Here is a 72,089-nt window from a genome sequence, read left to right on the forward strand (position 1 = left end):
AGTGGTTGAGAGTACTTAGATTGTGTGAGAGGACTTGGGTTCGAGTCCTATGTATGCTAACTTTTGTGTTATTGTTTTATTATTTAAATCTATGTAATCATGTTCTGGTATGATATGATGTCTGAATTGGATTTGTTAAGCATGAAACTTGACTTGGTTGAATTGGTTGTGCAATTACTTTGTGATTGAATGGTTATGGGTTCAAACCTTGGAGAACTAAACTAAAAACTTTATTTTTGGCATTTTGGCTTTGAATTGAATATGAAAGGTTGGGAAAAACCCTAGATAATTGAGAGGCAGCCTTGGGTAGCTAAAAAACAGATCATAAATGTCAATTAAATGGTAATTAACAGTACCATTAGGTAAATTTCGTTTTGGGTAATTAAACTCTACTAAAAGCCAAGTTTAAAAGGGTAAAAAGTGGTCATAGGGAAGGTTTTGGCAAGCTGGAATAGCAACCTGAATTAGAGCACGAAAATTAGAGAGATTGGTGAGGTTTGAGTGACCACATCAAGAAGGGGGAGACGTGGTGATCATTGGAGTATCTCAAACAATTCAATTTAAGCGAAGGAATTCCAGGTTAGGGGAGCTGGACTCCGAAATCTTATGCTTATTATTAAATAATGTGTGATGTATGGTATATTGGATTGTCTGTGCATGGTTAATTCTGTGAAATTATGCGTTTCTGGAATTTTCCAGAAACCGCTTGGCGGGTGACGAACCACCGCCAAGCGACTCATGCAAATTCATGTATTCTGGGTTCCCGGAAGAGGAACCGCCTGGCGGCACTTTCGAGGTTTGCTGATGAAGCGCCTGGCGGGACTGGTTGAACCGCCAGGCGGTGCGGGGCAATCTGACTCGTTTTTGGGTTTTCTGGAATTCTGGGTGAAATCTGATCGGGGCAAAAGTCAGTGATGATTCTTATGGGGTGGTAATGTTGACCAACCGTGGGTATAATTACCTAATCAAAGGCTTAAATGAATGGAACAATGTATATGAGTTAGGGTTGAATGTGTGTTATCTGAAATTACAATTTGGAATGTGTTACTGTGAATTGGACATAGGAATAGGTGATCAATGAAAGTATATATTGAATTGTTATGATTGTGCTTGGATTAGATTTACATGTAATGGGAATTCACGAAGATGGAAAAATGGCCGGGCATTGGGTGTGGGATAATCTGGGAAAAAGTCCAGAAGGTAAGCACCGCTTGGCGGCACGGGGGCTGGCCGCCAGGCGCCAACGTAGTGGCAGTGCTGCTGCAGGTTGAAGTGTCGTGCACTGAGGTTGGATTTTGTTCCCGTTGGGTTAGGATCAGTAGATGGAATTTTTATGATATTTGGGAAGGTTTGATGATGGAGTCGTGTATGAACTACAAGGGTGAGAATTACCTTAGGAGGTAGTGATATCAGATATTAGAGGTCTTCTTATATTATGGCGTAGTAGAGATTCTGAATACTGAATAAGTTGGGTGTAAGGGGGTTTGGAGAATTGACCAATTATTGTGAATGAGGGTTCAAACAGTGTAATAGGCTTGGCAACAACTTAATGGTAAAGAATCTAAGAGTACTAATAGGTTAAGAAGGAAGGAGCTTAATGTTATCATTGAATGGGTCCTATTATCAAGCTAAGGAGTGAGGATTGGACCTCACCATTGTTAGTAACCAATTAAGTTAGATGATACCAGGGATTGAGCAGATGGAAATGAGGTAAGAAACTGTGCTAGACTTGAGCATAAAAAACCAGTACGCGTTGTACTGTCATGGCGCCTGACGGTGGGACGTGAACTGCCAGACGGTAACGGGAGCACAGTGGGGTCTCAAGGCTTGGTGCACCTGGCGGTGGGGTAGTCCCATCAGGCGGTCTCTGCGGTGAGAGGAATTTTAAGGCGCTGTGCGCCTGGCGGTACGCGACACCCGCTAGGCGGTCTGGGAGCTGACAGCGCCTGGCGGTATGTGTCACCCGCCAGGCGATTTGTACTGCTGCAGCTTGGAAATTTTGGTTGTGAAATTGTGATCTACAAGACGTCTAGCAGTGCTTTAAAGGTGGGATTGCTGGTGTTCCTTGAGTTGTGGCTCGGAACGTATCCCTTGAGTTGTGACTCGGGATAAGGGTTAAGCACGTGGTATTCCTTAAGTTGTGGCTCAGAATAGCATCTCTTGAGTTGTGGCTCGGGATGGCGGATGAACACGAGGAACCCTTGAGTTGTGGCTCGGGTTGGCGAGTGTTGCCGGTGTGAGTGTGCTGGTTGTGGCCGGTACGGATGGGTCCAGATAGATTGCCCTCCTCAGTTGTTGGCTAACGAGTTTGGTATTCTTGGGACGTTACAGACTATGTTCGTATATGGGAACTCTACCTGGCGTTACGGTGTATGATCTGTAGCATTGTTTCCCGCACGTGCTCTATCGGTTGTGGCCGATAGGTATGGCAGCAAGTCACCTTGAAGTAACCATTAGACGATGTAGAACACGAATAATCTGATTGGGGGTCAGATGGTAGGAATTAAAGTATAGAACAATGTGGGATGTTAAGTTATGTACAGTGATGTGTGTGAATGTAGATATATATGTATGTAACATTATATATGATGTATCTGTTAAACTCACCCTATCTGCGTGTGTTTGACGATGATCGTGTACGCGGTACACGGGAGCAGATGTTGTTGATACAGGTGGCTCAGGTGAAGCTTAGTCACGGAGAGGGGTTCGACTCGAGGAATTCTTATGTTTTCTTTATTTGCATTTGGAAACAGTTGTAAACCCTGATGGGTGATTTTATAAAATTGTTTCTTTTAGTTTTTATAACGGACGATTATGAACTTTATTTGCTCTTTTAATAAATTTTAAATTTTCCCGCGTTTTGGGAAAATGAGGTATTATTAAATGCGTTGTTATTTATTCGTTTCTCTTATTTTATTTATAAATCCGTAATATCCTGACGGGATGTTACAATTGTCTCGTCTTGTACACACATTTTAAGTGACCATCATCAACATCAATAATTACTCTAGTTGTCTTCATAAATGGTTTTCCCAAAATGAGAGGAACCTCAATATCTTCCTCTATGTCAAGAATGACAAAATCAAATGGAAAAGTGAATTTATCCACCTTTACAAGTACATCCTTAGTGACTCCAAGGGGAATTTGACAGACTGGTCAACTAGTTGTAAAGTCATTCTTGTTGGTTTCACCTCTAAGTTTATAATCTTCATCATTAAAGAAAGAGGAATCAGATTGATATCACCTTCCAAATCAATCAATGCTTTCCCAATAGCCAAATTCCCAATTGTACAAGGAATAGTGAAACTTACCAAGTAGCTTGAATTTTGGCGGCAACAACTTTTGTATTATAGCACTACAATTTCCATGAACCTCAATTGTCTCCTCTTCTATATACTTCCTTTTCTTAGTAAGCAAATCTTTCATGAATCTTGCATAAGCATACATTTGTTGTAGTGCTTCCGAAAGAGGAAGTTAATCTCCAGCTTCTTGAAAATATCCACAAAGTGAGCAAATTGATTCTCTTTGTCTTTCTTTAAGGGAACTGGTGGGTATGGAAGAGTTTTTTCACATCTTTCTATTTGATTTTCTCCTCCTCTTTCTCCTATTGGCTTCCTTATTCAACTCTCTCCTCATTCTTGTTACTCAATTTTTATTCTTTCTTACTTTTTTCCTTATCACTCTTATTTTTCTCACTCTCTAAATTTTTTTCAACCTTTCTTTTATCCACTCTCTCCTCCAATACCTTTCCACTCCGGGTTGTGATAGCCTTACAATCCTCCTTTGGATTGACCTCAATGTTGGCTCTAAATTTTTTTTATTAATTTTTCCTCCAACTTTTGTGCCAATTGACTCATCTGTGTTTCAAAATTTTGGATGGATGCCTTCGTGTTGTTGTGATTGGAAATAGAGACTTGCATGAATTGTTTAAATGTTTCTTCCATCTTTAATGTCCTTTTATGCAAAAAGGGTTGTTGATGTTGTTGAGGTGGCCTATTGGAAGGTCCAACTTGTCCCATGCTTGGATGAGACTTCCATCCTTGATTATATTTCCAATAATTTCCTTGCCGATCTTGATTTCCCATGTAATTTGTCTTCTTTTGAGACTGACTGTGCATAACACATTGTCCATTGGCATCATCTCCTCTACATAACACACAACTTTATAATGATTGTTGGTGTTGAAAGGTATTTTGGAGCTCTTATGAAGCAACTTTTAGCACTTCCATAAGAGTTACAAAATGCCTTTCAACACCAACACCAACAATTATTACAAAGTTGTGGCTCCTTCCATAAGAGCTCCAATAATTTCCTTGTTGATCTTGATTTCCCATGTAATTTGGCTCCTTTTGAGACTGACTGTGCATAACACATTGTCCATTAGCATGATGTCCTCTACATAACACATAACTTTGTAATGATTGTTGGTGTTGGTGTTGAAAGACATTTTGGAGCTCTTATGGAAGTGCTGAAAGTTGCTTCATATGAGCTTTGTGTTGTTGAGTCATTAACTTGTTTTGAACTAATAACGCATCTTGAGTTTGCAACTCTAATACATCCCTTTTATGCTTTTGAATTCTCTCATTCTGGGCTTCAAAGCCACTGGATGCCATATTCTCTCTGAATGCCTTTGTCGCCTCAGGTGTCTTGGACTAGATCATACCTCCAGTTGAGGCATCTAACATCAACTTTGTTTGTGCTCTCATCCTCCCAAGAAGATGTTAACATGTGTTGGTTCATCAAATCCATGGACATGAGTCTTTCTAAGCAATCATTTGAATCTATACCATGTTTGACTTAATGTTTAATCATAATCTTGGTAAAAGGAAAAAAGATCTCTTGTCTCCCGTGATCCAGCCATATTTATTTCTTCTTGCTCTAAGAGGCGAAAATGAGAACAATTTGAGAAACCTAAAACATTATATGCTTCTCTTGCAAAATAAGGAAACAATAAAAAAACGAATTAGTAATAACTGCTTTTTTTAAAAAAATAGAAAGAAAAAAAAACAAGTTATTAACAATCAAAACCAAATTTGGTAAATAAAACAGAATTAACTAAAAAAACGCTAGTTCCAACAATGACACCAAAAACTTGTTATGTGATTGATAAGTGTACCAAATCGCACAAGTAATAAAGTGGATAAGTCCATATATCATTTTCCCTCAAAGACTCGCGTGGTTTAGAAAAACTATGATTGTTTACTAATTAAGGCAAAAAAACTTTACAAAGGCAAAAAAACTTTACAATAATGAAAAATATTAATTTTTTATTTATAAAATAATTCGAAATTATCGAAAGCAAATTAAAATAAATTAAAATATATTGTAAAGACTTCACCGAAGTTGGATTTCATGCATGGAATCAATATTAAAACACTAACAATATATTTCTAATTCATACCTCTAACATTCACACAATTATGTAACAAGCCCTAATATCTTAGCGACAAGTTTAATCTTTAATATGAACCCTAATATCTTCGATATTTCCTTACTAAATGTTCGCATTAAGCCTTAGGTTCAGATGTTAAGAATGACCAATGATGTGCTCTATGTCTAGATGCACAATCAATTAGTTGTCTATTCTAGTCTAGGTTCTAATATTGTGTTCAATGATTACATGCCTCTAAATATGCAATCAATAATTATCATAGAGTTAAGATCGAGAATAGAACACAAGAGTATGGAAAAGAAATATAATGAATAGCAGAAATCACAAAGAGTTAAGATACATTATGTTCAACCCTCGTGAATACGAGAGTTACTTACTCCTATACATTTTGAATACTAGAAAAAGAATAATGTTGAATACCTCTAGTCTCCAGAATGCTTCTTTGCCTCCAAAGATTTTCATAAGAATTTAGGAATTGAAGAACTAAGGAATGCCTTTTAAACTGATAATGCCAATTATCAAAATTGGTACTTGGATAATGGATGAAGCAATCACATGGCCAAATATCAAAGCATCTTCAGAGACACTAACAGAACCGTCATTGCCAAAGTTCAGTTGGGAAACGACACCATATTGGAGTTTCAAGGCAAAGGAACTGTCATGGCGTAGACAAAGAAAGGTAAAAAATTCATCAAGGATGTTTTACTAGTTCCTAATCTTAAAAAGAATCTTCTATGTATTGGCCGAATGATGGAGAATGAATATTCTCTTCACTTTGAGAAAGATACATGCAAAATTTATTAAAATAGAAGGATATAAATTGAACAATAAAAATGGAGAAGAGAAATAGAAGCATTCCTATAAGCTTCAAATCTAGAACTAATATTGCCATGAAGGCAAAAGTTGATTACTCATGGCTTTGGCATATAAGATTTGACCATTTCAACACACATGCCTTAAATTTTCTCTACAAAAAAAAACATGATGAGAGATCTTTAATGCTTGAAGGAGAATAATGAATTATACGAAGGATGTCTCCTCGGCAAACAACACCAGTTACCTTTCTCAATAGGAAAAGCATAAAGAGCAAAAGACTTATTGGAGTTGATCCATATTGATATTTATGGATCGATGAGGATTCCTTCTGATGAAGGATTATCTTGTTCCTTTTTAAGAATATTGAATATGGTGTGAGTTGATTAAGAAATCTAAGTGAAATCCCCACTGGACATTAAGATAGCAAGCTATCTAGATGTGAAGGTTCCTTTCACAAAGCTCAAGAGAAGAAGATGATGGATGTATTCAAAACAAAAAGGAAATGGAAAGCATATAAACCATAGAAAACCAAGAGCAATTAAAGGAAGAAGAAAACATAAAATGGAAAGGAAAGGAATGGTAAAAATGTGAGAAGCACGCCACTACAAGGATAGGCTAGAAGCCATGGCAACCTTGAAGATGAGTGGATGTGTGCCGCCACTTACTATGCAAGATAAGGCTTAAAAGTATTCACTCCCTAGGGAGGAAACTCTCACAAATGGTTGAGACACAAGAGTTTTTTTACTTCAAAATGTTCAACCCTTTTACATGTCTAGGAGCACCCCTTATATAGAAAAGTTTAGAGGCCTCTAAGCAAATGAAAGATACCTAAGGATGTCTCTACAAAAACCTAACCCTAGCTTCTAGAAACTAGGTCAAATAAGGTTACAAAAATGAGAGACAAAAGACCTAACTATGGTGTGTGCAAGGCTAATTTCGTTCTAGCATAAAAGGAGACAAAGAATGTGTCTCATATGTCTCCAAAAAGTGGCCAAAGTGTGCTAAAAACAAAGGAGACCAAAGGTACGTAGGTACACTTGCTTCATGCCTTTTACTTTATGCTTTATGCCTTTGCTTTACTCTCTCCTCCACATCATTTATGCTCCCCATCACCATGCGCCACCTAGCATTGCTTTCTTACTCCTAATTAACCTACAAAACAAATAAACATAGATTAACACGTTGGCTTAAGTCAAGTCAACTATAGTCAACAAGTCAAACCTAGTCAAAGGTCAACAAGTCAACTAAAGTTGATTCAACTAAGTCAACTTTGGGAATCAAATATAACAAACACAAATGAAAGGGGTGAAGGATTAGTGAACTTCCTTTCTAAACATGCTTAGTCTTCTTAAATATGTGCCTCCATCCTTGGTTGGGGTCAATCCTTCATCATTATCTCCTTCTTGGAGAGAATTTGACCACAAATTCTTTAAGCCTTTGTTGATGGAGCTTGACTTGATTTGGGGGAGGATTTGCACCTCCCTTTTTTGAGCTCTTGTTCCATCCTTTCTAAGGATATTACCCTTAGCTTTGGTTAGGCCATCTTTATTTTCTAGAGTACTCTTCCTCTCTTGCTTGTGCTTTGGGGCTTCCTTTTTGGCTTGAGAAGAGAAGGAAGGGTGATGCACATCTTGCTTTGGAAGAATTTTTTTGTAGGCAAGTAACACCTTACTGAAAGCTTGCCCCTTTTCTTTTTCTTCTTTATCTTTTCTTATTATATTTCTATCCTTATTAACTTCTTAAGGTGATAAAGGTTGTAAAGTGATCTTTTTCCCATTTATGAAGAAAATGTATTGGTTGGTATGACCATCATGTAAAGTTTGTTTATCAAATTGTCATGGCCTACCTAGTAAGATATGTGTGACTTCCATGGGAACAACATCACATAACACCTCATCTTTGTAGCTTCCTATAGAGAAGTTAATTAGGACTTGTTTATTGACATCTATTTCTCCCTCTTTACTTATCAAAGCAAGCTTGTAGGGCTTAGCATGAGGAATGGTCTCTAAGCTAAGCTTTTCCACCAAACTTGTGCTAGCTACACTGGTACTACTTCCTCCATCAGTAATTAGAGAGCAAACCCATTTGTTAATTTTGCATCTAGATTGAAAAATGTTTTCTCTTTGAGTTGGCTCAATCTCACTTTGATCTTGACCTATCATGCGCCTTAATAACATGGGGTTTTTCTAAAAAAATTTTAGTTTTACTAAAGGAAGAAGATTCTTTTGAAAGAGAATGGGGAGATGAGTGTTCACTTTCAACATCATTACTCTTCTTTAAGATCATGGTCCTCTTGGTTGGGCAATTTAAAGCAATGTGATTATAACCCAAACATTTAAAACATTTAATGGAACTTGATCTTGAAGAAGTGGAATGGTGAATGTGATCACTTGGTGACTTACTTTTACTTGGTGGTTCTTGATGAGAGTTAGAAGGGAATTTATCATGTTTCTTTTTATCATTTCCCTTCCATGAGTGACTAAAGTAGTGGTTGGGTGAGTAACTCTTCTTTGCCCTTCTTTTCCTTTTCAATTGAATTTCAATCCCAAGGGCAAGTGTAAGAACATTTTCAAGAGTGGAGTACTCATACAACTCTACTTGGTCTTTTATGTCTCTCCTAAGACCACTCACAAATGTTTTTATTTTCTCTTTTTTAGTTTCTTTTATTTCAACCCTACGCATTTGAGACTCTAATTCTTTAAGGTACTCACTCACACTCATAGGACATTGGTGAAGCCTTTGGAGCTTCAAAAGAAGTTCCTTCCTATAGGAGGGAGGAACAAATCTAGCGCGCATAAGAGTTTTAATGTCCATCCAAGAAGCCGCGGGTGACCCTTGGTCATAATTCTTACAAACTTTATGCCACCAAGTATTGGCATACTCCAAAAATCCTAAAACTACTAGATCAACTTGTGCTTGATCCTTTACATGATTTTCATTGAAAATTTGATCAACTTTAGCTTCCCAATCAAGGAAGATTTTGGGATCACTTCCACCATAGAACTTAGGAATCTTTTGAGTTTGCTTCTCTTGTGTTGGGTTGCGCCTAGAATGCCCTCTTTTCCTAGCCTCTCTTTCTTGCTCTTTAGCTTCAAGCCTTTGAATGTGCTCTTGGATTCTTAGGTCACTTTGTTCCTTGTCTTTTTTCAATTGTTCAAAGGCCTCCTTCCTAGACAACTCCAAATCCCGAAGCAATCTCATCAATGTATTGTTTTTGTTTGGTGTAGGTGCATTTGATGAACTTGCCATGATTCCTACAACAAAAACACTCAAAGCCAAAACAAAATAAATGAATTAGGGGTTAGACAACATGAAAACCAAGACCAATTCCAACCCAAAATGTAACCCAAGTGTTTAGATCACTCTCCCAAAGTAACAAGGCAAGGCTACACTCAAAGCTCCTCCAAGGAGTGAAAAAACACTTTGTTCAAAAATCCTTTTCTTGCATACAAGTGGCTCAGTTCAAACACTCATGAATTTCAAGAAGACAAACATACTATGACAAAACCAAGAGTACCTAAAGACAAGCAAGAAAAGCACAAAAACAAGAAATGCTAAATTCTAAAGAAGAAAAGTTTGAGACAAACTTTTAACAAGACTAAAATAAGAAAAGCACATTATAAGAATGACATGGAAAATACTTGAACATGCATTCCCTAGTCCTAAATCATGCATACACCAAGAAAGATCATAACCAAGTCAAAGAATGGAACTAATTTGCCAATATCACCCATTTCTCAAGCATGAAAACTAGTAGCATAACACTTAGTGACAAATACACTTTGAGTTCACCAATGAGCAAGTTTGCTCTCGGTTTTTTGACAAATTTTGGTGTAAAATTTTTCTTCTTTTGACAACTAGCTTCATAAAATGGTGAGAAAGAGTTTTAGGTGGCTTAGACACTCAGTTCCTCAAATTTTAGGCAAAAATCAATTTCATGGAGCATACATCAAGCAAGACATAAAAGTGAAAGTAAGATTCAAATACTTGGAAAAACAAGAATAAGAAAACTTCAAGTTAACATATGACATATGACTCAAGTAAAAGTTAGACACATTTAAAGACTCAACATGACATACACAAAGACACAAACATGTAGCTATCATGCATTTAAACTCATGGATTTGAGGCTCAAGGACTAAGCATCCAAAGACATGTTATCCAACCACATTTAGGAGCTTAAAGAGGTGCAAAAACCGTAGCCAAACTGCCACAACAAAACCTGAAAACACCGATTCACGTATTCTTGGCAGATCTGACCTTTGCTCACTAATTTGATCATAACTTTCTCCACAGAACTCCAAATGTGTTAGTTCTTTTGTTTCTGGAAACTAGACTCAAAGAGCTTTATTTGGACACCAAAAACGTAATTTCTGGACCGTTGAGCTGGTGCAGTTTAATGTTTTAAAATTTTCAAGTTTTCTACCAGCACTATTTTTGTGTTTTATGGAAGTGGATTTGAATCATACCAAGATAGCTATAACAAGACAAGGTTAGCACATGAAAAACACCATATTCAAGATAACCTAGGCTCTAGATACCAAATGATGAAGGATTATCTTGTTTCTTTTTAAGATTATTGAATATGGTGTGAGTTGATTAAGAAAACTAATGAAATCCCCACTGGACATTAAGATAGCGAGCTATCTAGATGTGAAGGTTCCTTTTACAAAGCTCAAGAGAAGAAGATGATGGATTGATTCAAAACAAAAAGGAAATGGAAAACACATAAACCATAGAAAACCAAGAATAATTAAAGGAAGAAGAAAACATAAAATGGAAAGGAAGGAAATGGTAAAAAATGTGAGAAGCACGCCACTACAAGGCTAGGCTAGAAGCCATGACAACCTTGAAGATGAGTGGATGTGTGCCGCCACTTGCTATGCAAGATAAGGCTTAAAAGTATTCACTCCCAAGGGAGGAAACTCTCACAAATGGTTGAGACACAAGAGTATTTTTACTTCAAAATGTTCAACCCTTTTACATGTCTAGGAGCACCCCTTATATAGAAGAGTTTAGGGGCCTCTAAGCAAATGAAAGATACCTAAGGATATCTCTACAAAAATCTAACCCTAGCTTCTAGAAACTATGTCAAATAAGGTTACAAAAATGAGAGACAAAAGACCTAACTATGGTGTGTGCAAGGCTAATTTCGTTCTAGCATAAAAGGAGACAAAGAATGTGTCTCATATGTCTCCAAAAAGTGGCCAAAGTGTGCTAAAAACAAAGGAGACCAAAGGTACATAGGTACACTTGCTTCATGGCTTTTACTTTATGCTTTATGCCTTTGCTTTACTCTCTCCTCCACATCATTTATGCTCCCCATCACCATGCGCCACCTAACATTGCTTTCTTACTCCTAATTAACCTACAAAACAAATAAACATAGATTAGCACGTTGGCTTAAATCAAGTCAACTATAGTCAACAAGTCAAACCTAGTCAAAGGTCAACAAGTCAACTAAAGTTGATTCAACTAAGTCAACTTTGGGAATCAAATATAACAAACACAAATGAAAGGGATGAAAGATTAGTGAACTTCCTTTCTAAACATGCTTAGTCTTCTTAAACATGTGCCTCCATCCTTGGTTGGGGTCAATCCTTCATCACCTTCACATCACAATAACATGTATTTCATCCTCTTCATTTATGACTTCTCTAGAATGACATGGACCTATTTCTTAAAGGCAAGTCAGAAGTTTTCAGAGAACTCAAGAAATTCAAGGCCCATGTCTAGAAGTAGAGTGGAAAATAGATAAAAAAACGTAGAAGGGATCGTGGCAAGGAGTACACATCTTGCGAGTTTGACAAATTTTGTGCATATGAAGGCATAGAGTGACAACTTACAGTCGTATATAGTCCATCACAAAATGATGTGTCTAAGAGAAAGAATGGCACAATCATGAAGATGGCAAGATCAATGCTAAAAGAGAAAAGTATGCCTAACACTTTTTGGGCTGAACTAGTCTACAATATTGTTTACATTCTAAATAGATGTCTAACTAAGGCAATCTAAGTCAAGACTCCTATTGAGGCTTGGAGTGGAAGAAAGTCATCAACTAAACATCTATGAGTATTTAGATCTATCTGCTACATACATGTTCCTGATAAAAAGGAGGCTTAAGCTTGAAGACAAGATTATACAAGGGATATTCTTGAGGTATAGCACACAGTCAAAAGGCTATCGAGTACAACCTATAAAAAAAAGTTTATCATTAGTTGAGATGTTGAAGTTGATGAAAATGCTTCTTGGAATTATGAAGAAGAAAAAGTTGTTGAAAGCAACACATTAGTTCCAATGCAACAATCTCAAGAAGAGGCGGAAGATTCAAGTATGCTTTCTCCACCTCCACAAGAACAATAAGAAGATTCTTCTCTAGAGCCCACCCCAAGACGAGTAAGATTATTCGTAGACATATACAAAACTTGTAATATGGCTATGATTGAGCCTAACTATTATGATTTAACGACCAATCTTGTCTTGTCATATCACCATACTTGACGGAGGGAGAAAGATTGGGAGCAAAGTAAATCAGCCAAAGAGTGTGATTTGGATGAATGGTTCAATCCCTATTGAGTATTCATTAATTTCTTTTTTCAGGAACTTTGTGAAGGGAATATGTCGTTGGTATAAGGTTTCACAATAGGGTGATTACCTAGAGTCTTCTCAGAGTTCAACAATTATAGAAGTATCAAAGAAATACTTTACCTATACGAACATTATTTCTAAGTAAAATGAGTTAATAATGTAGAAAACAAAGAAATATAAGCAAAAAGAGATTGTATATTATTGAGTGTGTATAAAATGCTACAAGAGATGTATTATATATACACACAAATCTAACACTGTGAGCTAAATGTAAATGGGCCTAAAACATGGACCTATGCTAACATCCCCTCAAACTCAAAATGCTACGGCTAAATGCATTGAGAGTTTGTGAAATAAAAAACGAAAGCGTAAAATTGAGTGCAGCTTAGTAAATATATCTACAATCTATAGAGCCGAAGGAACAAAAGGTAAAGATCAGGGGCACCTAAGTAAATGGTCCATTTGTCAGAGGATATTTCTGGTGATGATGTACCTTGAGATTGCAAGGCTATGTTAGTATGTGGTTGAGAAACAAGTCTAATTTCCTCTGCTAATAATAAGTGATCACATACCTCCTTTATAATATCAAATTTTGTCAATTGAGCGCCAATTGAGTGTGTGACAGAATTATTGAGATAAATGATAATTTTAGAGTTGTAACTTCACATACCTCTAAAGTAGTAGCATAATCATCGGCTTTGGTGTCAATCAGTTTTGCCTTAGCACCTGAAATATAACCTCACCTGGACTTTTCACGAAGAAAGTTTTTCATAACATAACTCCAATGGAAATATTTTTTACCATCCAATTTCACACTAATAAACTAAATAGAAACATCTTTACAAGTCACCATAATAAATTGAATAAAAAAAATAAATGCGAACCACATAGCAGAAGCAAAAAAAAAAAAGAATATAAACCCAATATTAAAGAACATGGTGAATAACCTCCAAAAATGCCTCAAAGCATAAAACAAAATTGCGATAAGGTGAAACACGAAAAATTGCGAAAGAGGCTTAGGATTTAGGGCTTAGGGCTTAGGAAAGAGGACTAGTGCAAAAATCCCTTCTCAATCATAAAATTTGCAAAAGAAGCTTAGGGCTTACAACTTAGGAGAAAAGAACTAGTGCAAGAGTCCCTTCTCAATCATGGATCATTTGGGGCTCTCGATACCATGTAGAAAACAAAGAAATATAGGAAGAAGGGGATTGTATATTATTGAGTGTGTATAAAATGTTTCAAGAGGTGTATTATATATACACACAAAGCTAACCCTAAAGTCAAATGTAAATGGGCCTAAAACATGGGCCTATGCTAACAAATAGTTCTATCTAACCAATAAAATTATTATTTTTAGACGGGTGATGAATGTGGTAATTGGATTAATATTAATGTTATTATTATTATTATTAGGACATTTAATTAAGTTTTTAGTACTTCATAAGTTTGAGTATTTTCAATTGAGTCTTTATTAAAAAAAACTTGTCTAATGGATATTCTATATTTTTATACTTTTCAATTGAGTCTCTATTATTTAACTTTTTTTGTTAATTAGGTGAGACGATTATTATTTTTCCTTGTCATTTTGCTTCCTTATCTCCACATGTTAAGAAATGCGAGGTTATGTGATTAATATAAAAAAATATTGAAACAATAAAAGTCACTTGTCATGTTATATTAATTGCAATATTATTTTATATTAAACATAAAACCTCACATATCTTAACACATGGAGAAAAGAAAGGAACATGACGAGAGAATATAACAATCACGTCACCCAAATAACGAAAAAAGAAACCCTACATGATAAGGACTTAATTTTAAAATATAAAAATTTAAAGTATCCAATAAATTAGAAAAAAAAGGACTCAATTTAATATAAATTTATATGAAACTTAAAAATTAATCAAGTCTTATTGTTGTTATGTGCATGTATGTCTTTTTGTGTTTGTGTGTGTCAATGTGTGTGTGTGTGCATGTGCGTGTGTGCATGCGTGTGTGTGTGTGTGTTTCTAAGTCAGTTTTTGTGTTTGTGCCTGTGTGTGTATAGGTGTGTGTACATGTTTCTGTGTGTGCGTGTATGTGTGTGTGTGTGTTTGTGCGTGAATGTGTTTGTGTCTGTGTGTCTGTGTGTCTATATGTCTTTGTTTTGTGTGTGTGTGTGTGTATGTTTGTGCTTGTGTGCTTGTTTGTTTGTGTTTGTTTGTGTGTCAATTGAAAGATCTTGGATTGTTTGACATTATTTATTATTTGAGTTTTTAGTTAATAAGTTTTTTGTTTTAGAATATTTTGAATTGAAATATTCATGTTTAGAAGCTGATTTGGTAACTAGATTATACATGTTAATATATATATAGTTTATTAAATTGAGTTTGAAATATAGTTTTGACAAGCATAATTAATTCCTATAATTTTTTCTTATATTAGCTTGAGTTTTATGTCAATGAAATATATATTGAATTTGAATAATTAAGATTAAATTGAATTATGTGAAGAGGATGTTTGAACAAGTTTGATGCAATACTAATAATTTTGTATATGTTTGGATTTTTCTCTCACGAAAAAAATGGGACTATAAGTCAACCCTTGCCTTTATCACCTTTTTGCTCAAATGATGAAGTTTTCGTTCAAGCGAGACAATTTTCACTCAAGCAAATATGTGTATGTAGATTTTTGTTATAAAGGAAAAGTTAATGTTAATTGGTACATTTAATTGATTAATGATTTTGTTTACATAATGGTTGTTAAGACTATTGATAAGTGTTTAAATCTATGGTCATATATATGAAATGATATATGAACTATTGTTTGATTTCTGTATTAAATATTAGCACCTATGTTGTAACACATATCTCATTGCTCATAGGTAGTATAAGTCACACGCACTAAGTTTTCAAAAGGTAACAAGCTAATGAACTTACTCTCATGTATTATTCTTACTTCTCTTGTAAATATAAGTTTTTATTTAAATTAGGTGTTAGTTTTTAGTGTGACATACTTAATATGAGTCTTGTGAAATACATTAATCGATATTCCGTTCTTAAATATCTTTAATATAAATCCATGTGTGGTGTTTATAATTTTGTATATTGGTGTTTTGATGATATTATATTGTTTTATATTTTCTAATAACAAAATATATATATTATTTTATATTTTCTAATAACAAAAGAAATGAAGTTTATTTATGTTTTTTTCAACCATTTGTATTTATATACGTATATTTTATACATGTTTTTTTATGTATTTTAAAATGATATATACTTTTATGAGGATGATATAAAAAATTGTTAGAACATTTTTTTTTTCAAACTAAAGTAGAGGTATGTAAAATACTTTAACATGTTCAAATAAATAATTAATATTATTTAAGAAATAAGTTAGTATATTTTGATAAAAAGAAGTAATTAAAATTTTGTAATATAATAAATGTGCGAATTTAACTTTAAAATTTTAATAAATAATTGTTTAAATTATATAAAATTTACTTTCACACATGCAAATAAAAGAAAAGTTATTAAATCATTTATGTTGAAATGTTATTTTAAGGTAATGTCTTTATTTTCTCAAAATTACAATTAATATAATTTTGCAAACAACTTAATAACTTTAATAAAAGCAACTGAAAAATTAATAACACTAGAATGAATGTACATTATTAACTATAATTTTAATAAATAATGTAAGGCCCACTTTTTCATTATGCCCTTTTATTTAAAAGGTTGTCCCAAATTATTGGGCCTTAGGGCTGGCCCAAAAAGGGAAAACAGACCTAAGTTTGCCTTAACTCACTTGTCTCTCATCACTTTCAGAAAATCAGCCGTCACCTTTCCCTTGCACCTAAAACAAAGCTCTGTTAGGGTTTAGTTTCCACTCGTTCGTGCTAGCTCTAGAGTTCGCTCCATCTCACGTAAGTTGGTCTTTGGACCTTACTTTTCCTTCCCGAGTTGGTTTTCATGATTTCTGTTAAGGTTCGCAATAGTAACCCTATTATCCTTCTGTTATATTGTTTTCCAGTTCCAAGCCTCTTTCTAGAGCTTCCGTGTTCCGTAGTTGGTGTCAGGGTGCTGTATTAGCTCCTTTCCAGGTAAGGGAAGCTAGAACCCTTCTGTTTGTTTTGGTGTGATTACGGTTGTTTTGTGTTGTTTCGTGATTGATTGAGGTTGCATGTTGCTGTGAATGTATGAGATGGTTGGTATCTTTGTTTGGGCATGAAAATATGTTTGTGGCAGGGAGAAACAGTGGCGAGGTCCGACACTCTCGCCTAGGCGAGACTTGTAGGAACAGGTCGGGGCTGCACTTGAGCTCTCGCTCAAGCGCAATCTCTTGTTTTGATCGAGGCACCATCTCGCTCAGGCGAGAGACGCTCGCCCAAGCGAGCACACGTGAGAGCCTTGGCATGTTGCTCCTGTTTTAGCCTAGGCGAGGAACCTCACTTTTGGGCGAGGGTTTGTCTCGCTCAAGCGAGAAGGGCTCTCCTAAGCGAGCCATGCGAAAGCCTCTTAGCGTCCCTGTTGCGGTCTTGCCTAAGCGAGAGTCCACCGCCTAAGGGAGGGCACTCCTCTCGCCTGAGCGAGGGCTCCTGGCTTGAGTGAGATTCGCTGTGGGTTGCACTGTTTTCTTAGTTTAGCTAAATGAAATGTTTGGTTTATGTTGTACTCTATATAATGTATGAGGCTTGCAAAATGAGATGCATGAGATAAGTTGTGGTTACAAATTGGGTTGATGTGATTGTTTGATCTTGGCATGAGGAACAAATGAGATGGTTGGTATTAAAGTGGCATGGTATTGGCATGAGATGGAACTCACAACTATGGTTTGAGAATAACGGATGGGTATGGATTTACTGGGAAAAATGAAAGAGGTGAAATATGAAGAGTTGGTATAATATATAAATGTATATGCATGTTAAGTCCTTTTGGATTTATTGAGTATGATTGGTCCGTGTTAGTGCGTATTTCCTTGGGATCTCTAGGTGAGATTCTTAGGGTCGCGCTTCAGTGGTCGGGACGTAATTCCATGGCCCCTGTTAGTGGGTGTCCATGGTGGTGCCCCATCTATATAACTTGGTAAGGATTCAAGGTAAGGATTGCATCCTGACACTCTAAGGAGTCAGTTAGTCTCACTTAGAGCGGACTGACTCTTGTGATAAGAGTAGTAGGAGGCCTGAAACTCATTAAGGGCTAACCTTGTGTGTGAGGGAATTGATTCATTGTAACACTTGTAACACATAGCTCGGGGGTGAGTACAGGTATCCACCACAAGTGCGAGCATCCGCGGAATCTGACCAGGTTATATGTGTCTAGCCGATAACAGGTTGGCTTTTGCAGTCTAAATGCTCACCGGAGAAGCTGAACACTGGTGGATCAGCATGAAGTCCATCATGGAGGAGCGATGCAAGCCTGTGACTTGGGAGACCTTCAGGGGAAGTTCCTCTCGGAATACTTCCCTAACAGTGTGAGATATGCCAAGGAGGTGGAATTCCTCCAACTCACTCAAGGAGGGAAGTCCGTAACAGAGTATGTTGAGAAGTTCAAGCACCTCAGTCGCTTCACACACTGCCATTGGATGAAGAGTGGAGATGCCGCAAGTTTGAGAATAGACTCCGTGACGATATTTGCTTGATGTTAGCACCCTTATCCATCAAGGATTTTGCTGCTCTGGTGGAGAAGGCCAAAGTAATGGAGAAGATGAAGAATGAGGTAGAGGGTCAGCGGCCACAACAGTCACAAAGGGTAGGTGGACCATCTGGGTCTAAGCCCGGACATGAGGAGTGGAGGAGACCATATGACAGACCTCACCATCAGCCTCAAGGGTCTAGGAACTTTTCTCCTCAGCAGGGTCAGGTGCAGTGATATTTATGTGGAGGTCCTCACCTGAGGAGTGCTTGTCCGCGCATGGAAGGTTACCGCAAATGCAACAACTTTGGTAAGGAGGGCTACTTTGGGAAGGCTTGTCCCACCCTTGTTAGGGCAGCGACACGCTCTCCAGTTCAGACGCTCCACCAACATCAGCGGAGGGACAGAGGCAACAGGCCTCAGACGACGGGTAGAGTCTACGCTATGACAAGAGCAGAGGCTGCAGGCTCAGGTAACCTTGTTGTGGGTTATTGTATGATTTCTGGGATGAGATGCTCTATGTTGTATGATTCTGAAGTGACACACTCCTTTGTGTCAAATGCTTGTGTGGAACGTTTGGGTTTGCCAGTGTGCGAGCTGTAGTGTGAGCTTGCGGTGTCTACTTCGGCGTCGGGTTTGGTCAGGATGTCATCCTTATGTGTTGGGTGTCCGGTGGAGATAGAGGGATGCAGCTACAAGGTGAATCTAATCTGCTTACCTCTACAGGAGTTGAAGGTAATCTTAGGGATGGTTTGACTCTCTGCCAATCGCATTCTTATAGATTATCGGGAGAAAAGATTTTTGTTTCCCGACTTAGAGGAGCTTGAATTGGTATCTCCTCAGGGAGTGGTGAAGGAGATTCAAAGTGGCACGCAATGCTTCATAATCTTCGCTCATATGGAGGTAGAGGAGAAGGAAGGGACGTCAGTTATACCAGTGGTGTGCGAGTTTGTGGATGTGTTCCCAGGCGAGGTGCTGGGGTTGCCTCCCAATAGAGAGGTGGAGTTTTGTATTGACCTAGTGCCCGGAACTGGCCCGGTGTCGATGGCCCCGTGTCGTATGGCTCCGGTAGAGTTGGTGGAACTCAAGAAACAAATAGAGAAGTTGATGGAGAAGTAGTTCATCCGACCCAGTATTTCGCCGTGGGGAGCACCAATGTTGCTAGTAAAGAAGAGGGATGGTATTTGATATCTGTGTGTGGACTACAGGCAGTTAAACAAGATGACCATCAAGAACAAATATCAACTTCTAAGAATTGATGACTTGATGGACCAAGTGCATGGTTTATCTGTGTTCTCGAAGATTGATTTGCGGTCAAGGTACCATCAAATTCTGGTGAAGGCAGATGATGTACAGAAGACGACTTTCAGATCCCGATACGGCCACTATGAGTATGTGGTTATGCCTTTTGGTGTGACCAATGCTCCAGCAGTGTTCATGGACTACATGAACCGGATTTTCAGGCCCTTCTTAGATAAGTTTATCGTAGTCTTCATAGACGACATCCTTATCTATTCCAGGACTCAAGAGGAACACACAAAACACTTAAGGTTGGTGCTCGGTGTCTTGAGGGAGAAACAACTATATGCCAAGCTGTCTAAGTGCGAGTTCTGGATGGACGAGATATAATTTTTGGGCCATGTGATATCTGCACAAGGTATAGCGGTGGATCCGACAAAAGTTGAGGCCGTGGTAAAGTGGGAAAGTCCCAAGTCCGCAACAGAGATAATAAATTTTGTGGGTCTAGCTGGCTACTATAGGAGATTCATAGAGGGATTTTCCAAAATAGTGGCGCCTCTGACATAACTCACACGAAAGGACCAACCTTTCACTTGGACGGATAAGTGTGAGGAGGGCTTTCAAGAGCTGAAGCGGAGATTGACCAGTGCTCTGATACTAGTAATCCCTGATCTGGGGAAGTCTTTTGAGGTCTATTGTGACGCATCTCATCTCGGGCTGGGCTGTGTGTTGATGTAGAAAAGAAGGCGGTGGCCTATGCTTCGAGACAACTCAAGGTGCATGAGAGAAACTACCCCACTCATGACTTGGAGTTGGCGGCCATAGTATTTGCCTTGAAGATCTGGAGGCACTACCTTTATGGTGCACAATTTCGGGTGTTTCAAGAGTTGAAGCAGAGATTGACCAGTGCTCCGATACTAGTAATCCCTGATGTGGGGAAGCCTTCTGAGGTCTATTGTGACGCATCTCATCTCGGGTTGGGCTGTGTGTTGATGCAGGAAAAGAAGGCGATGGCCTATGCTTCGAGACAACTCAAGGTGCATGAGAGAAACTACCCCACTCATGACTTGGAGTTGGCGGCCATAGTATTTGCCTTGAAGATCTGAAGGCACTACCTTTATGGTGCACAGTTTCGGGTGTTCAACGACCATAAAAGTCTTAAGTACTTATTTGATCAGAAGGAGCTGAACATGAAGCAAAGGAGGTGGATGGAATTCTTGAAGGATTATGACTTCAAACTCCTATATCACCCAGGGAAGGCAAATGTAGTGGTTGATGCCTTGAGTAGGAAGACCGTACATGTTGCATACCTTATGATCAAGGAGGTGGAACTACTGGAGAAGTTCAGGGATATGAAGCTGCAAGTGGAGTTGGGATCTAAGTCCATTAGATGTAGTACTTTGACTATATCTAGTGACTTCTTGGACTCAATTAGAGAGAGGCAGTTGTTGGACACTAGTTTGAATCGAGTTAGAGAACAACTTGGGTCTAATGAAGCGAGGGATTTTACCTTGGGTAATGATGATATCCTGAGATTTCAGGGCAGGATCTGTGTGCCTGATGATGTAGAGGTAAATAAGTTAATCCTTGAGGAAAGACATAAGAGTCGCCTTAGTCTGCACCCCGACATGACTAAGATGTACCAGGATCTCAAGGAAACTTTTTGGTGTCAGGGGATGAAGAAAGATGTGGCCCAGTTTGTATTAGCCTGTTTGACCTGTCAGAAGGCAAAGGTGGAGCACCAGAGACCTGGTGGGATTCTACAGCCTTTGGAGATACTGTAACATCCCGTCAGGATATTATGAATTTTAAATAAAAAGTAAAGAAAAATTACATTAGCTCATTTATTAAAGCATCATTTCCCAAAATCGCGGGAAATTAAAAAACTTTAACTGTAACATAATTCAAATATTCGCAATTACTTTATTACAAAAATCCACCAAAGTTCAACATAATTAAAATTACATCAAAATTCTTAAAATGAAAATCCTTTCAAAAGCCCCAAGTAGCCCCTACACTCCGCCTCTAAGCATCTCCTGGCTCACCTGTCAAATCATCTGCTCTCGGATAACAAGTTATCCGATCATCGCCACACACACACAGATAGGGTGAGCTATGCACACACACACACACACACACATATATATATATATATATATATATATATATATATATATATATATATATATATATACATAAAATAAATATGTCATCCATCCCAAAGAAAATAACATCACTAAAGCATTTCATTATTTTCAAATTACTCATCCTTGATCTTATAGTCTTTCATGAGTCATATGCATGAACTAGGTCTTGGGACTTCACTATGCTTCCACGAAACTAACCAATTTGTGGTCCAACCCTACGAGCCTATCCCGCTCATAGTCCTGTCCCACAGACTCCTCGTCTGTAGTAAAACATCAAAGCCTCCTTCGCTCGGACAATGGCACACACGCAATCACCATACTATGGACTCCTCGTTCAATAGCAGCCGACGAGAACATAATAGTTCCTTGCCCATCGTGCGTCCGACGCATGTAATCACCATACTAAGGACTCCTCGCCACTTAGCAGCCGACGGGAACTACACAGTTCCATGCCCATCATGCGTCCAACCATCAAGCACATCCCAGACCCCTATTGGACTTAGTTCTTCAAGCCCAAACACCACAAGTACAAGCATATAATTCCTATACTTTAGAAACTCACAATCAAACAGTCCTACATCACACATAAACATGAACTCGTAGTATACTCGCTTAAGCTAGAGCTCTTCGCCCAGGCTAGCCCGTCAGCCTCGCTTAAGCCACTCCACCTCACCTGAGCGAGAGTGAAACAATGGCTTCACCACCTCATCTCGCTTAGGCGAGATCTTCTCGCCTTAGCGAGTCATACATGCGCCCAAAAACACACAGACCTCGCCTGAACGAGAATTCAACTTAAAATTTGCGTCAAACCACTTCGTGAACTCGCTTAGGCAAGCCACTCTGGCCTAAGCGAGAGTATCCATCGCTCATAATTCAAAACTTCTCGCCTGGACGAGAAGTCACGCTCAAAATGGTACAGGTTTCACCGCAACCTCGCTTAGGCGAGTATCTCTCGCCTGAGTGAGAGACCAAGTCACTCAACCCTGTTCCTGGTCGCCTAGGCGAGAAACGCGATCCAAAACCAAAAATGAGACTCTGCAACTCTCGCTTGGGCAAAAATTGTAGAGGTTCTCCTTTGGTCACACACGAAAACAACCAAAACAATGCCCATTCACAGCACCAACAGTACCAACAAGTTATATTCACAAGCACATCATATGAACATGATATAATCCCATTTGAATCACCAAAACTAAAGGTTTGGCCAAAATTAACCAATACGGTACCCAAAACCCTCCTTCCCAAAACATATAATGCACAAAGGGTTTTGCAACTTTAAACCATCAATCCAATTCATTACTTTGATCACAGATACACGAATTCACAACACTTCCATTACAATTAAAAAGGCAAACACACAGAACCATCATACATATCATGAAATTTGCAAGCACAAAGGACAACTCCCCTAACCTGAACTTCTTGCAAAAATTGTAATGATTTAGCTCTTCTTCTTGCCCCAAACAATTTCTCCTCAGTGCTCCCACAATTGTCTTTGCACAAACTCCTAATTCTCTTAATCTCTCTCAATCTCGCTCTCCTCTCTATAGGTAAGCTAGCCAAACTGCAGAAATCCTATTACCACCTAAATTTTGCCTTTTATAAGTGTCTCAATAGAGGTTTAAGTGCAAAAACGAAAATACCCTTAATGAGGTGTTAATTACTATTCAAGAGCCATCATTTGGTGGTTTTTCAGCCCCTATTGGTTGCCCTTCTGCTAGGTTTTCTTTGCCTCTTCACATTCAAACCACAACTAATATTTAGCAACAAGGAAGTCAGATTTAGGTTCACCAAGGTTTGAACCCATACCATGCCAATGTTCAATTCAATACACAACCACCCAACCATATCATGTTTCATGATACATTCCCATCAGAACCATATCATGTTTCGTGATACATTCCCATCAGTATAGGGTTACATTACCACTTCCATGGTCATACATATTATTAAAATTAATAATAAAACAACAACACATAATTGACACACATAGGACTCGAACCTGAGTCCTTTCACACAATTAAAGTACTCTCAACCACTTGAGCTAGTACTTTTTCACGTCACATCAAACAATATTTAATTCTATAAAGGCTCCCACTACCCGTATTTATTAATTAATTAATTAATTTTCACGGGTCTTACAGATACCGGTGTGGAAATGGGATAACATCTACATGGGCTTTGTGACCCATTTACCATGAACTTTTAGGGGGCATGACACCATCTGGGTGATAGTGGATCGATTGACCAATAGTGCTCATTTCTTGGCGATGAACTTAAGGATGCCCATGGCAAAGTTGGCCAAATTGTACATCAAGGAAATTCTGAGACTACATGGAGTACCTTCGACCATTGTATCAAACAGGGACCCACGATTTACATCACAGTTTTGGCAAACCTTACAGGATGCTTTGGGAACCAAGTTGACCATGAGTTCAACCTACCACCCCAGATCGACGGTCAGTCTGAGAGGACGATTCAGTCACTTGAGGACTTGTTACGGACGTGCATATTAGATCACCTGGGAGCTTGGGATGAAGTATTATCATTGATTGAGTTTACCTATAACAACAACTTTCATTCGAGCATTGGCATGGTGCCATATGAGACTTTTTATGGTAGGAAGTGTAGGACCCCTCTCTGTTGGTATCAGGATGAGGAGGTGGTGCTTGTTGGACCAGAGTTATTAGAACAAACCACCGAGAAGGTGAGAATGGTGAGGAACAAAATGCACGCTTCTTAGAGTAGACAGAAGGCTTACGCTGACCGTAGGAGGAGACCTTTAGAGTTTGCAGTTAGGGATCATGTGTTCTTGAAGGTGACCCGAACCACTGGTGTGGGAAGGGTCCTCCGCTCAAAGAAGCTCTCTCCTAAATTTCTTGGTCCCTATCAGATCATGAGAAGGATTGGACTAGTGGCTTATGAGATAGCTTTACCCCCTTAGTTGGCAAACCTTCACCCGGTGTTCCACGTCTCACACCTAAGGAAGTATGTGTTTGACCCGGCTCATGTATTAGAAGGCGAGGATATACAGATCAGAGAAGACCTCACTGTGGAAGTACCACCCATCGCTTTAGAGGATAGCAAAGTTGAGGAACGCCACGGAAAATCAGTCAGTCTTGTCAAAGTCATCTGGGATCGGAGGACAGGTGACTCGACTTGGGAATTAAAAGAGGACATGAGAAAATCACATCCACATCTGTTTGTCTGGTGAGTCCTTATTTTCGAGGTCGAAAATTTTGTTGTTGGGGAGAATGTAAGGCCCACTTTTTCGTTATGCCATTTTATTAAAAGGTTGTCCCAAACTATTGGGCCTTAGGGCTGGCCCAAAAAGGGAAAACAGAATTAAGTCTGCCCTAACTCACTTGTCTCTCATCACTTTCAGAAAATCAGTCGTCACCTTTCCCTTGCACCTAAAACAGAGTTCTTTTAGGGTTTAGTTTTCGCTCGTTCGTGCTAGCTCAAGAGTTCGCTCCATCTCACGTAAGTTGGTCTTTGGACCTTACTTTTCCTTCCTAAGTTGGTTTTCATGACTTCCGTTAAGGTTCGCAATAGTAACCCTATTATCCTTCTGTTCCACTGTTTTCTAGTTCCAAGCCTCTTTCCAGAGCTGCTGTGTTCCGTGGTTGGTGTCAGGGTACTGTATTAGCTCTTTCCCAGGTAAGGGAAGCTAGAACCCTCTTGTTTGTTGGTGTGATTACAGTTGTTTTGTGTTGTTTCATGATTGATTGAGGTTGCATGCTGTTATGAATGTATGAGATGGTTGGTATCTTTGTTTGGGCATGAAAATATGTTTGTGGCAGGGAGAAACAATGGCGAGGTCTGACACTCTCGCCCAAGCGAGCCTGTCTCGTCTAGGCGAGACTTGCAGGAACAGGTCGGGGCTGCACTCGAGCTCTCGCTCAGGCGAAAGCTCTTGTTTTGAGCGAGGCACCATCTCTCTTAGGCGAGAGACGCTCGCCCAAGTGAGCACACATGAGAGCCTTGGCATGTTGCTCCTGTTTTAGCCCAGGTGAGGAACCTCACTTTTGGGCGAGGGGTTGTCTCGCTCAGGCGAGAAGGGCTCGCCTAAGCGAGCCATGCAAAAGCCTCCTAGCGTCCATGTTACGATCTCGCCTAAGCGAGAGGTGAAATATGAAGAGTTGGTATAATATATAAATGTATATGCATGTTAAATCCTTTTTGATTTATTGAGTATGATTGGTCCGTGTCAATGCGTAATTCCTTGGGATCTCTAGGTGAGACTCTCAGAGTCGCGCTTCAGTGGTCGGGACGTAATTCCATGGCCCCTGTTAGTGCGTGTCCATGGTGGTGCCCCATCTATATAACTTTGTAAGGATTCAAGGTAAGGATTGCATCCTAACACTCTAAGGAGTCAGTTAGTCTCACTTAGAGCAGACTCACTCTTGTGGTGAGAGTAGTAGGAGGCTTGAAACTCATTAAGGGCTAACCTTGTGTGTGAGGGAATTGATTCATTGTAACACTTGTAACACATAGCTCGGGGGTGAGCAGCTCGGGGGTGAGCAGAGGTATCCACCACAAGTGCGAGCATCCGCTGAATCCGACCTGGTTATATGTATCCGGATGAGTCGAGTCGAGTCTTAGTGTATTGATTGAAAGGTCATAACATGCTTGGATGATATATGTATATTTGACTGTGAATGTATATTTGATTGCATGATAAAAATCTTGTTGGCTCTAGCTTACCCTTTGATCTTTTGATTGCTTTGTATGTTGTTCTTCTACCTTTGCGATGATCATCAATTTAGTGATGAGAGCAGATGCGAGAGGTACTCGTGGTCAACAGGGGAGAGATGATTCCGCTGCTTAGTCTTCTCAGGCTGGACTTCCTGTCCTTCTTGGGCTTTCTTTAGGGCTACGGCCCATGTACTTGTCAGTCTTTAAATTTCTATATGATTCTAGTAAACTGTATAACTTGTCTCTTTTTTTTGGGCATCGTGGTGTGCCTTGGATAGTAAGGAATTATGTTTAAACTCCAGGACTGCACTGTTATATTATAATTATGTGATGCTTCTTTTAATTATGTTGATTAATTAAATGAAACGTTACGAATAATACTTTAATTTTCACTACAAAATACATCTTTTCATATATATATATATATATATATATATATATATATCCACCTACTCCACGATGAATTAATCTCAATCTCAATCTTCTTTTTCCATTGACATGAATAATATCTCCCTCGCATAGAAAGAATGATCTTTGTCTCTCTTAAAATAAACACATAAACGAGTACAAGCATTCTTATATATGTATATTATGTATATATAAGGCATCAAAGGCAATTATCTATTTTCTCATCATTAGTACATGATAAATTATATCTCTTCCTCCTGATAAATATGTAATCGTTGTTAAAATAATAATAATGATAATTATCACTATTATTATTATTATATAATAAAGAAAATTATTATAATTAAGAATACATTTTTTTTGGAAATTATTCTCAATTGTACCTTTCTTTACATATAAATGTTTATTACTAGCATAACTATATACAATATTTCATTATTACCATTTTAAATCTTTATCTAAACAAATCATTTTTATTTTCTTATTTTACCAAAAAAAAAAATCGAAATAAAAAATAATATGCAATTCCAACACTACTGTATATATGTTTAGGAAAACAAAAATTCATAAAATAATTAGTCATTAAAATAAAAATATATTAAATTATAGCATATCTAAATAATGTATAATAGACACCTTTTAATTTTTTATGTTTCAATACTTTATTATATTTTAACATTAGAACATTTTGAATATTATATTATGACTTAATTAATAATTTTGATTTTTTTTCTTATATTTATTTTTGACTCAATTGAGTCTCGATATTTGTTAAATAAAGTCAATATTGTCCTTTCTGTAACGTTAAATTTATGTTAACACTATTTGGAAGCTGATGACGTGTAACTTTTTGGTCCATATATTTTTCTTTTGTCATAAATGAGTTCATATATTGTTTACATGGAGGCAATGTGGTCTCTTTTTTTTTTCAACATCGTTCTCCGTGGATATTGAGAACAAACCCAAAAGACACAATTGAGTTCATTTGTGCATCTCTGACGATGTAGTAGATAAAAATGGAGATCTTATATATGAAGAAGGGTGATCTTGGTGGCATTGTGTTGTTAGATAAGAAGGGGTTGGAGAGGTAGAAGAGTATTTGGACTCACACGTAATCACCTCCTAATGATGTTAAGGCTAATTTCACGGAAAGGATCACATTGTCTCTATTTAAACAATATACAAACTCAATTGAGTCTACAAAAAATAATAGGAACAAAAAATGAATTTGTTACATGTTGGCAAGTGTACCAAATTGTACAAGTAATATATTGGATAAGTCCATATATCGTCTCCCACGGTGACTAATGTGATTTAAATTTAATGGATTGTTTGCTAATAAGGATACAAAGAAGAAAACATTTTTAGGTTTAAATAAAAGATAAATATAAAATTAAATGTGAAGAATAAATAGAAATGGGCACAATGGAAACAAATAACTTGATTTAGAAAATATAAGATAAAAACTTCATCGGGATTGGGTTTCCATTCAAAGGAAAACACTAACAATATATTCCTATTTCTATTTCTCACACTCAACATCGTTTGTAACATGCCTTGATTTCATCGCAGAGAAGCCTAAACTAAAATAATAAAAACTTTATGTCTAGCAATTTTTCTATTACATTTGCATTAATGGCCAATATGATGATGCTTAAGAATGACTAGTAACCACATATATGTCTAGCATGTGAAATCAATAGTTGTTTTATCCTACTTAGGTTTCCCAAGCTATCTTTCGGATCAGTCGGTACTCCCACATTTGTACCTTATCTAGAACATGTAATTAAAGATCATAATCTGGGTTTCCAAATTATCTTTCAGATCAATTTGGACTCCCGCATTTGCAAAATTAATAGATTATACTGTTAAAACAAGAATAAAACATAGATTGTGGAAAAAGGATTATATTGAATGAAGAATTCACAGAGAATTAAGAATACATTACACCCAATCTTATGAATGAGGGAGTTAGTTACTCTTGAATAAAATGATTTTCATTTATCCATTTCAATCCCCAATCAGTATAAGAAATAATATCCAAACAATTGAAACTTGTGTTGGTTATATTCCTTTTGAAGAATTCAATTGTAAGAATATTGTAATATCTTGAATTATTGGAATGCCAAGCTAAGGTTGTCTTGATTAATTGGATGTAGCTCCATTGGAGTGAACCAATATAAAATTCGTCTGCATTGTATTTTATTTTCTGCAAATTTAAAGTTCTAGTTCATTTTTAAAGAAAGCAATAAATTTAATTAATATGATGTAATTGCATAATCAATTAATAAGTTTGTGCATTCATTATTTTTGTGTTTGATGTTTAATATAAATCAACCAAAACTAAAATTTAATTATTATGTGAAATGCTTTCAAATTTACTGTAAGCTTTTAATCAGTTAATTTCACATTTCAATCTATTAAAATGCTTGATTCTGGAATGATACATGTTTTAATCTTGTGGTCAATCTGCTTTGAGAAAACCTTTTTCATACATTTTGAACTGAACAAATTTTTAAAAGAGTTAATTCAATATAATGACTCTAATTAGTTATTACACTAATTAGAGTCATCATTGTGATGTTGAACTCTCTTATATTGAGATTGGATGTAGCATTTTCTAATTCTATGTGCGGCTGTTGATTTATATATATATATATATATATATATATATATTGTCCGTATTAAATAAAATACATTATATTAGAATTTAGAAATTATATATTTAAAATCCTTGTTGTTTTCTTATTTGTTACCTGTATACATTATTTAGGAAGAATATGTCTCCTTTTTTAGTAAAAAACTATTAGAAAGTAAAGAAAGTAATGAAATTTATAAAAAAGGAAAAAAAAGGATATCGAAGAAAAATTGCAAAGGATACCAACGAAATAAAAAAGAGCCAACAACAAAGATATGTTACAAAAACCTCTTATAAATATTCTTTTCAATAATAAACGATAGAATCATCCATTTCGATATATAAAAAATAATAATTTTGAAAACATTGTAAAAAATGAAATTTTAGATTTTTTTTTCATACATATCAACGTGATGGAAGAGAATATATATATATATATATATATATATATATATATATATATATATATATATATGTGTGTGTGTGTGTGTGTCTGTGTGTTTGTGTGTCTGTGTGTGTGTCTGTGTGTTTGTGTATGTGTGTCTGTGTGTCTGTGTTTTCATTCAATATTGATGGTTTGATTTATGCTTGAATGTTGGATGAACCGGTCACTCATCTTATGTAATTCGTTTAGATTGAGTTGGGAGACTAATATTAAATCTAGGGTCCAATCAAATCTTCTAATGGTTGATGAATCAATATTGTGATTGAAGTTCTTAGATTTCTAAACTCAAGAAATTGATTTAGAATGAGCCGTGCACTTTCAATGATATTGGATAACTGCATTACTATATATTGAATCAATGATAGTGTAATTGAAGAAGATGAGTGAAGTTCAATCTCAATACGCTTATATACATTGGTTGTTTTCAAATTGACACCAAATTTAATATCTTCTATACAAATTATATTAATATTTTTTCTAAAATTGACATTTTTATTAATTATTTTTTTAGTTGAATTATAAATTATTAAATTTAATTATAAATTGAATAAAATTTTTATATTTGATTGCTAAATAGAATATAATTATTTAAATTATTATAAGAATTATTAAATGTTTTTTCTAATATTTATATTCTAAAATACTTTTAAAATTGATATTTACAAATATTTTAAATATTCAAAATACTTTAGAAAAGTAAACTAATATTTGTAAAATTAACATTTAAATATAAAATATTTTAGATTTTAATATCTAAAATACAATAAAATATTAAATATTTTCGATTCAAATGTCAATTTTACAAATGTTAATATATGTTTTTTAAATTTTAATAATTATATTTTAATAATATTTTAAATAATTATATTTTATTTAACAATTTAATCTAAGAATTATATTCAATTTATAATTAAATATAATAATTTATAATTGAATTTCAAAAGTAATTAATAATAATGTCAATTTTAAAAATTAAATTGTTTTATTTTAACAAAAAGTGGGATAAAATTAAATAAATATAACGAATATAGGGACTGAATTGAAAAAAAAAATAACGAATATTTGGACTAAATTGAACAAAAAAAAAATAATATAATCACAAATTGATATGTGACTAGGGATGTCAACGGGGCGGGTAGGGTACGGGTAGTAGCTCCCTCGTACCCTACCCGCTGGATAAATATCTGCCCCGTACCCGTACCCATATTCGTCGGGTATCCATTATGCGGGTACCCGCCTATTTTTTTCATATCGCGGGTATCCACGGGTACCCGCGAGTATTTGCAAAATTATTTAAAAAACAAATATTTAATCATAAATTCAAATAAAATACATCACTGTCATAAATTTTAAATAAAGTTCAAATAACTCAAGTTGATACAAATCCAAATAATTGTAAAAATAAATATGACATGACGTTCAACACAATGAGAATTATTTAATTAGTGTTTTGATCAACAAATCCACTTTTTTTGATTAATTCTAAAAAATAAACAAAATAAACAAATAATAAACCTCAATTGCCACGTGCTAAGTATTCTTATTTTGATTCCATCATTTGACAACAACCATACCATAAATGTCATTGTCTATACAAGGTTTCATGTATATGCCCAATTTCAAAGAAAGGGAAAAGAAGAATGTCAAGGAATGTAAGTTTAGCGGGTACGGGTATCCACGGGTACGGATACTATGATACCCGTACCCGCCTCGTTAACATGCGGGTATCAAAAATACCCGTACCCATGGGTAGCGGATATCCATTTTTAATATTCGTTTCCTACCTGTTGCGGGTTTTATCCGCGGATACCCGCAGGTACGAATTTTTTTGACATCCCTATATGTGACACTAGCATTGACACGTGGCACAATTATGAATTGACATGTGGACAATTTTTTTGAAATTAAAAAAAAAATTCAAGATTTTTAAAAAAATTTAAAAAATTTAAATTTTGTTAACAAAATAAAAAAACCAGGAGCTGACACGTGATATGTACTGTTCAAAAACGTTAACTATTTAAATATCGCTAGTGAAAAGGACCAAATTGACTAAAATTTGACGAAAATGATGACCTAATTGAATAAAAACCAAAATGAGGACTAAATTGAATAAAAACAAAAAAAAGTATGGACCAAATGAATATTTAAACCTAAAAAAATAGCACTATAACATATATGCTTTGAAAACACTTTTACCATATATATTTGAAACCTTGTCAGTTTCAAGAAAGAGAATAATGAAATGAGTAAACCAAATAGATTTGTTTTCCCTGAATTGAAGTACTTGAAGTCTATTAGTTACTAGATTTTGTATTAATTAGGGTACTTTTATCGTTATCATCTATTATTGAAACTTTTTGCTATCTTTATAAATCATTAATACTTTTCTACAACAAGATATGCATTGACAAATTATATGATTTAAAATGCTTTCCCATCACTTTTGCATTTGAGTGGGATGGAGGGTTTTAGGAAGAAATGAATCTTGATAGAGTTACGAGGGTACATACACTCAAAAGTTAGTTAAGATGATTTTCCATCCTCACACTAGAACTCCGTAGAACAATTGTTTAAGTTATTTTGTTAACTTTTTCACACTTTAAACCGTTAAAATGTCAAAGAATTAGTTATAGAGGTTAAGTATATGAAGGCTTTAAAAGAATAAAGTGTTGTGTTAAGAGGGAGGATTGGTAAAAGTAGAAGACGATAGTATAATAAGAATAAGTAACAAACTTGAAGGGCTAAACAATGGAACTACTTGAGAAGGTGAAAATTAAACTTGGAAGAAGGTTCAAAGTTGTAACATAATGTGGAGTGGAACGTTCACCATAAGAGTTTGTGCCTTGGTATATGCAACAACTATCAAGTGTTATTAATTTAGGGCTACTGGCAATGGTATTAGGTAAAAGAAAAATCCAAGAAAAGGAACAATAGTTCAGAGGAAGAGTTTAAGACAAATTCTTAAAAAAAAAATACAATGGGACTAGGGATGACAAAATGGGCCAACCAAGCCCATTTTGGCCCGTCCTGCGTTTTGGCCCGTCCTGTGTGTACTTTCTTAGCCCGCTTCGTCCCGCAATTCAAAAATGTGTGTACTTTCTTAGCCCGCTTCGTCCCGCAGGCTGGCTCACATTTGTGATGAGCAAAATATATATTTTTTTTATTGGGTTAAATATGTTTTTGGTCCCTCCAGTTTGAGCGAAATTTGGAATTAGTCCCTCATCAAAATTTTTGACCAATTTAGTCCTTCATCTTTCAAAATGCGTGAATTTAGTCCTTTTAACCAAATTTTGTTAAGTTTATCTGACGTTTCAAGCACATTTCATGATAGTATTTAAATTATTTACATTGTTTGACACATTTTTGCTTTAATGTTAACTTAAATATTATCATGAAATGCGCTTGAAACGTAAGATAAACTTAATAAATTTAGTTAAAATGACTAAATTCACGCATTTTGAAAGATGAAGGACTAAACTGGTCAAAAATTTTGATGAGGGACTAATTCTAAAATTCACTGAAACTTAAGGGGCCAAAAACATATTTAACCATTTTTTATTTTGTCATAATAATTGATATTTCATTTCGTATCGAAATAATTCTAATTAGTCTAACTAATCAAAGACAAGAAACAGTAATAGCAAATATTATAACTAATGTACAATAGAAACATATCATCTTACAAGACAAGTACAAATTTGTTAACCTAAAAATTAATAAAAAGATATTCCATATTCGAGAACTAAAATCATTATCTAATATATACAACGATTATACATAATAATAATAATAATAATAATAATAATAATAATAATAAAAGGATGTTAGCGAAAAGGATCAAATTGAATAAAATTGACCAATATTAAGACCAAATTGAAAAAAAAAACAAAAGTAGGAACACATTGAAAAAACTGAACGAAAACTAGAACCAAACTATTATTTAAGCCTATATTTAATTTTCTAAACGGGTTAGTAGGTTAGTCCGCCAGGCCTGTGTGGACCAACACGTTCAACATCTCAGCCAGCCTTACGTGTTTTTTTCTACGGGACCTCGGGCTGCCACCTTATGGACACTAGTACTAGTTTTAATCCTACCTAATTTTGAAGAGAAATTAGAAGTTTTTTTTTTCTTTTCAATTTATTAAATAAAAAGGCTAAGTTTTGTTTTGACGTAAGATTGGAAAGTACTTACATATGTTTTAGGCAATTGACATCACACGTAACAATTGATATTTTTATTTCTAGATAAAGTTAACTTTGGTATCGTTATACATTTTGATATCCTAACTATATACACGTCCATCAATTATTTGTCATTAATGATATTTTAATTTAAAACCAGGAAACACCTTTTTTATGGATCAAAATTTGAATCATTCATCAATTATAAAACCTTGGAGTTAAGAGAGAAAGAATTATTAATCAAATAAAAAATAAACATCCACATTCTATTTATAAATTTTTTATTCTTTATCGGTTTACATTTTTTTAAATAAAATTCTAGTTTTACATTTTATAATTTTACAAATTGGTTGTTGAAACTTTGCTATACTTAGAAATATCGAAGAAATAATTATTTCCACTTAGAAGTATTTGATTTGAACTTTAAAGGGATCAATTATTATTTAAATTTTAAAATTTTTGATAAAATACAGCTAGAGATGTTAAGAGGCTTGATTGCAAAGTCTTTCTATAGTTTTTTCAATGAATAAAAGTTTACAAGTTATTATATATATATATATATATATATATATATATATATATATATATATATATATATATATATATATATATATTGCATTATTTTCTTCGTTTGGTTGAATCTTTCCGAATTGTTCCTCAGGAATCAAATCTTGATAGATATATAAAACTACTGTCATGCATGCAGAAGAGGTATTTTCCTTTTCCTTGATATGTTATTCCTTAACCTAATTTTACAGTTATTTCAACTTTATTTCCATTTACCAAATTGTTAATTTCTAATAAATACATAAAAAGTGATGCTCCAAGACCTTCTTATATTCCTCTAAGGAAGAATTTTCATCAAGGTGTTGGTTCAATCGCAAAAGTTTGATAAGAAAGTAAAATTTATTCATGAAATTGAATATATTCTTTAGGATTATGGACTAAAGTACGAAGCATGGATTTTCTTGATTTACCAAATAAATGAAACACTAATGATCCAAATTTTAAGAAGATTGTTTACCGCAACAACCTTCAAAAGTATGAAGCTTTTAAATAGACTTCGAATAAAGACTTCACAGCGTTAGATGATCATGTTGCTATACCAATTCTTGAAAAAAAAAACTTCCTAATCAGATTCTCCATAAAGCAAATATCAACAAATTTGTTAGTATTTTGAAATTGTGAAAGGAATAGTTGATGGGATAGAGAATAGAATGTGAAAATAGTAGTTGAAAGAAGTATATTTTGAAATTGTCTTATTTGTGTTAAATGTTGTCTTGTGTTGTCTTGCATCAAATGTTAATTTACATGGATAATCTATACACCCCATCTTAGTTACCTAATAATTCTAGAAGATTCTAGTTAGAATTTATGTAGAATATTCTAGATTTTTAATTATGTAGAATATTCTTGATTTTTTTCTCATATCTTAGACTTTTCTTCAATATTCTAGATTTTGCATTACATTTCAATAATTTCATCTTAGACCTTCAATATTGTTCTATATTGTTATAGAATTTACATTATACTTTAATACTCCTCCTTGATGCAAATTCAATAACTCCAAGCATAGTGCATTGTAGTTCAAATATTGGTATTGGTAACGCCTTTGTGAAAATATCTGCAATTTGATCTTTTGTCGGGTAATACTTGAGTCGAATCTTCATATTTGTCTATACTTCTCTAATGAAATGATATTTGATTGTTATATGTTTTGTTCTACTATGATGCACTGAATTTTTCGTCATTGCAATAGTTGATTTATTGTCACTGTTAATTATAGTAGGTCCACTTTGTTTTTCTCCTATATCTTTGAGTATCTTTCGTAGACATATAGCTTGACTTGTTGCTTCAGCAACAACCACATATTATGTTTTAGTTGTTGATTGTGCAACTGTGGCTTACTTCTTTGATGCCCAAGAGAAACCTGATCTTAGTGAGAAAGTGTATCTTGACGTACTCTTTATCTCGTCCATTGATCCTACCCAATCACTATCGGTGTAGCCAATCATCCTTGAGTTAGTCATGATTTTTTACCATATACTAAACTCCTTTATGCTTTGTAGACGTCTTAAAATTCTTTTTCCTACTCCATAATGAATTTGACTTGGCTTTTGCATGAATCTTGACAGAAGACTTGTAGCATACATAATGTCTGGTCGTGTGGTTATGAGATATAAGAGACCTCATATCAAACTCCTGTAGCGTGATGCATCTTCTTCTTGACCTCCATCATCTTTTTGTAGCTTCTCTTTTACCACCAATGGAGTAGAGACATGTTTACAATCATACATCTTGAACTTCTTCAATAGAGCTTCAATTTTCTTTTGATAGATAAATATACCTCCTTTTTGTTGTTTCAAATCTATACTAAGGAAATATTTCATCAAGCCAAGGCTGGTCATCTCAAATGTCTTCATCATGCCTTATTTAAATCCATTCATCATCTCCATATTATTTTTTATATAGATAATATCATCAACATATAAGAAGACAATGAGATGATACTGACCTTGTGCCTTAATATATAGTGTTGGTTTACTCTTGTTCCTCTCAAATTCTTGATCGATGAAGTATTGATCAATCTTGGTATACCATGCTTGAGAAGCTTGCTTCAGGCTATATAAGGCCTTTTTCAGTCATAGTACTTTTGCTTCCTTACATTTGTTAATGAAGCTTTGTGGTTGTTCAACATAAATCTCTTCTTCGAGCACCCCATTTAGAAAGGCTGATTTAACATTCGTTGATAGATGTTCCATCTTTTTTGTGCTGCAAGAGCTATTAAAACTCTACTTGTATCTAAGCGAGCAACTAGAGAAAATGCCTTATTGTAATTGATTCCTGGTTGTTGTGAGTAGTCTTTAGTGACCAATCTTGTCTTGTGCTTTTGTATAGTTCCATCAAGATTGGGATAAACATAACAAAAATGTGATAAACAAGATTTTTGAAGTACTATGACTTTAAAACTTTAATACCATTATAGGTGAATGTTCTAATGAATGTGTTGATAAGAAAATAATTGCTGTATATTTTAAGATGAAGGTAACTAAAATAATAATGAATATAAATCTCTTAAGATTTGAATTTATTCGTGGAAGTATGGCGTAATAGCTTGTAATTGGAAACCTTAGAAATTAATAATTATTTTCTGACATGAACTAGAAAGATGCATCAAAGATACCAATATTAGTAAGAAGAGAAAAGTAAATATATGGAATTTCATTTTGATACAAGTAGGATTATCAAAGCTAGAAATAAAATATGCATTCATCAAAAGAATAAGTAATATTAAAGGAGATACAAGAAAATAAGTTAAGTTTTCATACAAAACTTACTAAAGATACTTAATATTTAAAAAAGAATTTTTGGTGGTAAGAGGTGAGACGAACATGGAAACATCAAAAAAGAAAAGAGACACGTACTCCTTTCTTGCCCACTACTAGCGAATTTTGGAAACAAAATTTCTAAAAAAGTGATAGAATTGTAACACGTGTATTTTGGATATGATTAAATTAATGTTAATTAAAATAATAATATGAATACTACATTAATTGTTTGAAAGTTTGAAACAAACTAACATTTGAGTCGATTTAGAGTTTGAGGTTTGTACTTAAAATTCTCAGTCATATTTTAAATTTTTTGAATTCAATTAACTCATAATTACTTTTTATAATTAAATATAAATCCTTAGTTTTACTATTTGAAACTTACTATTTAATTTTATGACAATGAAATGTTTTTCTTTAAATTATACATTAATTATTTTATATAATAAGTTGAAACCACTTAATTATATATAGACAATTTCAGAATTAATTTTATGACAATGAAAATAAAAAACTAAATTTCTGTCACTAAATACATTTTATTTACTAATTATATGTATATATTTAGTATTTAAAATTTTGATGAATTGAATAATGTAATAAGTAACATTAATATTTCTTCGAAAAACTTGTTAGAATCAAATTAAAAATTTACTTCAAATAATTATGCTTATATACATAATTTGGGCCTAGTTACATCACATGGGCCCAAAATGCTATTTTCATTGTGAGTAGCTTCTTCGTTTACCTTTCTCTTTTCTTCCTGCATCCCATAAAATTTATAAATCCCAAATTATCTCTTATTAAAATTAAATAAAAAAAAGGATATAATATCTTTCCACCTCTAGTTTTTAATTTATTTTAAATTACACAATTTAAAAAGTATTTTTTATTTAAAAACATCTTTAAGATTGTACGATGTAATATACATTAAGAAAACATTCTAAATCGTATAATTCATAAGATATTTCTATTTCTAAAAATATATTTTATAAGATATTTCCGGATCTAAAAATATTTTTCATATTATATGATCTGAAATACATTTTAAAAAATATTACATTGCAGAATACATATTTTATAGTGTGTCTGGAATACATTTTCTATAAACTATTTCATATTGTCTAATTTGAAAAGTATTTGTTTTTGCAGAGAACAAACAAGATAAGTTAGGCACAAGTATCACCTTACCTATACAAGCCGCTATCTTCTCAGTTGGTCTCTTCTCGGTTGGCACGTGTCTGTTTGGACCCAGGAGGGGTTACCTGCAGAAGGGACTCTGAAGCTCAAGTCAGCCAAAGCTCTCAAAAAGTCAAATAAGGTGATTAATGGAGTAATGAATGCGTACCTTTAATTATTGGGGTCCACGCGTATTTATAGGGTATTAATTATGTTTGGCCAGGTCATGGGTTGGGCCTTAGTTTGGGCGGTAAGTGGGCCTGGGCCCTAGCCCAGACCCTTAGTTCGATTATTGCGGGCTTATTGGATATCAGGGGGCTTTGATTTCGCTAAATCTTTTGGAGTGGTCTGATCTGGTTACTTCCCTAGTTGGCTTATGTCGTCCTTGTCCGTGTATTGTCCTGGGTTGGCTTATGTCGTCCTTGTTCGTGTACTGTCCTAGGTTGATCGTTCCTTTTGCGACCTTTGTTATGAGTTTAGGCCGGTTTAGGTCTATGTCGGCCCGAGCCGTGTACCTTAGTTGTTTCCGGCATATATGTGGGGATTGTTCGTTGTTACTTATATGGTTAAGTTGGTCAGGTACGGTACAGTATTTTTGGAAATAACTTTTAGATTACACCAATTAAAATTAAAATGTATTTAAGAAAATACCTTCAGAATTAGTGAATTTGAAACTTTGTTTTCTATGATTTTTTTTAATTCAGAAGTGTTTTATACGCCGGAACCATCGGCCATTCACACCAATCGGATGCTCTCCTAGTAGGTTGATGGATTTTATTAAAAAAAATTATTTTGAGAGTGGAATAGTGGAGATGAAGGTGAAGGTGGAGAATTTATTTTGAGGGTGGAAGAGTAGAGATGGAGGTGTGAAGAGACAATGGAGAAGAAGATGAAAGTACAATGGAGGTGATTATAACTGAAACAGGTGCAAGGATAGTATTATTTTTTTATATTACAAATTTAATGAGGATATTTATGGTTTATCAATATTATAGGGTGCAGGAGAAAAACAAAAAACAGATGTCCAAGAAGAAACAACTGTGATGCAATGAGAACCATTTCAATTTATTTGGGCTTTCTTTATGCATCTTCAAATATTTCTTTTGTACTTCCAAATATTTTTAAAATCTCAAAAATATCTTTTAACTATTTGAGCAAAAATATAAAAATATATAGGTCACACTTTCAAAATTATTTTTAGATATCGACTTTTCATAAAAATATTTCTGGAAGTCGACATCTGATTATAATTTTAAACTTTCAAATGTCAAAACACTTTATATATATATATATATATATATATATATATATATATATATATATATTTATATTTATATTTATATTGAGGAGCACTTGAATTGAAGATATTTTGAACTAAATATAGTATAGTTTTGGTAAGTTCACTCATTCCTGTCAATGATTTAATTTCTTTAGTAGGATGAATATGTTAGAACGAAAAACCTAGCTAAAAAGAGGAGGGTTGAATTAAGTACTACTAATTTTTGAAAACTAATAATTATAGATGAAAAATCTTATTAATCTAATTGGTTAATGGAATCAAGATGTTTTGTCGGTTAAATTTTTGAAATTAAAAAGATTTATAAAGTTTAAGCACGAGACTAGAAAGATGAAGATTGTAACACCCCGTTAAGATGCTACTAAAACATGTAAGAATTTTTCAAATTAAGAAAAAAATCTTCTTTATTTCATCAAAGTAAACTTTCTAGATTAAAAGAATATCCAATGTCTTATTTCATCAAAGTAAACTTTCTAGATTAAAAGAATATCTAATGTCAAAATCATCTGACTTATACATTTTTGCTAACATAAATTGTTCCAAAATATTAGAACTAAAAATCATTCTTCCCAAGGTAATCCCCAAGTTCCTCATTGGTGTGCATCCAAATCAACACCATTAACAACATCATTCTACTCCCGTATAACATGCAAGGGTGAACTAACTAGATAAAACATTATGTAACAATATATTGCGATCATAAAACTCGCCTAACATGATCATAAACATGTTCATAAACTCAACCAAGTCATATTACCACCCAGTATAGCAATCAAGTATGTCCTTCTCTCAAAACCACCCATTACCTTTCCTACGCACACTAAATGATGTGAATTCAGATGTGTGGATTCTTTTTACGAATGTATCTAGGTTGGAATGCCAATAAGAAAGAAATTTGGTAAATTGTTTAAAACGAGAAAGCAGAAATAAATAGGAAGATGGAGTGAAAATTGATAGACATCATACTTCCAAGGACTGAAAATAGGTCTAAGAGTTTAAACACACAAAGGGACGAATGACCTTTGATAAAACTCAAGAGTTATTGAATCACTCAAGAACTTAGGAGAATCACTCTCAATAAGATAAAAGAGATAAATTGGAATTTATAAAAATGGTTCAACTTATATATATGAACTTTAGCCATCATAATTACAAAAGTCACATTAATTGCACTTACATCCCATTTAAGCTAATAATAATCCACTCAAACTAATAATGATCACACTATTGTAATTGAAATTGTGGCAACCAAACGTCATCAAAAAGCATTTAGCAAAGGTTCTCTTGGTCTTCCAAAGGCTGGTTCCTAAGTTGCCAAATGGGCTCTTATTACAACTTGAAAATAAAACCAAACCAAAGCCCATTAATTGATTAACCCAAAACATAATTTGACCAGTCAATTTTTACAAAGGATTGGACCATTATATAAACAAACTATTACATAAAAACCACAACAAAGTGGCGTATTAGTCCTCCTTCATTTGGACCATGATGCAATTCACATCATACCCTGCTTCTTTGAGAAGATTCGTTTTGAATCTTAAGGCATTATTTTTCTACTAGTTTTAATAAAAGTTTATTATGTCCTTTTAAAACACTTTATTTTTCCAAAATTGAAAACTAAATCTTGTCTCCCAGGATAAAATACAACTTGAATAAATTTACATTTGTTTCTTTTCAATGGTTGTAATCTGTGGAGCACCTCTCTTTCCACCAATACCACATACATACATACATACATGTATATCATATCTCATCATCATAAGAGCAACCATACATCATCATATCATAACCTAAGCATTATTTCTTTGCACTTAAGGATTTTAACATATGACTCACCAAAAATTTTGCACAAAATTAAACAGAAACAACAACCATAATTTTGCACCAATTAATACAAAAACAACAAAGATGTTAAAACAACAACACCATTTTTTAAAACACCAATAACACCCAATTTTTAAAATAGCAATTTGTAATATAAATTTGTCACCTCTCACCTAGTTAGGAAAAGATAAAATTATGAATACCCCCAATTAAATATCAAAACCAAGACTCGATATTTTAAGAAAATTAACAAGTTCTAAATGATTAGATTCCTTTACCTTAAAGTAGATTCCTAATACTCTTATTCCATTATGCAACTTCAAAGCCTAATATAGCTCTATCTACACAAAGAAGAGTTCAATCAACAAATAAATCATGATTTTATGATCTCTAATAGATAGAGATCTGCCTAGAGCGCAGAAAAGACGTATACAAGAGAAAAATAGTTTGCTTAAAAAAATGGATAGAAAATCAACTTACTCAAAAGAAAAAATTGTTCGGTCCAAAAGGTTCCATAGCTCCTCCATTTCGCCTCGGTGCAATTTGATTTTGAAAATGATGAGAGTTTGAGGGTGAAAATTCAGATAGAAAAAAGAGTTGAGAAAGAGATGGAGGTACAAAAGAGAGAGAAACCAAACAAAGGAGAACAAGAAATAACCGAAGAGAGGGAAAATGTGGTTTTCAAATTTTAAAAAAGATTTTTAAACTAAATTAATATTAATATAAATAATAAAGTAGTTTATAAATATGGTTTTAAAATAAATTAAAAAATAAATAAAATAAATGTTGGGGGAGTCGTGGCTCCCCTTGTTATTTAAGGTGATCGTACATGTCCTCTTACCATATTTTTTTTGAACGAAGGACCTTCTTCCTTAGCTTTGCTCTTTTTTTTTTCTTTTTCCTTCCATAAGCCTAAGCCTCTTCTATTGTAAATCTCTCATAGAACAATTTTCTGATCATAGAGATGCTTCACGTTTTCTCTTGTCCTTTTTTTCTTTCTAAAACTTCATACCAAACTTATAACACCCTAAACTTCACGTTAATTTTTCTTGCTCCGAAAACCTACCATGCTTCAGCTGCCTACGAACGTTCAACGTTGAAACAAATATCATATCCCTTTTGTTTTTTTTTCACGTTAACTTTTCCTAATCCTAAAACCAAAATTTAAATAAAATAAAAATAATAATAAATTATTTATGCCTTTTAAATTCTCTTTTGTCTCCTTTAAGGTGTTGTTATTCTCTTTGCTTTTGAAAAGATACATTGAATCTACATTCGGCTCTTCACCTTCCAAAAATAAGACAAAATGCTAAAAAAGTAATATATTTTTGCTCTATCCAAGATTCAAACTCACCACCTCCAAGTTCCAAATAAACACTAAAAAACAAACAGACTATCACATTTATCTTGTCATTCACATGCACAACAAAAATTACAAATAATACTTACACACATAAGCACGTCAAAAAAATTAAAAAAACATAAATCACATCAAATGCACACAGAAGGAATCAAACACATCACCTCCAAACCATAACAAAGAGCTCCAACCCATTGTGCTACACTCTACTTCACAATAGTGCAATTTTGACGTTTTAACTCGACTGATATGTGTTAGTTTAAAAGAAACCGAGGCATATAAAACCGCGGTGGCAATTTTGAAATTTTTGCGAACTTATGTGCCTTAGTTGCTAGGTTTGTGAGGCCTATAAGTTTACTACAATTTCAAAATTGCAACTCTTCTTTTAATTATTTTATTTTACACAGAGGTTTATGCCTCGATTGTTTAAATAACCGAGGCCTAAAACTCTATCTAGGGTTAATTTTGAAGAGTTGTAGAGGCTTCTTTTCTTCACTTTCTTTACGTCGCTTCTTCTTCTCCAACCACTTTGAGATTCATTCTTCTTTTTCTTCTTCTTCTTCTTCAGTCGTTCTCCGTTGTTCTTCCCAACCTCCATTCTCCGCCGCGTAAACGTAGAACTTTGCCATACTGCCACTCAATGTCTAACTTTGGTGAGCAATTTGTTTTGAATTTTCTTGCATTTTTGGTGAAGTTCATGTCTTTCTTGGGGTCTTTTTTTTTTGTAAAGTTTGAGTTGTTTTGCAGTCATTGGTGTCTAGGTACCCTTAGTGGGATTGATTAGCTCTCCAAAACACGTCCATTATTGCATCCTCCTCCATCTCTATTGTTGTTCAGCTTTATTGGGTTTTTATTTTATTTTTTATTAATGGTTTTATGCCTCAGTTCTCTTAAACTGAGGCCTATGATTGAAGTTTAGGCCTCGATTGATAGCCGAGGCAAAAAACCATCCCTTTCTACCTCGTCCAAATATGCCTCAGATATTGAACAAAGGTATTATAGTCAAAACAACCGGTGCCAAAACCCTTTCTTGTATTAGTGTCTGTATAATTTATTATTTATTAATTTAAATAATAATATTCACGTCCAACCTACCATTCTTAAAATTTATATATTTTTCTTTGTTCTTACCTTCTCACAAACCCAAAAATTTTTGTCCTTGAAAATTCCATTTACCAGGTAAAAGATATGAATAGAGCATCTTCATGTCCACCTATTTCACTTCGAAAATCATTAATAAATGAAGAAAAAGAAAGCCTAAAAATTCTTATTTTCCTTAAACTATTGTACATAGTTTTAATCCAAAAATTTCATGCATTAAACCCCAATCTCATAAATCTATTTTCCCAACTTATGAATTCATCAATACAAATTTTAAAACTTAACCCCAATTACTAAAAGAAGCCATGCTATTGCTAAATTATTTATAGTAGCAAAACAAAATAATAGTGTTACCGTATGGATTAACGAAACCAAAATTTGATATATATATATATATATATATATATATATATATATATATATATATATATATATATATATATATATATATATATATATATATATAATACCAAATGCATAGTGTTAGGAACACGACAACAAAGGAAAGAAAAAGGAGAGAAAAATAAACGACATGAAGAATTTAATGTGGTTCGGCATACAATGTGTATGCCTATGTCCACGACTACACTAGGAAGTATTTTTATTTTGGTGTATCTCAATCTTTACAAAGGGTCTCTTATATAGCAAAATAAATAACCACATCTCACAATTCTAAGTGATGTGGGACTAAATCAAGCACCATAATACTAACAATTCTCCCACTTGGGGTTTCATTTACATTACCACCTAGTGTAATGTCTTCATCATCAATTTTCTTGAAGGCTAGTTAAGGCAATGCAAAGCCTCAACTTAGTTGTTGCGAGAGTCTTGGTCAACATATCAACTGGATTCTCTACACCTGGAATCTTCAACAAAAACAAGTCTCCATTATTTATCAAGTTTATTATAAAATGATACTTCAATTCAATGTGCTTGCATCTGGAATGAAGAATTGGATTTTTAGCAAGACAAATAGCACTTTGACTATCACTAAACAACGAAGAGTCATCTGGCTTTTTTCCTAATTCTTTTAGAAGATTCTTCAAGCATATCATCTCCTTTGTTGCTTTTGAGATAGCTACATACCCATCTTCATTGGTTAAGAGGGAGACTCTTCCTTGAAGTTTGAACTTTCAACTGATAGTTGTACCACCCAACGTAAAAATGTAACATGTTGTGTTTTTTTCTACCATCCAAATCACCCCCCAAATATGCATTAGAAACCTCTGTAAAGTGAGATTACTTCTTCTAAAAGACAAATTTTGAAGTGCCCTTCAAATATTTCAATATCCACTTCATGCCTTCCCAATGCCCTTTCTGGGATTTGATAGAAACCTACTCACAACTCCTATTGCATGTGCTATGTCAGGTCTGGTGCAAACCATAGCATACATCAAGCTCCCTATTGTAGATGCATATGGAACTTTAGACATGTGACTTTCTTCTTCCTTTATCTGAGAAGATTGCCTTTTTGAAAACTTTAAGTGGGTTCCCAAAGGTGTATTCTTGGTTTTAGCATTTCCAACATTAAACTTGCTAAGCAATTTTTCTATATATTTTTCCTGAGATAAGTTCAGAATACCTTCAGATCTATCCTTGGAGATTCTCATACCAAGAATTTGCTTGGCTGGACCAAGATCCTTCATTTCAAAATTTTCTGACAATTGTTTCTTCAACTTATCAATTTCTGCCATATTAGCATCAAATATCAACATGTTGTCAACATACAAGGCAAGAATGATATAGCTGTCAACATATTTCGTCAACATACATATGTGAAATCCTGAGTTTCTCATAAACTCATTAAACTTCTTGTATCATTGTCTTGGTGCTTGTTTCAATCCATACAAACTTTTGTGAACCTTGCATACAAGATTCTCTTTGCCTTGTATTTCAAAACCTTTTGGTTGTGTCATAAATGTTGGCACAAGCAAGCTTGATGTAAAGAATTGATAAAGCCATGTGCATGAAGATCTTAAGTGTTTGATGAAGATTGAGGAAGATCCTCTTGAAGATTAAGTTTTAGTGTGTTAAATCTGTATATAACATGATAAATGTAATGTGTTAGTGTTATACATTGTTGATAGGCTATATGACATAGGTTAGATGTCTTGTGTGCCTTAGTGTGTCTCTTTTAATCTGTTAAAATAAGTTTTAACAAGTTAAAAGGCTTGTTGTATATAGTTTCTGTATGAATGCATTCAGTCAGTTGAATTATTTTTCAATCGACTGATTTCACTTAAGTCAGGTGAAATCAACTGACTGTACGGAAAATTCAATCGACTGTTTTTACTTAAACCAAAACTATATAAGTTGTGTTTTCGTGAGCAGAGGTGCGAATCTGAGTTTTTCTGAATGAAATCGTGTCATTCATCTCTGGGAAGCATTCTCTCTCTACAATACACAACTGCAACTCGTGTTTGAAGATCTTGGTTGATCTTGGTTGATCTTGGAGGCATTTTGGCTTGTGAGTAGCTTGAAGAACACATGTATGGTGTGCTAGGGACAACCACCATCAGGTTTGGACGTTCTTGTGCCTCTGGATGGTTTGCCTGATGTGATTTCAGGTCTGCAAGTGTGATTCTTGTAGGTTGTAGTTCTAGATTTTTGTGTGAGTCAAAAATCTTGTGTGCTTTGTGTTCAAAAGTGTAATCTTGGTGTTTGATTTGTAAAACTTTTGAATATAGTGGAAACCAGGCTCAGGTTGTCCTAGAAAACTGGATGTAGCTCTGTGATTAAGTGAACCAGTATAAAAAAAGTTGTGCAATCTTCTTTCCCTCATCTCTCTCTCTTTGAAATTATTTAAAAACTCAAGAAAACCAAGCAATTTGATCTTTGGTGTGATTTAATGCATTCTTGTGTAATCAAAGGCTTTATACTTGTTATAAATACTGATTGGAACATGTCTTGTATGTAAAAGATTATTGTTTGAGTTGAATTCGAAAATTCTGCATTTTGCATAATTCTCCAGTATTTTAGCCGACTGAATTGCCTTTTTAATCGACTGTTTCATAACATCAAGAACAATTTAGTCTGTTGTTTTATATTTTAATCGACTGAAAGTGTACTGGTCTGCTGCATTTACATCTAAACTTTCCAGTCCGTTAGATTCAATTGAAAAGAGATTTAAGCTTTCGAAAAAATTTTATAAAGCCAATTCAACCCCTCTTCTTGGCTAAACTCACCATTTCAAAACTAAGAATTGGTATCTAGAGCAAGGTTCTTGAAAGGTATTCAAGTTTGATAAAAAAATATTTTGAAATGACTGAAAGTAAACTCCCTTTTGCTGAAGGTGCCTCTATTCATAGACCACCTATGTTTTGTGGCCTAAACTATCAGTTTTGGAAAATAAGGGTGCAAATTTTCATTGAATCTATAGATAAAGGAATTTGGGATGCAATAGTTAATGGACCATATACTCCTAAATTTGTTTTTGAAAATAAGCAGGTGGACAAGCCTTAGAGTGAATGGAATGATGAAGAAAGGAGGAGAGCTCAATATGATTGCAATGCCAAAAACATCATCACTTCATCTTTGAGCATGAATGAATTTTTTAGGGTATCCCAATGTAAGAATGCAAAGGAAATGTGGGATGTCCTAGAGGTTACACATGAAGGAACAAGTGAAGTGAAGAAAGCAAGGAAGCATGCCTTGATTCAAGAGTATGAGCTTTTCAAGATGCAAAAAGGAAAGTCCATAGCTGAAATGCAAAAGAGGTTCACTCACATAGTCAACCATCTCATGGGTCTAGGCAAAGAATTTGACAAAGAGGAGCTAAACATCAAAGTGCTTATGTGTCTTGATAGAAATTGGCAACCAAAGGTGACTGCCATATCTGAATCTAAGGATTTATCTATCATCACAACAGCTGCACTGTTTGGTAAGCTTAGAGAGCATGAGATTGAAATGCAAAGGTTAAGTGAGCTTGAAACAAGTGAGAAAAAGGTAAAACCCATAGCCTTGAAGGCTAGTTCTAAGAAGAGTGATAAAACCGAGGAAGAGATTGTTGAATCTAGTGACAATGAGAACTTGAATCTACTAGTCAAGAAGTTTGGAAAGTATCTCAAGAAGAAAGGCAACAAAGGTAATCAAAGGAGGTACAATTCTAAACAAAATGATTCAAGTAATTCTTCTAAATTCTCATGTTATAATTGTGGAAAGCAAGGACATATCGAGATTGAATGTCCTAATGTTAACAAAGAGAAGTAGAAGGCTGATAATAGGAAAAAAGAGAAAAAGGGTAAGGAAAGACGTGCCTACATACCTTGGGAGGACAATGATGATTCAACAAGTACTTCATCTCAAGAATAAAGTGAGGAAGCAAATCTATGCCTCATGGCCTGATGAAGGATTGACCCCAACCAAGGATGAAGGCACATGCTTAAGAAGACTAAGCATGTTTAGAAAGGAAGTTCACTAATCCTTCATCCCTTTCATTTGTGTTTGTTATTTTTGATTCCCAAAGTTGACTTAGTTGAATCAACTTTACTTGACTTGTTGACCATTGACTAGGTTTGACTTGTTGACTATAGTTGACTTGACTTAAGCCAACATGCTAATCTATGTTTATTTGCTTTGTAGGTTAATTAGGAGTAAGAAAGCAATGCTAGGTGGCGCATGGTGATTGGGGAGCATAAATGATGTGGAGGAGAGAGTAAAGCAAAGGCATAAAGCATAAAGTAAAAGGCATGAAGCAAGTGTACCTATGTACCTTTGGTCTCCTTTGTTTTTAGCACACTTTGGCCACCTTTTGGAGACATATGAGACACATTCTTTGTCTCCTTTTGTGCTAAAACGAAATTAGCCTTGCACACACCATAGTTAGGTCTTTTGTCTCTCATTTTTGTAACCTTATTTGACCTAGTTTCTAGAAGCTAGGGTTTGGTTTTTGTAAAGACATCCTTAGGTATCTTTTATTTCCTTAAAGACCCCTAAACTCTTCTCTATAAAGGGTGCTCGTAGACATGTAAAAGGGTTGAACATTTTGAAGTAAAAACACTCTTGTGTCTCAACCATTTGTGAGAGTTTCCTCCCTTGGAAGTGAATACTTTTAAGCCTTATCTTGCATAACAAGTGGCGGCACACATCCACTGATCTTCAAGGTTGCCATAGCTTCTAGCCTAGCCTTGTAGTGGCGTGCTTCTCACATTTTTACCATTTCTTTCCTTTCCATTTTATGTTTTCTTCTTCCTTTAATTGTTCTTGGTTTTCTATGGTTTATATGCTTTCCATTTCCTTTTCATTTTGAATCAATCCATCATCTTCTTCTCTTGAGCTTTGAGAAAGGAACCTTCACATCTAGATAGCTTGCTATCTTAATGTCCAGTGGGGATTTCACTTAGCTTTCTTAATCAACTCACACCATATTCAATAATCTTAAAAAGGAACAAAATAATCCTTCATCATGGCCGGATATGAATCATTCTCATCAAGCCAAGTAAGTTCCTTGTCATCCAAAGATAAGAATGACTATTACCAATTTTTACATGACTTTGAAGAGTTGCATAGTGAGGCAAACAAAATTGTTGTCATGAACAATTGGCTAAAAGGATTAAATAGCTGGCTAGAAAACAGAGTTAGCCAACTAGAATCAGAAACAGTCGACTTAAAAACTGATTTCGAACATTTGGAAATGATTTATAGTAATTCAGTCGATTGTTCTGAAAATAACTGGCAATAAAACCTTGTGAAAACTGCACTACTTTGAAAAATCAAGTGAAATATCTTTTGAAAACATGTGCAAAGTTCACAAAAGGAAAAGCAAACTTGGAAGCTGTTCTTGGATCTCAAAATTGTGTTTTTGGAAAGGTTAGGCTTGGTTATACACCTATCCATGAAAAGAAAGCCAAAAAGTTCTCTAGTTTCTTTTCCAAGAGTGAGCCAAATGTTATGCCCTTCATTTCTTGCAACTACTGTATGAAGAAAGGTCATATTCTTAGGAATTGTCATGTTAGAAAGTATGATGTACCTAAGGGACTTATGAAATGGATCCCAAAAGGATCTAGAAAGGCATAACCATGTTGGATCCAAACTATCAAAGGGTACCATGTAATACTATGTTGTTTTACAGGTCATAAAACAGGAAAAGAAGGGCCTATGGTACCTAGATAGTAGCTGCTTGAGGCACATGACAAATGACAAGTTCAAGATTACAAAGTTGGAGTTAAATGATGAAGGATTTGTGACTTAGAGTTTACAACAAGAGGCTAATGATTGTTGAAGAGTTAGTGTATATTGTATTTGATGAAACTAACCTTATGTAGCAAGATCAAAAGCCTAAGATTGCAAATGAAGAAGAAACAACACTGAAAAAGAAATCTGCTGCAGAATTGGAATCTGCTACAGGAAATTCAGTCGACTGAAAAAGCTGCAGATAGCAATTTACCCAAGGAGTGGATTGAACCTAAAGGATTATCAAAGGACAACATAATTTGTGACATAGAACAGGAAGTTTCCACTAGACGCAAGCTTGCATTCTTTCAACATGTTGTATTTGTTTCTCAAATTGAACCTAAGAATGTGAATGATGCATTATGTGATAGTAATTGGGTTATTGCTATGCAAGATGAACTTAATCAATTCACTAGGAATGATGTGTGGTCTCTTGTTCCTAAAACTGATACAATGAATGTGATTGGTACAAAATGGGTGTTCAGGAATAAAATGGATGAAAGTGGTAATATAATTAGGAATAAGGCTAGGCTAGTTGCTAAAGGTTATAATCAAGAGGAAGACATTGATTTTGATGAAACATATGCACCTGTGGCTAGGCTAGAAGCTGTGAGGCTATTGTTACCATATGCATGCATGTGTAATTTCAAACTTTCTCAAATGGATGTGAAAAGTGCATTCTTGAATGGTTTCTTAAATGAGGAAGTGTATGTATCACAACCCCCTGGCTTTGAAGATCACCTCTATCCTAATCATGTTTCAAATTGAAAAAGGCTTTATATGGTTTGAAACAAGCACCACGACATTGGTATGAGAGGTTAAGCAACTTTCTTTTATCTAAAGGATATGCTAGAGGTGTTGTTGATAAAACACTTTTCATTAGAAAGCATGCAAGTGATGTAATACTTGTTCAAGTATATGTAGATGATATAATCTTTGGATCAAATAATAACTCCATGTGTGAAGAGTATGTTGCAGCTATGCAGGGAGAATTTAAGATGTCTATGATGGGTGAACTAACCTACTTCCTAGGGCTGCAAGTGAAGCAACTCAAGCATAGGACATTTTTGAGCCAGTCAAAATATTGTTTTGATCTACTGAAAAAGTTCAAAATGGAGGATTGCAAAGAGGCTGTCACTCCAATTGGTACAAACTACCTTATGGATGCAGATGAGGCTGGAAACCAAGTTGATTCAACAAAATATAGAGGGTTAATTGGTTCCTTGCTATATCTAACTGCTAGTAGACCGGATATACAATTTGGTGTTTGCTTGTGTGCTAGGTTTCAATCCAATCCAAAGGAATCGCACTTTAAAGCTACAAAACGGATTCTCAAGTATCTGAAAGGGATAACTAATGTTGGATTATGGTATCCTAATGAATCTAACATTGTTCTTAGTGGTTTTTCAGATTCTGACTATGCAGGGTGCAAATTGGATAGAAAAAGCACAAGTGGCACATGCCATCTACTTGGATGAAGCCTAATCTCATGGAATAGCAAGAAGCAAGCATGTGTAGCACTCTCTACAGTTGAGACTGAGTACATAGCAGCTGGACATGCATGTGCTCAAACATATGGTTGAAGCATTAACTTATGGATTATGGTGTAAAGCTAGAGAAGGTACCCCTTTATTGTGATAATACAAGTGCAATCAACCTAACTAAGAATCCAATCCAACATTCTAAAACTAAACACATTGAAATCAGGCATCAGTTCATAAGAGATCATATTCAAAAAGGTGATATTGAAATCATGTTTGTGAAAACTGAAAATCAATTGGCGGATTTATTCACTAAACCACTTGCACATGATAGATTCAATAAGCTTAGAACTGAATTAGGTGTTCTTGACATGAAGAATATATGTTGATATCTGTTTGGCTTGTTAATCTTATTAGATCATGTGTGTGCTGCATTTAAAATGACAAAAATATGCATAATTTGAAAACTGCCAGAATTTCAATAAGCAAAATCTGCAATTTCAACATATAGATTTCATTTAAAATTTCAAAATCTGCATAATTTGTGTTCTGGAACTGTTTCAATCTGCTAAATCTCACAAAATAGCACATATATTTGATTCAAATTGGTCTGGTGTGTATTTCGTGAAATATGAAATTTTTAGTCAGCTAAAACTGCAAATTTAACACATAGATTTCACTTAAAACTGCCACTGCACCAAAAATCAGTTTACTGGTACATTTTTAGTCGACTAACTCTGTATTTTTGTGTGTTAAAATCACTTATGCTGATGTGGAATTGCTTGAATTGATTTTAATTGATTGACCCAGTCAAAAGTATGCATCACATGTATGTTTTTGGACTGTAGCAGCAGTTGTAACAACTATTACATCAGCTAAAATTAACTTTTTAGATTGCATTGACCATAAAGTGCTGTAATTACATGATTTCCAATGTGCATGCATTAGATGTGAACTGTTTGTGAGTGGATTGATCATAAAACGCATGGGAAACACATCACTGCATTTCTAATTCAAATTCCCTCACATTTAATTGTTGTGATTTCCTGTACTGCATTGAAAAACTAAAAATCTGCACAATTCAATTGACTGATTTTGAAAATCAACATGTTGATTCTATAAATACTTGCATAAGCATCATGCATTGGCATTCTCATTTGCTAGTAAGAGCCAAACCTACATTTCACCATGCCTAGAAGATCACGAGCTGCCCCCTCAGATGATGAAAGCTCCACCCTACCTACTCCATCCTCTCCAAATGTTATGAATCAAGGAAGGCTTGAGATATGGTTTGAAGGCCATGAAGACAGAATTCAAACCTTCTTGATTGAGATCAATAGGAAGCAAATCATCCTTCCTAAGGTGATTCGTATGTCATGGCTAAAGGCAGAAAACTTTGGCAACCTTGAGCAACATCTCAAAGCTAAAAAATTGAAGACTTTCCTTGAGCTTTCGGGTAAGGTGTATCCGGATTTGGTGAAGGTGTTCTATGCCAACCTCAAGTTCAGCAATGGTGTTCTCAAATCAAGTGTCAAAGGTGTGGAAATGAAAATCACTAGGCAAAGATGGAAGGATGTGGTTGGCCTAAGGCAAAGAGGTGTGCAAGTCCGCAAAGGTGAAACTAGTGCAGTGGATGAGTTCAACAAGGTGCAATACTTCAACCAATGTGTGAGAAATCAAGGTGAGCAAGCTAGAAATTTCCATGTGGGAAGGCTTCGTGTGGAGGAAAGGTTGCTAGCCATGGTGGTGACCAAAATCATCATGCCTAGGGGGAGCAACCATGCTACCTTGAATGAAGGTGATTTAGTGGTGATGTACTGCATTCAAAATGGTGTGATGGTGGATTGGACATACACAATCCGTGACCATATGATGTAGGCAAAAGGCTCATAGATTTCAAGCTTCCATATGTGGTGCTCATCTCCAAGTTCATTGAGCATTTTGGTGTGGATGTGGAAGGAGAGCTTGAGGAGTCTACTAGCCTTCTCAATCATGTTTCAACATTGAATATGCACAAGATGGGATTCACCAAGGTAGGCAACACTTGGCTAGTTGAAGGAGATCAAGGTGCAAACATTGAAGTTGGAGCAAATGATCACGAAGCGGGAACTAGTGGAGGAAACCAAGAAGAAGATGAACCACAACCTATGGCAATTGAGATGTACAATCCTCCTGAGTATACTGGACCTGCATACTCCCAATTTGAGAGAATGGTTCTTAACCAACTTCAAGACCTCAACATGGCTCAAAATGCACATCACATGTACTGCACAACAAGGTTTCAAGACTTGGATGACTAACTCCATAATGTTCATGATCTCCTCTCCAATGTCTACAATAGAGACAACCCTAGGAATGACTGAAGGGGATGGCTCATAGGTCATGCATTGCATTTTCATGTTGCATTTTGTGTGTCTACTGTCTGTTCCAGTATTTTAGTTGGCTATTTTCTCATTTCAGTCGACTGATCATATCAGTTTTTAGCTTCATGATGTATCTGCATTTTTGTTTCTGTTTTGGTGTGTTTGTATTCATCCCAGGTGCTCTGCTACACCCCTATGTTACTGCTTTAATGAAAATTTTCATCTTTCCAAAATGATCTATGCATTTACTTTCATTTGATGAATCCAAAGGGGGAGAAAAATGAGTGAAAATTGAGTAAAATTGTGTCAAAGTTTGAAAACCTGAAATAAATCTATTGTAATCATATAATACTGCAAACTTAATAAAAAATCTGAAGTTAAATCATATTATTAATGATAGTGGGAGCATATGCATACGTGATATGTATGTATGCTTGTGTGCTTTTGCTTGGTTGTATATTTCGAATATTCGTATCTTGCATGCAAAAGTTTTTTCAGGTTTCTCTATGGATCGTAGCTCATCAATTCAACTCGAGGGTGTTGGCTTCATCATTTCAGGGGGAGATTGTTGGCACAAGCAAGCTTGAAGTAAAGAATTGATAAAGCCATGTGCATGAAGATCTTAAGTGTTTGATGAAGATTGAGGAAAATCCTCTTGAAGATTAAGTTTTAGTGTGTTAAATCTGTATATAACATGTTAAATGTAATGTGTTAGTGTTATCCATTGTTGATAGGCTATATGACATAGGTTAGATGTCTTGTGTGCCTTAGTGTGTCTATTTTAATCTGTTAAAATAGGTTTTAACATGTTAAAAGGCTTGTTGTATACAGTTTCTGGTACGAATGCATTCCGTCAGTTGAATTATTTTTCAATCGACTGATTTCACTTAAGTCAGGTGAAATTAGCTGACTGTACGGAAAATTCAATCGACTATTTTCACTTAAACCAAAACTATATAAGATGTGTTTTCGCGAGCCGAGGTGCGAATCTGAGTTTTTCTGAACGAAATCGTGTGATTCACCTCTAGGAAGTGTTCTCTCTCTGTAATACACAACTGCAACTCATGTTTGAAGATCTTGGTTGATCTTGGTTGATCTTGGAGGCATTTTGGCTTGTGAGTAGCTTGAAGAACACATGTATGGTGTGCTAGGGACAACCACCATCAGGTTTGGACGTTCTTGTGCCTCTTGATGGTTTGCCTGATGTGATTTCAGGTCTGCAAGTGTGATTCTTGTAGGTTGTAGTTCTAGATTTTTGTGTGAGTAAAAAATCTTGTGTGCTTTGTGTGCAAAAGTGTAATCTTGGTGTTTGATTTGTAAAATTTTTGAATATAGTGGAAACCAGGCTCAGGTTGTCCTGGAAAACTGGATGTAGCTCTGTGATTGAGTGAACCAGTTTAAAAACAATTGTGCAATCTTCTTTCCCTCATCTCTTTCTCTTTGAAACTCTTTAAAAACTCAAGAAAACCAAGCAATTTGATCTTTGGTGTGATTTAATGCGTTCTTGTGTAATTTGAGGCTTTATACTTGTTATAAATACTGATTGGAACATGTCTTGTATATAAAAGATTGTTGTTTGAGTTGAATTCGAAAATTCTGCATTTTGCATAATTCTCCAGTATTTTAGCCGACTGAATTGCCTTTTTAATCGACTATTTCATAGCATCAAGAACAATTTAGTGTGTTGTTTTATATTTTAATCGACTAAAAGTGTACTGGTCTGTTGCATTTACATCCAAACTTTCCAGTCCGTTAGATTCAATTGAATAGAGATTTAAGCTTTAGAAAAAGTTTTGTAAAGCCAATTCAACCCCCCCTTCTTGGCTAAACTCACCATTTCAAAACTAACAATAAAGATTTCTTCGTCAAGATCCCCATGTAGGAATGTAGTTTTCACATCTAACTGCTCCAGATGAAGGTTTTCTACAGCTACTATACTCGAGATATCTTTGATGGTAGTCATCTTAGCAACAAGAGAGAAAATTTCTGTGAAATCAATTCCATGTCTTTGTTGGAACCCTTTCACTACGAGTCCAGCCTTATATCGTTTGCTGCCATCTGGTTCTTCTTTTAACTGATAGACTGACATGTTTTGCAAAACCTTCTTTCCTTCTTGTAGCTTGGTTAAAGACCATGTTTTATTCTTCTGAAGAGAATTTATCTCATCTTCCATTACTAACTCCCACTTAATAGATTCATCTTCCTGCATAGCCTCATCAAGATGCTCTGGATCACCAGCATCAGTCAACAACAAGTAATGCAATGAAGGAGAATACCTTTGTGGTGCTACAATTGTTCGGCTAGATCTTCTAATCGATATTGTAGGAGTTACTTACTGTACTATTTGTTCAGGTTCTGACCTAGGCTCTAACTCAAGCTCTGAATCATGCTCTAACTCATGCTCTACTTTTGTATTCTGCCTTCTGTTGACTACATCACTTTCTGAAATTTCTTCTAATGATACCTGCTCTGGTTGTTTATTTGCATTTGCAAATTCTGTAGTCTTGTCTTTATAGAACATGTTTTCATTAAAAGTAACATTTCTACTTCTAATAATTTTCTTGTTTTGGTCATCGCAAAACCTGTAGCCATACATGTCAGATCCATAACCAATGAAATATCATCGCTTTGCCTTAGGTCCAATTTATCTCTACTATTAGAGTTCAACAAAATATATGAAGCACAACAAAAAACTTTCAAATGTGAAAGGTTTACCTCATTTCTAGACCATACTTCTTCATGTAAGGTTATGTTCATTCTTTCTTGGGTAATCTTGACTGGATTCTCATTTAAGGTTATGTTCATTCTTTCTGCCACACTATTTTATTCTGGTGTTCCTGGAACCGTCTTGATCATTCTGATCTCATTCTCTAAACAAAACTCCTTAAATTGACTACTATCATATTCTCCACCATTATCAGAGTTCAAACATTTAACCTTTAAACATTTTTTAGTCTCACCCTCCTTTTTCAACAATTTTAAACACAGAAAACACATCAGATTTATTTTTAAGAAAATAAACCCATACCTTTCTCGTAGAGTCATCAATGAAGGTTAAATAATAATGTGATCCTCCAAAGGATTTAATTGGACCTGGGCCCCAAACATTTGTATGTACTAGTTGTAGTCTTTTAACTTTAGAAGTCTTACTTGTTTTGGAGAAGCTAACCTTTTTATGCTGTCCAAAGATACAATGTTCGTAAGGTCCAACATCAACATGCTTCAAGTTAGGTATTTTACCTTTTGAGACCATGGACTTTATTCCTTTCTCATTCATATGCCTAAGCCTCTGAAAGAGGAACTATTGCCAACTTCTACAATTGATATCATATCCTTATTTGCAATCATGTAAAGAGATCTTTGCTTCTTTCCACGAGCAACAACAAGATTACCTTTCATTACCTTCCAATGTCCATCTCCAAAGGTGGTGTAATGTCCATCATCATCCAACTGCCCTATCGATATTAAGTTTCTCTTTAAGGTAGGAATATGTCTGACATTATTCAAAGTCCACACGCTTCCATTAGAGGTTTTGATATTAATATCACCTCTTCTTATAATATCAAGAGATTTTCCATCTGCAAGGTAGACCTTCCCAAACTTTCCTGAAACATAGCTAGATAATAGTTCTAAGGAAGGTTTAGTATGAAATGACGCACCTAAATCCATAATCCATGAGTCAATAGAACTATCTAAACTACATAATAGTGCTTCTTCAATTTCATCAGTTGTTGCATTTGCTAATTGATCAACATCTTGCTTCTTGTTATTTTTGTTGTTGTGCTTCCTTGGAGCCCTACATTGATTTGTAAAGTGACCCTTTTCTGAGAATTCCAACAAGTGATATGATTCCGAAATTTTGGTTGGGATCTCCCTCTAGACTTTGATCTGCCTCGGCCTTGATTACGACCTTTCTGGCTACTTCTTCCTCTAGTTTTAGTACTCAATGTTGAACCAGAATTAGAACTGGAAGATTCCCATTAACTTTTCCTCGAATATCTTCATTTAAGATCAAGTCGTGGATGTTATCAAACTTCAACTTGCTATTACTTGCAGAATTACTAATTGTAGTAACAGTTGCATTCCAACTTTCCGGAAGAGATGATAATAAAATTAATTCTTTCACCTCATCATCAAATGTTATCTGCACTGATGTCAACTACACAATAATTGTATTAAATTTACTAATATGATTAGTAATCGAGTTACCGTCACCCATTTTTAGGTTGACTAGCCTGTGAATCAAATACACTTTATTGGTTGTAGATGACTTCTCATACATATTCGACAATGCCTGCATCAAATCTACAATTGTTTTCTCATTCATGATGTTGAATGCAACATTCTTGGCTAATGTCAATCGGATCACACTGAGTGTTTATCGATCTAACAACTCTCATTCTGACTACGCCATGTCAGTTGGCTTCTGCCCTGTTAAAGGTAGATACAACTTCTTCTGATATAGGTAGTCCTCTATTTTCATCTTTCAAAACTCGAAGTCACTGCCATCAAACTTCTCAATCCTCACCTTCCCTTCTTCAATGCCATTGCTCTTACTGCTTTGAGGAAAGCTCATGCTGCTTTGACGAAAGTACCCATTACTTCTCTAAACTAAGATTCTCAAGAAGAAAGAGAAACCAAATCTTTTCTGATGTAGAAGATCAGACAATGTTGCAACCACAGAGCATACTAAGAAAAAGGAGAGAAAAATAAACGACACGAAGAATTTAACATGATTTGGCTTACAATGTGTATGCCTACTTCCACGACTACACTAGAAAGTATTTTTATACGGGTGTATCTCAAGCTTTACAAATGGTCTCTTATATAGAAAAATAAAGAACCCCATCTCACAATCCTAAGCGACGTGAGACTAAATCATGTACCATAATACTAACACATAGTTATTGTACTACACCCAGCCGATTTCGTTAACATACCAACACATATCACCCTTGACCGACACCCATATCGGCCAAGGTTGGGGGACTAGTGTACCACACCTAGCCAACTCGACCAAATAGTAATAAAACAACACATATATGCCAAAACAGTCAAGTAGTCAACCTAGGCTGAGTTGACCTGAGCCTTACCAGCCTAAACCGATAACCTAAACGTCTAGAGGGACAACCTGCACAAGATGACACATGACCAACGTAAACCGCCAACAAAAGTAGCCGGCCTAGGCCGGCTACTCCAATATACTTAATAAAATCCAAGCCCCCCTGGTGTTTAGTGGATCCTCCTAAGGGCCTGGGTTAGGGCCCAGGTCCACTTACAGCCCAAGCCAAGGCCTGACCCATGACATAACCAAAAATGATTAATGCTCTATAAATACACGTGGACCCCGATAATTAAAGGTACGCATTCATTACTCCATTAGCCATTGATTTGACCTTTTGAGAGCTTTGACTTACTTGAGCTTCGGAGTCCCTTCTGCAGGTAACCCCTCTTGGGTCCAAGCCGACATGTACCAACCGGGAAGAGACCAACCGAGGAGATAGCGGACTACATGGGTAAGGTGACGCTTGTTCCTAACTTATCTTGTTTGTTCTCTACAGGAACAATTGGCGCCCACCGTGGGGTACGAGACGAACACCTTAGTACCCGTTTTCTTCGAAGATGGTTTCAACTCGCAGCAGAGCTGGAGTGAACAAGCAGACAGATGCTGGTCCCTTAGGACCTCCTGGCGTCACCCCTGACCTAGCTGCCATCCTAGACGGCCAGGCGAAGATGCAACAAGAACTGGCAGATATGAAGAAACGCAACGCTGATGAGATGGAGACGTTGCGGCAAGAGAACTCTCGCCTCAGGCGAAAAATTGAAGCTGATCCCACCCTGAAGGGAAAGGCCAAGGAGGCGTCTGACGCTGCAAGGTGCTCGGCCTTCCAGCCCACGGAAGAGGAAAGCGAATACAACCCCACCCCCACACCTTCACCACCACCCCATCCCACTCACTTCCCATCCGCTCAACCAGGACATACTACAGCCCCAACCCCCGCTGCTACCCTCCCCACCACCCAAATTCCATACAACATACCCACCACCCTGCACACTACACATGTTCCACCCTACAACCCACAACACCTTCGAACAACCCACATCCCCCCTCACAATTTACCTCCACCTTCCCCGCTATGATCAACCATCTCATCCCACCTCATCTGCTCCCACCTCACCAGCCCAGACGCCATCATCCCTTTACTGACTTTATCGCCAACACCCCCCTTCCTGCCCAGTGGGAACCATTCACGCTGAACCGCTACACCGACAAAACTGACCCTGATGAACACCTCAAAGTATACATAACCCATGTCACCCTGTACATGTCCCAAGACGCAGTCTTCTGCAAAGCCTTCCCCACCACCCTCAAGGGCCTTGCCCCAGAATGGTTCATAACCCTTCCACCTTACTCCATCGACAACTTCGACGTCCTATCCTATATGTTCTCCACCAATTTCACTGGCAGCCGTCCACACCAAACTACCACAATCTCCCTTCTGGGCATTAGACAAGAACAAGGCGAACCACTCAGAGCGTTCATAGATTGCTTCAGTAAGGCAGCTCTTCGAACCCCACACCTCAACCAAGAGATGATCCTCCAATGCATGGCACTTACCCTACAACCTAACCCCTTCGCCAACAACGTCTACCTCCACCCACCAGCCTCTATGCACAAACTTAAATTGTGTGCGGCCGACTATGTTCGCATGGAGGAAATGCAGACCCTCCATACCAAATTCTGCAATGACTATGCAGCCACCACCGCCAATCCTACCCCACAACCTCCCCGCCCTGATACCCGCCCACGCAAGCCCCGCCAACCCCGCTTCACCAGATACGCCCCTCTTACCGTAGCCCGATCCCGCATCCTTAATGAGGTCCTACAAGCTGACCTCATCCCTCCACCACGCAAGACCACCACTGCTCCTAACGCCGATATGACCAAGTATTGTCGCTACCACCGCAATCATGGCCACACCACAGAAGAACTGGTCCGCGTGGCCATTTTCGCCGTTTCATCCGCAGGGATGACCATCACTCTCGATCCCGCCACCCCCCTCGATCCGACCATAGACGCCCTGCACACGACCCTTGCCACGACAGACGCCCGGCCCAACCTGCTAACCAGGAACCCCAACCGGCCCGTACCGACATCACCCCCACCGATCCTCCCCTACGTGGCACTATCAACACCATCTCTGATGGCTTCGCTAGTGGACGGTCCACCTCTTCTGCCAGAAAGAAACACCTCCGCCATATCCAATCCATCAATCATATCACCCATTCCCACCACAGACGTCGTATGCCTCCCATGATCTTCACAGATGACGACTTTCATGGACTCGACCATCACCAAGATGACCCCATGGTCATCACCGTTGAAATCAAAAACTACGCCGTTAAGAAAGTCCTTGTCGACCAGGGCAACTCCGTTAACATTCTATATTGGGCCACCTACCAAAAACTCTAACTCCCGGACACTACTATGGTCTCGTATGACGAACCAATCTATGGCTTTTCTAGCGAACAGGTTTCCACCCGCAGCTACATCGACCTTCACATCGTGTTTTGCGAAGGAACCCAAACCAAAACCCTTCCAATCCGCTTCCTCATCGTCGATGCGCCAACATCCTACAATGTCCTCCTGGGTCGTCCTTCCCTCAACACCCTTGGCGCTGTTGTCTTCACCCCTCACTTGGCCATGAAGTTCCCTTCTCCTTCTGGTGACATCCTCACTGTCCACTATGACCAACGCCTAGAACGCAAATGCTACATGGCTAGCCTACGCCCACAACTCCCAATTCAAGAAACCAACCACATTAAGCGACCACCTGGCTTCGGCATCGCCCTATCAGACGAAGATCTAGATCCCAGAGTAGGCCGGGATGTCCGTCTCGAACCAGTTGAGGAGACCTCCCCTCTAGAACTTCCCAACGGCCACTCCATCAACCTAGGCACCGGTTTGAACTCTAACGAGCGTGTCATCATCACACCCATCCTCATCAGCAACACAGACCTTTTTGCCTGGTCAGCAGCTGACCTACCTGGGGTGGACCCTCTAGTAGCATCCCACAAACTATCCATCTACAAAGACGCCCGCTACATCTCCTAGAAGAAACGCAAACTTGGCGAAGAACGTCGACTAGCGGCTAAGGTTGAGGTCGACAAGTTACTGAGTGCAGGATTCATAGAAGAAGCTCAGTACACCACTTGGCTTTCTAACGTAGTCTTGGTGAAGAAAGCCAATGGAAAATGGCGGATGTGTGTAGACTACACGAATCTGAACACGGCCTGTCCTCGCGATGCCTACCTTTTACCCAATATCGACCGACTTGTTAACGGCGCGGCAAGGAATAAAGTGCTTAGCTTTTTGGATGCATATTCTGGATACAACCAAATCCCCATGGCCGCATCTGACATGAACAAGACCGCCTTCATTATGGACGATGCCAACTACTTCTATAGAGTTATGCCTTTTGGTCTTAAGAACGCTGGAGCAACCTACCAACGGCTAATGGACAAGATTTTCAGTCATCTAATGGCACAATGTGTTGAAGTATATGTTGATGACATGGTTGTCAAGTCTCCAAGCCACCATCAACATGTCGAGGACCTCTCGACAGTCTTCTCCGCGCTACGCTAATACAACCTTCGCCTCAACCATGACAAGTGTGTATTCGGCGTCGACCGTGGTAAATTCCTTGGGTTTATGTTAACCCAACGCGGCATAGAGGCCAATCCCAAAAAATGCAAGGCAATTATCGAGATGCACAGTCCCACTACAATCAAAGAGGTCCAACACCTCATAGGCCGCCTCACAGCCATTTCCCGCTTCCTACCCAAACTGGCTGAACAAACCCAACCCATAGTCCAACTCCTAAAGAAATCCACCCGGTTCACGTGGACTGACGATTGTTAACAAATCTTTCAAAAACTAAAAACCACCCTAACCTCACCACCTATCCTCCACAAGCCGAACACTCGCTAACCCCTCCTCGTATACATCACAGCTACCGACCACACCGTCAGCACCGCGCTCGTCCAAGAAATAGAAGGCACGCAGCATCCTGTCTACTTCATTAGCAGAACGCTGCAAGATCCTGAAACCAGATATCAAATGGTAGAGAAGTTGGCCCTATCCTTAATCCACGGAGCTCGCCGCCTACGCCCATACTTCCAAAACCATAGCATCACCCTCAAAACCGACTACCCAATCCAAAAAATATTGCAAAAACCAGATATAGCCGAACAGATGTCATCTTGGGCCGTCGAGTTGTCGGAATTCAACATTCGTTACGAACCCATGGCCCCATTAAAGCCCAATGTCTCTTAGATTTTGTCAATGACCTCCAGCACATACCCACAGAGGACTAGTGGATGCTTCATGTAGATGGTTCCTCAAATCCAAAAGGTGCTGGTGCCGGCATCGTGTTAGAAGGGCCCAACGACATCCTCATCGAAAAATCCCTTCACTTCGCCTTCAAAACATCCAACAACCAGGCTGAATATGAAGCTATCCTTGTCGGCCTTTCCCTTGCTCGCGAAGTAGGTGTCAAGACGCTAACATGCAAAACCGACTCCAAGCTTACTATAGGGCACCTAAATGACGAGTTCCAGATTAAAAACCCTATCCTTCTATAAAATTACCATCTGGTCCGTGCAATCATTCAATCTGCCTTTGAACGAGTCTGCATCGAACACATCAGAGCCGACATCCTCTCCAAATTGGCCAGCACCAAATTAAAAAGCTGCCACCGATCCCTATTGCAGCAAACATTATCTACACCCTCCATCACACATACTTGTCAAAACCTAACCCATGCCCCAACTGACAACACCACCCATCCCTAAAGCCATAATTGGACCACCCCCTATATCCAATACCTAAAAACCGGCAACCACCCACAAGATGCGGACAAAACTTGGCTGGCTAAGGCCGTCAGGTATACCATGATAGGCGATGACCTTTACAAACGCGGGTACGGCCAACCTCTCCTCAAATGTGTCACGACAGAGCAAGCACAATATATTATTAAAAAGCTACATGAAGGCATTTGCGGCTACCATTCCGGCGCACGTACAATGGCTACTAGAGTCCTTAGAGCCGGGTACTTCTGGCCGACTATAGAAGCAGACTGCCAGGACTATGTCAGAAAGTGCAAACCATGCCAAAAACATGGCAACCTCATCCACCAGAAGCAAGAACAACTCCACCACATACTATCCCCATGGCCCTTCGCTAAATGGGGAATGGATATCCTTGGCCCCTTCTCACCCGACAAGGGGCAAGTGAAATTCCTGATCGTAGCCGTCGAGTACTTCACCAAATAGATAGAAGCCAAGCCACTAACCACTATCACGGCCCAGCAAGTTCAGTAGTTTGTTTGGAAAGATATTATATGTAGATATGGCATCCCACACACCATCATCACCGACAATGGCCGACAATTTATAGATAAGGAGCTAGCCAAGTTCTACACTGGCTTGGGCATCAAACACATCACAAGTTCTGTAGAACACCCGAAAACTAATGGACAAGCAGAGGCGGTCAACAAGGTTATCCTAGTGGAACTGCGTAAGAGATTAGATAGCGCCAAAGGCCGATGGCCCGAAGAGTTAGTAGAAGTGCTATGGGCTTATAGGTGCACCCCTCAGTCATCAACAAACGAATCCTCATTCAGCCTAGTTTACGGTGCAAACGCCATGATACCGGTTGAAATTGGTGAACCATCCCTGCACCGAGAAGTATACAACCCAACCCACAACCACCAAAACATGGCCACTCATCTCGACCTCCTACCCGAACTTAGAGAAAAAGCCCAGATACGCAACTTAGCTGCCAAACAAAGAGCTGCCAGAAAGTATAACGCAAACCTATATCCACGATCATTCGCAATCGGGGACTTAGTAATGTGATCCCAATAAGCCTAAGCTCAAATTCATCAACAAGCGCAAGCCCACCTCGAGGCTCAATCACTAGAAGCATGATGAAGAAGATCCACATGGGCCTCTCACAAGATGATCAAGTCAATCATGGGCTTTTCACTTTATTCACATGGGCCAAAGAAATCTACAAAATATGAGTTAATGCATGGAAGACCATAGTTTAGATTTAAATTGGGCCATTGTTTAGGCCTTGTTTTTCGAGAATAATAAGTCAAACATTGTGTAGTAAAATTGATAAAATTGGGCTTGACTAAGCCCAATAAGAGATTTGGCCATGAGCTACCAAAGGTCAAAGGTAGACTAAGTGGAAGTCAACATTCCTTCCTACACCTCATGGATCATGCATCCCATGGAGCCAAGTCCACACTCCACCCATGTGCCTCCTTCATCCGAGGGCTAAGAGAGTGTCTTCTTTTCCAAGCCTTCATCCAAAGGCTAGGAAGATGCCTCCTTCTCCAAGCCACCATCCAAGGGTGATGATTAAAGCTTCTCCTCCAAGCTTAATCTAAGGGCCAAGAATTAGTCTAGCTTTTAGGCTCACATATAAAAGCCAAAAGTAGACCATTTGTACATTTTAACTCTTGAAATTTCTAATAGAATGTTTGTGTTGAGATCACTCCACTCTTCTATTATTTTGAGAGCACACATGGCTAATCTTCTCCTTCATCTCCTCTAGCCACCTTCCATACCATAGCTTCACTTCTACTCTTCATCTTCACCAAAAACCTCCATTGCCTAGAGCTCTTCTTGCTCTTATCTTCATTTCCGTTGCATTTCATCTTCTTTTTGGTGTCTTCCATGGATCTCCTTCCTCTCCTACACCAAGGACGTCCATCAATTGGTATCTAGAGCCATCCAAGCCTTTGGTGCATCCATCCTCTTGGTTTGGGTAAGGTTCTTGGTCCATACTTGTCTCTTGTTTCAATTTCCGTTTTGTCTCTCTTCTCCACTGTTTTCTTCACTTTTGCTGCTGTTTTTTTCATGTTTTTTATGCTCTCCACCGTTTGACATTGAGGCTACATGAATCTCCATTGATTCATCTTGTAGTACTCCTTGCTTCATTGGTGCAAATCTGTTTTTAGGTTCCATTTTCGTTTTCCAGCACTTGTTCTTTTCTTCCTTGCTGTTTTTCTTCATTTTAATCGGTGCATCTTTCAATTTTCAGTTCCTTATATTGTGTTTTGTCTTAAGTCATGTTTTAGCACTTTAATTCATCTTAATTTTCGTTCATATGGCTGAATTCTGCACTTGCTTGATGAGAACCAAGTCCTACATCACACAAAATGAGCTATGAACTTCAAGTGATGCTTGTGGATGTGTAAGGCAATGGTCTCACTGTTTTTCGTCCATTTCACCGATTGGATTGTGCTTTTGAGTGTTTAAGATGTTCTTCTATGATTCATACTTGATTTTAGATCATAATCAAGTTCATTCATCTTGAATTTTCATAGAACATCTTACAATTTCCGTGAGCAATTCTGCTCCAGTCTGTTTTTTCCAGATTTCACTGCACGCACACCTACTGTTTGAGATTTGTCATGACTTACTGCCTGGTCCAAATTTTAATCTGAATTTTTCCTCATTTAGCTAACATCCAGACGAAACATACAAAAAAAGAATCATTCAAAAATGTTGAGTACAAAAAAAATGAAAAATCGGCGAAGTTGAGGAAAATTTTCACGTTTTCTGGCGCAGTGATCTCGGGAATTTTATGTTTTACTGCTGTTTTGTGCGATTTGTGGTGCTTTTAAGTGCTCTTTGTTATTCTAATTGATTCCTTGATTGTGTACTCTATATTGGCTTGAGTTTGCCTTCAATAGAAGTGGAATTTATTCCCTCAATTTGGCACAAAATTGCAATGAGTACAGTGGCTGTTTTTGAGCACTTTTTCTTCACTATTTTAAGTTTTTTTTTTCATCTATTCTAGTGCATTTCTAGGTTCCTTTTTGTGGTGCTTGCCTTTCTTTCCAGCCTTTAATTTCTTGCTTGTCACTTCTTGAATCTCCTTCTAGTCATGTTTCATTTCAATTCTCTTTTGGTTTAACATTTCTAATTAGCTTTTCTTGCTTTCTCCTTTGTTTGGGTTCATATACTTGACTCTTGGTTATTGGTTGTGATTGATGATGCTATGAAGTTTAGAATGGTTTCTATGATTTGGTAGCATCTTAGGTGGTGGATATTGAAGTAGAATTTTAGCTTGTGTGCTTATCCTTTTCCTCACCTATTGAGAGTTTTGGACCTATTCATTTGAGAGAGTGTGTGCTAACTCCATTGCTTGGTATAGTTTTCTTGCTATTTTGTTTTTTGGTGCAGGTTTGGTGGCTGTTTTGGCCTTAAAAACAAGGCTATAGTTGCTATTTTGCACTTCATTTTGGTGGCTTTAGGTGCTTACAAGTGCCTTACTTGGTGGTGGTCTTTGTTCAAATCAAAAGGAGGCTACAAGCCAAGCTCTTGGCTCTTGATTTTGTGCAAATTGGCAGCACTTTGGCAGCACATTTGGAGTTGCATTGTTTCTTATTTTTGGCTTTATTTCTTTGTACTTTATACTTCTTTTTGGCACATATATTTGGTACCATTTTGAAGCCTCCTTGATTGTGAAATTGCATCTTTTGAGCATCAAAATTTGAGATATTAAGTGGCTTGAGGTTGCTTCATTTTGAGTACCAAATTAGTGAACCAAATTTGCTTTCAAGTTCTCAATTGTATCCATGGCCTACTTAGGTGTCTTGGGGAACCAAAGGTGTTCAATCCCATCTCCTAAGTAGAACCTTTTTTTTCATATTATAGTGCAACGTTTTAGTAAGTGAGTGTGTTGAAAGTTCTAAGTGCTTTCTCACCTTGCTTTTAGGTCGCATAGATTAGACGCTTAGTGGTTTTAATTTGTGAGACCAAAGTCTCTAAAATTTTTGCCATTTAGGGGTTCGTTTTTAGTGTTAGTCTTTTCTTTTCTTTGAGTCTTGTTTATGCTTGTTGTGTGTTTTGCCTCATGTGATTCTATCTACTTATTACTTGAACATTTGTGTGAACTTTGAGTACTTTTTCAAGTGTAACCTTGGCAAGGATTGGCCTTGGTACTTAAGAAGTCCGTGAGACTCACCTCGCTTACCTGGAGGTACACTTGTGCTAGTCCTCTTCTTTCACCCATTTATCCAAGTGCATAAGTTCATTCAATCATCATGAGTACATATTCTACATATAGTCCTAGGTTGCATAAGCATGATAGTCATGAGTTGCATCATACATTTCATAGTGACATTCCATTCTTTGGGGAGGATATAGGTCCACTATCATTCATAGATTGGATGTGGGATATAGAGAAGTTGGTGCAACCATTCTTTAATAGATATAGTCAGTATGATATTCTTAGGCATGTTATTTCTAGATTTGTAGGACGTGCATGTGAGTGGTGGCATCAAAGGCAATTTCAAGTGGAAAAGGGAAGAGCATCATGCATTAATACCTTTTATGAACTAAAAGCATGCATGTGGAAACATTTTGTTCCCTCTTCATATAGGATCACTCGAGAGCAACAGTCTCGACTAGAAAACTTCATTGATATAGGAGATGCATTCATTCAAAATCTAAAGAAGTTTTCTCGTCAAGAAAGAGATTTTAAAGATAAACTTGACTTGCTCTTGAGTAAGAAAAGAGAAATTGAAAAGCAAAGAGAAATTAAAAAGCAAAGAGACCATGTGCAAAAAGAGCAAGAGGAGAAGAAAAGAAGAGATAGAGAGGAAGAGGAAAGGAAAGAATTTGACAAGGCATTGAGAGAAAAGAGAGCAAAAATAGAGCTTGAAAAGAAAGAGAAAGAGGAAGAAGAAATCCTACTCAACAAAGGAGTGCTACTAAAGGCACCTCCAAACCCCACAATTCTCATTGAATTAGGAATTTTAAAGGGAGTGCTCAAATCTTTTAACTCTTCTCATTTCATCAATCATTCTCATTTCTTCAAACCAATATTTACTTTTGCTAAGTTTTTCAAGCCAATTTCCCTTCCCATTGTTTTAAACTCCTCAAAAGATTTTGCAAAATCAAACTTTGAGTTAATGTTGCCTACTAGGTTTGAGACAACTCAAAGTACACAAAATTATTTTTGTGAAGTAGATCTTGTTCATCTTCAAGTAACTTTCAACTATACAACAAGACCTTCTTTTGTCCTCTACTTTAGATATCCTCCTACTTATCAGTATGGTGTTCATTCCACTTTCAATATATCTCATTTAATTCCTTTTGTAGGATCCATGGATGATGAACACCAAGATTTGAGGGCAAATCCTCTTCAAGGGGGAGGGGATGATGTGATCCCAATAAGCCTAAGCTCAAATGCATCAACAAGCGCAAGCCCACCTCGAGGCTCAATCACTAGAAGCATGATGAAGAAGATCCACATGGGCCTCTCACAAGATGATCAAGTCAATCATGGGCTTTTCACTTTATTCACATGGGCCAAAGAAATCTACAAAATATGAGTTAATGCATGGAAGACCATAGTTTAGATTTAAATTGGGCCATTGTTTAGGCCTTGTTTTTCGAGAATAATAAGTCAAACATTGTGTAGTAAAATTGATAAAATTGGGCTTGACTAAGCCCAATAAGAGATTTGGCCATGAGCTACCAAAGGTCAAAGGTAGACTAAGTGGAAGTCAACATTCCTTCCTACACCTCATGGATCATGCATCCCATGGAGCCAAGTCCACACTCCACCCATGTGCCTCCTTCATCCAAGGGCTAAGAGAGTGTCTTCTTTTCCAAGCCTTCATCCAAAGGCTAGGAAGATGCCTCCTTCTCCAAGCCACCATCCAAGGGTGATGATTAAAGCTTCTCCTCCAAGCTTAATCTAAGGGCCAAGAATTAGTCTAGCTTTTAGGCTCACATATAAAAGCCAAAAGTAGACCATTTGTACATTTTAACTCTTGAAATTTCTAATAGAATGTTTGTGTTGAGATCACTCCACTCTTCTATTATTTTGAGAGCACACATGGCTAATCTTCTCCTTCATCTCCTCTAGCCACCTTCCATACCATAGCTTCACTTCTACTCTTCATCTTCACCAAAAACCTCCATTGCCTAGAGCTCTTCTTGCTCTTATCTTCATTTCCGCTGCATTTCATCTTCTTTTTGGTGTCTTCCATGGATCTCCTTCCTCTCCTACACCAAGGACGTCCATCACTTAGTATGGAGAATGGCCAGTAGTGCAAGAAAGAAGGATGGCAAATTCTCCGCCAACTGGGATGGCCCATACCGCATACGTGAAGACACTGGAGGAGGCGCTTATCGCCTGGAACACTTATCTGGAGAAGAGATCCCCAATACTTGGAATGTGTCCCACCTCAAATTCTACTTTAGTTAAATGCATACTGTATTAAACCAAATACTTGTAACCCTGGGTGTACTCTTTTTCCTCACCTGGTCTTTTTTCCCTAAGGAGGGTTTTGGCCAGGGAGGTTTTAACGAGGCACCCTAGATTCAATGAATAAAATGAAGGGTTCTCAACTATACATCTTTCCTCTATTTCACTTTCATAATCGTTTAAGTTCCCCACCCTTACCACAAGTAAGCGGCCTGGGTCGAACACTATCAACTCGTTGGTTAAATCATTTAAGTTCCCCACCCTTACCACAAGTAAGCAGCCTGGGTCGAACACTATCAACTCGTTGGTTAAATCGTTTAAGTTCCCCACCCTTACCACAAGTAAGCGGCCTGGGTCGAACACTATCAACTCGTTGGTTAATTCTTTAAGTTCCCCACCCTTACCACAAGTAAGCGGCCTGGGTCGAACACCCTTAACTCGTGGTTAATTCGTTTAAGTTCCCCACCCTTACCACAAGTAAACGGCCTAAGTCGAACTCCCTTAACATACAATCGATCGTGCCATACATAAACCACAAATCATCAAAACCCATCATACACAATAACATACAGAACATTAATCGCATTAAACATAAATGCAAAAGAAGTGTACCAACGTAACATAATGTACTGACTATTACAGACATAGGCTCAAATAATATTTTCGAATCAATAGAAATTAAAGTCCTCGACATCACCCGCTTCCTTCTCCTCTTTAGCCGCCTTCTCATCTGCCTCCTCATCCAGACTGCTTCAATCTTCCTTGACAAGCTTCCTATCAATAACGTCCTTGTTCACATCAAACTTTGAGTCCGTAATGTCAACCTCCTGATGGAAAAAAGGTTGCTTGACGTAGTCCCTTCTCAAAGCCGTTGATGTGCTCTTGTATAATACAATTCTTCAAGTCGTCAAGCTCACCTACAACACCTTCATACTTGTCTTTCAGTTTGCCATAGTCTTCCTTCAACTCTCCTATTCTCTTGTTCAATTTTCCCTCTGAATCCAAACAGCGAACCCTCCACCTTGCCAGCCTCTTTCTCTCTTCCTCCCAACCCTCCCTCTCCTTCTTCCACGCAGCCCTCTCTTCCTAAAACTTGTCGACTTTTCCCTACAACTCTTCTACCTTTTCCCGACCTCCCTCCTTCACCTTCCGCCGATAATAAGATCCCACGCGACGGCTTAATATCAAGGCTTTGCTCCCGAACTCCACCATTGTCCTCACGATATGATCTGCCTCCATACCATCAATAGAGTTTATAATGGTATCTGGGAGGTTGATCGCGATATATTTCCTGACAGATATCTCCGACAACGCAATCAAGCCAGACTCCGGCCCCTTCACCCCACTAGCCGACCTCGCCCCACTGGCCGACCCCGCCCCGAGTAGGGCCGCCCTCACTTTCTTCACATCCTTCCCCTTGCTGGGGCGAGGCGGCAACTCGGCCTTCCTCTTCGTTCTGCCATACACGTGTACTTCCACCACAGACTCTTGCAGTTTGGGAACATCAGTC

Source organism: Vigna unguiculata, chromosome 7 (genome assembly GCF_004118075.2).
Source record: "Vigna unguiculata cultivar IT97K-499-35 chromosome 7, ASM411807v1, whole genome shotgun sequence".
NCBI lineage: Eukaryota > Viridiplantae > Streptophyta > Magnoliopsida > Fabales > Fabaceae > Vigna > Vigna unguiculata.